Source organism: Nelumbo lutea, chromosome 1 (assembly GCF_056320005.1).
Source record: "Nelumbo lutea isolate HS-2025 chromosome 1, American lotus-T2T, whole genome shotgun sequence".
In the NCBI taxonomy this organism is placed as follows: Eukaryota; Viridiplantae; Streptophyta; class Magnoliopsida; order Proteales; family Nelumbonaceae; genus Nelumbo; species Nelumbo lutea.
In genome coordinates, this window is record NC_142684.1 from 136,419,184 (window position 1) to 136,491,272 (window position 72,089).

At 40.6% G+C, this 72,089-nt stretch overlaps 2 protein-coding genes across 3 annotated transcripts; one reads left to right on the forward strand and one right to left on the reverse strand.

Moving 5' to 3' along the window:
* Window positions 1-7,872: 7,872 nt before the first annotated feature.
* On the reverse strand, window positions 7,873-14,599 carry LOC148877800 (DNA mismatch repair protein MutS, type 2). 2 transcript variants are annotated; one of them, XM_088944182.1, is made up of 5 exons: window positions 13,974-14,599; window positions 12,475-13,429; window positions 11,855-12,379; window positions 9,277-9,738; window positions 7,873-8,282 (listed from the first exon to the last, which is right to left on the reverse strand). In XM_088944182.1, exons 1-5 carry the CDS (start codon window positions 14,453-14,455, stop codon window positions 7,980-7,982), a joined length of 2,727 nt encoding a protein of 908 aa, XP_088800308.1. In that variant the 5' UTR covers window positions 14,456-14,599; the 3' UTR covers window positions 7,873-7,979. The 2 variants fall into 2 exon arrangements, with proteins under 2 accessions (XP_088800308.1, XP_088800301.1); XM_088944175.1 differs by having other exon boundaries at window positions 7,873-8,288.
* Window positions 14,600-14,838: 239 nt separating this feature from the next.
* LOC148877801 (uncharacterized) lies at window positions 14,839-29,538 on the forward strand. The gene is made up of 5 exons (XM_088944193.1): window positions 14,839-14,967; window positions 16,095-16,148; window positions 23,159-23,262; window positions 27,954-27,992; window positions 29,030-29,538. Exons 1-5 carry the CDS (start codon window positions 14,892-14,894, stop codon window positions 29,165-29,167), a joined length of 411 nt encoding a protein of 136 aa, XP_088800319.1. The 5' UTR covers window positions 14,839-14,891; the 3' UTR covers window positions 29,168-29,538.
* The last annotated feature ends 42,551 nt before the right edge of the window (window positions 29,539-72,089 follow it).

A 72,089-nucleotide genomic window follows, 5' to 3' on the forward strand; every position in this document is an offset into this window, starting at 1 on the left:
TTAATGACCTAGTTATATAAAATTAAATAGGTTGAGTTTAGCCCAAACGTGCTTTAACCCAATTCAACCTGCTCAAACCCATTAATCTTATATATTTATGGACTTAAAAAACAAACTCTCTCTCTCTTAACAGATAAGTTGGTTATAGCTTGGGGTTAATTGTAGTTACTATTTATATAAGTGGTGAAGGTTCAAATCACATTACATGCACGTAATTTTTATACAAGCGGCAAAGCCATTTGGCTATGTTCAGATTTTGGGTTTGATCGAACCACTTAGGTTCAAACCGATCAGGCCAACTTAAATTACCTAGGTTCAAGGGTGACTAAACTATTTAAATTTGGATCAGTCTGGTCGGATCAAACTGGACCGGTTCAATTAATGGTAGATTGACTTGGACCGAACCATAATAGGTTTGTACACAAGTTTGGGACAAGACTAGCTGACTCGAACCGGGTCAACGTAAGTGAATCGGGTTGGGTTGTGTGGATATTGATTGGGAGGGCAGTCTAGATCGGGCAAATCATGTGAAGGCCGAATCATCCCTCTCAAAACTATTTCGGATTCGGGTTGACCCGGATCGACTTGTACCGGGTTGGGTCGAATTGTGCGCATATTGGTTGGACCAAACGGCCCATAACGGACAGAGCAAGCAGCACCAAACCATCCCGTCCGGGGTCTATTTCGGATTCGGGTTGACCCGGATCAATATATATTAGATCGGGTCAAACCGTGTTGAACTAGTCCGGACTTAGGTCAAATTGATTTGGATTTATGTTGGGTGAGGTGTATTGATTTAAGACAACTAAATTTAGTCAATAATTAATAGAAAATTAATGCACTAATTATAAATTATTTAATTCAAATGAAGAAAATAAAAAAAAAAAGCTAAGGAATTAATACTTATGTCTATAATGATTAATCCAATGGTTATCCACAACCCAACCCAACCCAACTCATTTAAATGGGTGAATTGATTGATGGATTGACCACACAACCCGCCAAGTAAATGAGCGGATTGGGTGGATTAGACAGATTTAGCGGGTTGGATTAAAAATTGCCACCCCTAATTACAACCAACCATTGGTTTGAAAAATGTAATGAGTGTGATTTCTCTGTTTTATATACCCCAATTAATTCCATTTCATTTCATTATAACTTCTCTGTTTAGTATTGTTTTGTGAAATTTTTGCATTGATAATTCCGAATCCTGCAAACAACTACAAATGCATACACTACACTAGCGAGTTTGAAACCCTAAATGGTTTCATATCTCATTGCAAATCAGTTCATCGGGAGTACATCCATAGTTGCAAGAACTGCTTGAATAAATTCAAGAGTAGAGCTGATTTAGCCGAACACGAAAGACAAGAAGAGGTTAAGAGAGGAAGACAAAAGGATGAGTAGTAAGTGGCGGGATAACAGGATGCAAGAAAGTGGTATTATTGGCTTGAATTAACTCATAACCTTTTGTGTTTTTGTTGTAGGTATTTTAGTACGTATGACTTATTGAATAATAGAATCTACTTTTAATATTTATTGAATTGATATAAATTCTTTATATTTTAATATTTTACCCCATATACCCAGATGTTTATTTCTAAATATATATCAAGAACCCCTCTTATCTGATATTTGTGTATGAAATCAAATGAATATATGTTTTCATGTGGACGGTCTGAACTCGGCAACTCAACCATATTTTTGAGAAACAACACAATGCACATGAGCTCTCTCAGTCCGTAGACATTCGGTCAATGTCTTTTCAGTCTTACTAAGATGTGCCACATACCTTATTGTGCAAGACCATGAATCCCTTAATCAAGCTTAAATGAAATGGTGTAAAGGTGTAAAACGGGTCGTGTTGGGCTGATAAGCTATAGTCTGCGGGTCATTTCGGGTCATGCTGTTCTCCCTTGGGATAAGTTGGGGGGGTCGGCTCGACATGGTTCACAGTTCAAGTCCGTGCTGTGCCACGAGCCGGGCTGGTTCATTGGCTAAGTCTTGGACCAGGTCAGGCCGTGATCAGGGCCAAAGCTATTTAAAAAAATTGACAAAAACTTAAAATTTTAATTTTATATGAATTTTGATGTATATAAATACTTATATATACAATAATTAAATAAATTAGTATAATAAAATTGAAAACAATTGTTTATTTTATTAATATATTATACACTATATATTATTTTATAATTATAATTTATATAATATATAATATATAAATATATAAAATACATAAATATATTATATATAAAGTATATATAAATAATATATGGGATGTGCCATGGGCCGGACTGCGTGCGACACGACCTGCTCGGTCATGCCATGCTAGCCTGACCCGCAAACCTAAAACCCTAGACCCAATACGACCTACACGATTATTCCGGGCCTGACATAGCCCATGGACCATCACACCAAACCATTCCGAACTGATCAAAATTCGTGTCGAGCCACAGGCGGCACAACCCAATTTATACATCCAATAGTGGGCCACAAAGTTAATATTCTTTTTATTAATATTGAGTGATTTGTTTACATAGAATCACAGTGCCATTGAGTGGTTTTTTTTTATACTCAATAAAATAGCATCGTCTCCACCACATCCTTACCATTGATTTTGCTTGTATATGAACATCCAGTATTATTGGACCAAGTAGGCATCAATACTGGGCCAAAAGATTATTCAAATCACTACAACCTGGTTACCTAAATTAATCCATCAAAATCCCACTTAATATATAATAAGTGGGAACAACGCCCTAAATTTAAAAAGCATAAAGTATTTGGGCAATGGGAGTGGAAATAAGTCTAGCACCTTCAACAATGCCATAGTGAAATCTTTTTTTAACCATCATGAATTTATTGCCATGCTAAAATTTTTCGGTTATTACATGTCAAAACCATTAAATCAATATGGTATAAAATTGCTTTAAGACATGGTTTTAAAACGGGACCGGATCGGACAGTCGGATTGGAAAAACTAGGAATCGGTTAGGTGATTAGTTCAGTTTTTCTCTAAAATTGGATATTTGCAAAAAAAAATGTTGATTTGTTCAGCAAACTACTGACCCGAGTGGTTAAATCATATAAACCGTTCAATAATTTTGACCATTTTTTATTTTTTTGTCAAAATAAGCCGACCATTTTGACTCGGAAACCGGACGCCTGACGGATTCGTTCTCCAAATCAATTTTAAAAACCTTGCTTTAAGATCTAAATTCTAGAGGCATGTCTATGCGACCAACATGCATACATGTTAAGCACAATATTGTTAAGCAACTTTGTGTTATTGTCATGTAGAAAATAAAGTGGTGCAGCTGCTCTAGGCCTTCTTAGAAACAAATGGCTCATGATCCTTCATGCAATTGATCGAATTTTCAAATTGGTTAATAATGCATATCAAAAGATAAGTATCTTCTTGTTGAAGGACAATGTATTTATCCTTTTCGTCGAATTGAATCTGACATTAAAAACTTAAAGCAGATTTGATCCTGAGAAGAATCCCTCAACATTCTCCATTTCTCCTAAATGAGAGATCATGAAAAGAATCCCTCAACAGTTTATGATCCTGAGAAGAATTCTTTTCAATTTTTTTATCTTTAATTTCAGATCTGATGCATGGGGAGAGTATTCACTGTCAAAGAACTTTGAAAAGATTTGATATCATTGTTGAGGTAGTTGCAAGAACGAGTAGTGTAAATCCCAGCAACATCATCTCTTCAGAATGAGAAATAGAACAATGAGAAAGAGAAAGATGATGCAACTAAAAGATTAATTTAATTAATTAAGAAAAGCTTTTATGTTTTATATTTTCACAAAAGATACAACGTATGTTAAAATGGACGATTATCTAATACGAACGAAGAATACCTCTTTCGCGGGTTTTGATTTGAACGGTTTAATCATTTAAGTCAATGATGAGTTGAAAACACTAAAATTTATAGTTAATTAATTAATTAATTATAATTACTATAATTAGCAGTTAACGGAATTTTGCATATGTATTGTATTTAATCATAAAATATTTAATTACTATAATGACTGGGGACATTTGAACGATTTGATCATCTGGGCCAATATTGCGTTCAAAATAAAAAACTGAAATTAACACTAAATTAATTAATTTGCTCTAATAACTGTAATAAACTGTAAAATACTCAATTATGATAATTCATAAAAAAATTAACAATTCTTAAACTATCTTTATGTTTTAACTAATTGATTAACTATACCCTTACCGATTTAAAATTAACTAGCCTACCTCTACTATTTCTCACAATTGACAAACTTTATACTTACCGTTAACTTTCGTCAAAACCCGTGAAAGCCCTGCAACTCCCGCCGCTGGGTGGAGTTTGGAGTTACAACCCAAATCGAGATTGAGTGGTACAGTTGAGAAGGGAGCACATTAGATGGAAAATTTGATTTAAGAACAGAAATAATAACTGAAACCTTTAGTTTAGCAACAATATTAGCGTGTTCTTTGATTTGTGCATCGAAGTTGTTATGCATTTCCATTATCTCGGATCTAGCTATTAGTTGAGCTCTAAGCTCGATTTCCATCTGTTGCAGGCCCTCCCTCTGTCTGGAGACATTATGAAGACGTTGCTGCAATGTGTCACTATCTATACCTCCATCCATGGTAATCGAATAGAAGTCGACATCAAGTGACCCTGCTCCTTGTTCTACCTTGCAAAACACATGATTGCCCTCAGTCCTCAACAAAAAAAGGGACTTTTCAAAACTGTAATCTAGTACTCGAAAGTTGGAAAATGAGTCTTACCTCATATATCGTTCTCTCATCGGATTGCCCCATCTTCGACCGTTCCAACTCTTGTCTAGCAGTTGCGTTCTATTAACCAATCGCCAAAGAACAAGAGTGCGAATAGGAGACAAGGAGAGGTAGAAAGGAAGAGGTCCAGCTTGGAATAGAAGGTATCTTTACCTCATTTCCGACACTTTGGACGGAATGATGGTCGGAAATGGCACGCCATTCCTTCCTTGCAGATTGAGAAGGCATCAGCAGCGAACCACCATGCCTTGCGGCAACTCCGGCTGTAGACTCCATGATACTTGAAGGAGATCGAACGTGAGAAATCACAGGAAATAGAAAAAGGGCTGATGCTTGAAAAGACGAAGACGAATCAACTTACTGCCTTACAAAGATGAAGAAACTTGTTCTCTCTTTTCCAGTTTGGGAGATTTTCGCATTGTGAGGAGGGGTTGAAGAACCAAAAGCGTAAGAAAAAGGTTGATGGAGACTGTGGGAGGAAGATAGAGGGAAGAGAGAGAGGTCGGAGGACGAAGGGTGTGCCGGGTCCAGAGGAAGGAGACAAGGGTAGAGTTAGTCAATTGTCAGAAACAATAAGGGAAATGTTAGTCAATTTTCAAACACTTAGTCAATTAGTTAACCATAAGGGTAGTTTAAGAAATATATCCTAAAATTAATTATTTGATTTATTTACATTGGTGATTAGATTTCATTTAATATATCAGTTTTTTTGGTGCATGGCATCGGCGCTGCTAGTCTAAAATAAAACTTGGATGTGCTATATCAGCATGTCTCTCCTTACTACTACACCCCTTTCCTAATTTTTCAGCTCTTTACCCTTTTCCTATTTTTTCAGAATTTTGATTTTTCCTTTTTTTTTTTAATCTACCTAGTAACACCGAAGTCCTTTTTTTTGGTATTCGGGGTGATAGTAGGAATCAAATTTGATTTTGATCAAGACCGCTTCATTGCAAGTAGGGTTGTTCATAAGAAGGCCCAACCCGACCAAATCGACCAATTCGGACCGACCCAACCCGAGTTGGCCGGGTTTTCATAAGCACTGGTCGGTTTCGGGTTGTACAAATTCATAAACCGATGGTTAAGGTCGGTTTCGATTTTCTTTTTGTGAAAACCGAAACCGACCCGAACCGAACTGACTTAATTCCTACTTAACTAAGTTGCCTCTATCCTAATTCCTAATTACAACCTAACCTAGTCTTCTAGTTCTTATTTAACTAAGTTGTCTCTATCCTAGTTTCTATAGTCTTTTACACCAAATAGGCAACCAATTAGGCAATTACAATTAGAATTAGGTGTCATTTTTTACTTACATTATAACTTAAAAAGTTTTTTGAAATATACAAATTTCAGCATTCTTTCTATAAAACAGTTTGACTTTCTATTTTCTTGATAACTTTTGTCTTCTATTCTAATTCTAACTTGGTCCGCCCCCCTTAGCCACTCAACTCAAGCACAATCTCTATTCCCTAATACAATTTGATTCTCAACTCAAGAATAAAAAATTTAAAATTTCAAGTTCTCAAGTCTCAACTTCAAGACATCATTTGAACTTGACTCTCCCAACTCCCATCTTCTCAAAGTTCTCATTCTCTCAAATCAAGCTCAAGTCTCATTCTCAAAGTCTCAAATTCAGTCATTCAAAGGTTAGTATTTTTTTTTTTAATTTAATGATGTTACAAGTTGATATAATTTATTTGTGTTTTGTTTAAGTTTAAGCTTTGAAAAAAAATCCGGTTAATGATGATATATTTGCACAAAAAACTTCAGTTTTGTATGAAAAACCTAATCTATTTAAATATATATTTCGGTTTTAATTTAAATATATTTTATATTTAAAACTGTTAAATAAAGATATTTCAGTTTTACATAAAAACTGAAATATCTGAAAAAATCTATATCTAAAAAATATATATGCTGAAATATGTGAGATATATATTTCCAGAAAATATATATTCCAATATATTTGTATATATATTTTTGTTATATATATATATATATATATATATTTCTAAAATACATATTTCAGTTTTAAATATATTTCCAGAAAATATCTTAAAATTTTCAGTTTTCAGTTTTGTATGAAAAACCTAATCTATTTAAATATATATTTCTGTTTTAATTTAAATATATTTTATATTTAAAACTGTTAAATAAAGATTTTTCGGTTTTGCATAAAAACCAAAATATCTGAAAAAATCTATATCTAAAAAACATATATTCTGAAATATGTGATATATATATATTTCCAGAAAATATATATTCTAATATATTTGTATATATATTTTTGTTTATATATATATATATATATATATATATATATATATATATTTCTAAAATACATATTTCAGTTTTAAATATATTTCCAGAAAATATCTTAAAAACTTCAGTTTTCAGTTTTCAGAATAGATATTTCCTTCTAGGCTTCTAGTCCTTTTTGTATAGGAGCAAAACCGAAACCCACCCAAACCGACCCAACCCAAGTCAAACCGACCAGGTCGGTTTTGCTTAACACTGGGTCAGTTTCAGTTTCCATCTCAGGTAACCCAACCAGGTTGGGTCGGTTGGGAAAACCCTAGTAAACCGACCCAACCCGACCCATGAACAGCCCTAATTGCAAGATGATATCCAATGCAACCAGCAAAATAAAGATGTATTTTTGCATGTAGCTCGTCTTTAAGTACACTTGAGGAAATTCTGGAATCACTAGGGCATGGGCATCTTCCTAATAAGCAACGAGCTATTTAGGGTTATGTTATAGAGATATGCTTTGATCAACATCCATGTGATAATTGTTTGTGCAAACAATAAGTTGATTTCTACCGATATAAAACAAATAGTTCTGTGATGCACAAGTTTGGATTTGGTCCACACAGAACCGTCCTTGCACCATCCAGATAGGCTTTTACAGCTGTGCATTGGGAACAACTTTGTAATTGTATTTTTTTTCATGGGGAGATAATCCCAATGCACGGCTTCAGGGGATTTTGTGATGTGCAATTTGTCAAATCTGAGGTACTAAACCAGAATGTTGTGAGAAATGAGAATAGCAAAGGGAAACAAAGGAATAGAGACAAGTATTGGGAAAAAGAAAGCTAGGTACTATTCCCTTTTTATACAAGACTGTCAAGTTTGCAAAGGACATCGTAAGAGAGTATATGAGACATTGCCAACACAAAATCGGTATTCATTTAATATAAGCAACTGTACAACCATAATTCAAAGGACTTTCCTGTTCAAATTTTGCAACGCGTGGATGTTTACTTAAAATCTCAAGAGCACGCTCCTTAACAACTCCACTGCCCATCCCATGAACAACAAAGAGAACCCCACGAGATCTACTTGCAGCAATAGCCATGTTCAGGCAATGAGAGGCTTCATCAACTCGCATGCCACGTAGATCTACAGTGTTCTTTGATGTCTGCACAACCGGTTCATAAGAGAACTCACCTTTGTTTGCATCCAAAGGATCCTTCAAACTTTTTTGAGTCTGATCCTACAGCATATAATGTAATTTATATGAACAATTTTGGTATCACTGGATTCAAAGATAAAAGACTAGTAAACCCGCTAACAAATGCAACAAACTTACTAATTGCACTGGGTGAGGAATTTTAGCATGGCTCTATCTTATTCTAAAATCTTCTTATTTAGGTGGCATATCCACATTCATTAACATCAAAGAAAAATGTGTAAGACGTCAAATAGGGAAAATTTTGGGCTACATATATCACCAAATTACTGTGGAACTAACAAATGCATGCATTAGAATGTCCACATATGTCTCTATAATGGAGAAGCATTAATAACATAAGAAGAAGGCTTATGCATGACATAATAAATAGAAACACCTCTTCATCTCATATTGAATATCCCTACATTTGAATCTATTTATACACATATATGCACAAAAATTATGTAACTGTTGGAAGGAAACGATAAGCATTACAACAGACACTTCAAACCAAGTTACATAGAGAAATGTGAACCATATTTTAGAATTTTATGTTTTCTACAGATGCAACTATTGTTAAGAATTCATATTCATGAATGTCATTAACAGACAAAGATTAATATGACATGTGATGTTCCTATGCAGAAAAGGGAGGATTTCCAAAGTCTTTTCCCTTCCTCTGTATATTAGTCACATATATCTAGTACAGAAGCTACAGCTGGTACTCATCAAGTATATTTTCTATGTCAAGAGTTGATGCCAATGAATAAAATAATAATGTTAGAAGTTTTATAATAATCATATTGTTCCAATCCTAGACTCGAGCTAGTCCTTGCCACAAAAAAAAAGCCTCTAGTGGTGAGTCTATCCTTAAATATCTGCCAAATTCATGCTTAAAGCAAAAGGAAATCCTTCCCCCCATTTTCTTAGCTTAATTTGAAAATTCCTCTAATTAAAAAGATAAAATCAAATAACCAAACAAATGGATGACAACAACATACTATGTTCTAGAGCAGTGTTCATCACTTACCAGCCTTTTTGAGTGAGCAATAGAACTTGCAGTAGGCTTTCTTTCATTACTTGGAATAGCTTTAAGATTGCTTTTCTTCACACGCATTTTCATTTTCCCATATTGAACTAGAGTGGTACCATCTTCCCCAGGTGCTTCAACAATGGTAGCCAATTTATGTCCTAATCCCTTAACATAAACTTGCTCTCCGACTTGTGGTATATAAGAACTATTATCCATTTCTCTGACTGAGAAACCATCACTAACACAGTGAGCCTGAACAACGGATTTGATTGCGCCTTCTGCTTCCCTTATCAGTGAATTAAACTGATCAGGACTTGCATTACTAAGTTGTTCCTCAAATTTCTGAACCACAGCATCTATCTGAGATTTTGCAGTTTTCAGTTCCTGCTGAACTCGTTGAGTTTCCTTTGCTTTCAGAGGTGCTTCACGCGTATCGAGATCTTCTGCTTCAACCTTGATCTTTACCATGAATAAAACAAAAATGAAGACCTTCAGTTTTACTGCACACCAGATTAGTCTAGGAATATTGCAATGATCAACATTTGTACATGGTGAGAGGTCTTCATAAATTTAGAACCATGGAAAGGGAAAAATAGAGAGAAAATTTGTTAACAGCAGTTGATTGGCCTAGGGCCTAGGCTGGGATGCCAGCAACAATTGCTCTGCTCTACAGTTCATGACCAACAAGACATGCTACAAGATCAGTTTAGAGTGGAACACATTATTGTGCAAACATATACATTGAAGAAGATCCATTTCAAAGGAGCACAGTTGGATCTAGCTCTCTGTGCATTCATTTTCTAAATTCAAACAGACCACTTGTAGCATACATATGACATACATGCAGCTAAATCAGTAAACTATCTCACAACTCCTTTGGATGCCTCCAGGTCTAAAAATTTGATCCAGTGTTTTAAAATGCACATGAGGCTTCGGCCTTGAGGCTCACCTTGGGGTGAGGCTCAAGGAAAATGCATTGAGGCTCAGACCTAGAACTACAAGACACATGGCTTATGCCTTATGTCAAGATCATTTCTAGTGCATATATAGTAGGGTTCTCATCACAAGATTGAGTCAATAAGTGAAAGACCAATTCTAAGTTTTTTATGTGTATATTTGTGATTTGTTTGAATACTTAGGGTTTTATCCACCCATTTGATTTTTTTTTTTTAATATTTTACAAAGAAAAGGGACTTTGGGAGAATCCTATTCCTCTAAGGGTGGAAATCTTGCATGGTTAGTGGTGATGGACAGCATCTTTAACATCTAATCATCTGAAAAATATAGGTTTCAAAATTGCTAATATATGCTACTTGTGTTTCAATAAAGAGGAAGATGTTAGACACTTGTTCATCACATGCAAAATGGCAGTTTTTCTTTGTAGTGTCTTTTCTTAGTTGCAGAACAGACTTCTGTTCAAACCATCCTGATCAGAACTTTCCAAATTTGCCAGGGATACAAAGAAGCCTAATTTCTATATTTTGGGGTTTATGGAAGGAGAGAGAAACAGAAGGCTGTTCTAGGACAAGACTAGAAACATAGGTGATGAGCTACCACTCCAATACACATCAAAACAAATTAAAAGGTTCATCAACAGTCCATTCAATTGGTACTGATTGACTTCAAAAAAGGGCTGACTAACCTGATCATGGAATTAGTGCTGATTTTACCAGAAATTTCTGAAGCTAACGGGTCAGAGTTTGGTGCTAGGTTTTGGGAAGCAATTGAATGGACTACTAATGAACCTTTTAACTTACTTTGATGTGAATTGTGATGCACTGGAGTGATAGCTCATCATCTTAATACCTTATACATCCTTTTATTTTTCTCAGTAAAAATGGCTAGTATATGCTGCTTGTGCTTCAATAATAAGGAAGATGTTAGATATTTGTTCATCACATGCAAAAGAACAAATTTTCTTTGGAGTTTCTTTTCTTATTTGCAGAACAGATTTCTTGTTCAAATCATCAGATCATATCTTTTCAAGTTGGTCAAGGATACATGGAAACATGAAGGCTAAAATTTTTTGGAGTTGCATTCTTTTTGCTAATTGCTCTATGTTGGGGTTTATGGAAGGAGAGAGAAACAGAAAGCTGTTCTAGGACAAGACTAGAAACATCAAAAGAACTTGTGTTGACAGTGGAAACCTTATCATGGAATGGATGCTGATTTTACCAGAATTTTCTGAAGTTAATTGATCAGAGGTTGGTCTACATTTTGGGAAACAATTGAATGGACTATTGACGAACCTTTAATTTGCTTTAATGTGGTGTATTGGAATGGTAACTTGTTACCTTATTTCAATCTAGTATCTTTTTATTTTTCTTAATAACATTTTCTCTATTTACTATAAAAAATTGAGGTACTTTCTACATTATGAGCATTCTAATATTCTTGAACTTTTGTTAGGCATATTATTCTTACTGAAAGAGAAAACTAACTGCACACATTGATTTCAACTTTGTTATATGGTATACTGCAGGAGCAATAAAAAGGCAGGGTGGAAATAAAATATGCGAAACACTGATATCATGTACAATGATTTTTTTTTTTTTTTTTAATTTCTCGACCATACCTCATTATAAAGCTCCATAGCTTCTGAATGGAACAACGCAGCACTCCTAGCCTGAGTTTCTAATCTGCTTCTCTCCTCCACCAATGACTGATAAAGCAAACCTTTCCATTCCTTTTGCTTGTCAGGCTTCAGTCTCTCCACCCATTTGTGTGCATCATCAATCACTTTTTGATTAAAGCCAATTGATTTAGCAATACTCAATGCATTGGAATTACCTGTACTTCCCCAGAGGATATGGTAGGTAGGTTGTAATGTCTCCAAAGAAAATTCCATTGCTGCATTTTCAAACTTAGCATCCTTTTCTTTCAGACAACTTAAATCCGCATAATGGGTTGTAACCACAGCTAAATTAACCCGATCTTTGAGGAACTGCAAAATGCTGGCTGAAAGAGCCACACCTTCTGAAGGGTCAGTTCCATTCCCAATTTCATCAATGAGAACAAGTGATTCTTTTGAGGCCACTTCCAAGATTCTACAGATACGTGAGATGTGCCCGCTAAAGGTGGAGAGGTTTTGCTCCAAAGACTTCAATCCAAAAATAATAGGTTCAGAAAAAAAACAATCAGATTCACCAAAATAAATAAGATATTTTCTCTTCTGTAAACAAGATGAGCTACTACCTGGTTATCCCCGATATCTGCTAGAACAAGATCAAACCATGGAAGCCTTGGGCAGTTTCTAGCAGGCAAATACATGCCAGCCTTCGACATAAGAGAAGCCAATCCCAGAGTTTTCATGGAAGCAGTTTTGCCTCCAGTATTAGGTCCTGAGATTACAACAACCTTTGTGGCATGCCCAACTTTGATGTCTATGGGTACAGGAAAAACAGATCCACCTGTGGATCTATCAGATTCCAGTTTGATATTCTCCCTATGGGACTGAACTGAACTCTCTGATTCTGATATAGAAAACATGTGTAAACTTCCAAGAGAGGACTCAAGAAGCACAGGATGCTGTATACCTTTAATATCCACCAAGAAATTTTCAGTTTTATTTGATCGGGCTCCCTTACAAATTTCCACACCTAAAATTGGGCATACCCCATTCAGAGACCGGGCATAAGCAGCTCTAGCACAGGCAAGATCCAATTCTAGGATTCTCTCCAATAAATATATAATCTCTGTTTCTGATCCTGCAATTTCAGATGTTAGCAAACTCAGGATGCCTAGCTCCTCAGCTTTCTCAGAGTTTGAAAGCCTTACTTCCATGTTGTTCAACTCCACTGCATCCTTGGGTTCCATGAAATATGTTGCTCCAGAGCTACTAGCATTAAGAACTATACCATCTGGAAGCAAAGACTTGTAGGAAGCCTTAATACCAACACACATTCTTGATCGGCGCTTGGTAATAAGCGGGCTGTCAATGCCCCCAGCACGGAAAATTTGAGTTGCTACTTCCTTCAATAGAGATTCCAGGTTGTCCATGTTCCTTTTCCTTTCTGATCTAATAATTTCCAGATCTTCACTAGCTCTATCAAGGATTACTGAAAGATTACAATCTATGCAGAATCCTATTTTTTGCTCCAATTCAGTCAGGAAATTGCAATTCTGAAGTATTTCGATCAGAGGATAATACCTGTTCAAATACCTGTTTTATGAGATCCTCTGTGATGATACCTAACACTAGAATAATGTAATCTTTGTGTAACCAGTTATCGGTTATGTGAAAATAAGTAAGCTCAGGAAAAGAAAAGATTCTAAATCAGAAAAGGTTAATCGACCCCATGATTTAGAAAGAATTTAACGGTTGTCAGGAGCGTTTAAAACATCTTTTATATTATTCTCTTCATTTTAATGAAATGTCCGTCTCACAGCAGAAAGAGCCAGTTTTCCTCCCAGTTACAAGATAATGAGAAGTTCCAGAACACCTCTCTGCCAATTACAACGAATTTTAGAATGTAGAACTTCATTTTGAGCTGAGAATGATGTTAAAAACGCAATTCCAACTTAACAACGCAAAATAAATGAACGAACGAATGAGAATGGGCGAGTAAAAAAGAAATTCCCATCCAGTTGCAAAATAAGAACTCAAATTTCAAGACAGAAATATAATCAACAGCAAAGTTATAACAGTACAGGTTTAAAATCAATCAGCTCAAAATAAGAATATGAAAGGAAACCTGTCTGAAGAATCTCCGTTCAATGAAGCCTCCTCCAACTGCTCAAAAAGCTCTCTTGCGGATTGAAGAGTGTGTTTTACCGCACAAAGCTCCCTAATCGTCCTAAGTTGTCCCACGACCGAAGAACTCACTATCTCCGATAAATCTTCGATTCCCGAAAAATCCAACGGCCGAGGAAGGAGCATAGCAGCTGTTGTCTGGTTCAAAAGCTTCTGGCTTTCTTGCAGGCTCCGCCCAAATGGAAGCTTTCCCTCTCGAGCAATGGAGAGGCCCATACTCGTAGAAGTGAATGCCGAGACTTGTCGACACACGGAATGCCATTCTAGGATTTCCTCTGACTCCTTCTGAAGGTCATCTGCGACCTTGACCTTACTATTTCCAGGGGAGTTGGTCAAACTGGACTTCCTAATGAATCCATGAACAGCTATGTGGTAGAAGTTCGGAGGTCTATGAACGTGAATGAAGCAGTTGCAGAGTACCATTAAAGAAATAGCGGATGCAAGAAGAAATTAGGGTTTTGGTGATTTCACGGCGCATTCAGCAAAGGTGGTTTTCAATTTCTAATTTCTCTCATTTTCTAACCTTCGTTTCTACTTTCCTATGTCCGTTTCCATCTTATCCGGTTCAATTTGGAGGGAAGGATCGATGAACTTATATAATTGATAAATGAATCTTTCAAAAATATAATTGATAAATATTAAATGACGTAAATACCCTTTATAATTACGCAATTGTCAACTCTGATAATATACTGTATAATTCTTGCAGTTAAAATGACTGAAATACCCTTCCACATTCGCAATTCCGTTTTTTTCTCATCTCCCTCCTTTTCTTTTATTTATTCTTTTTTTCCTCCTTTCCCCACCATCTGCCTTCTTTTTTTTTGTCATTTTTCGCGCTCTGTGCAGAAAAAAAAAAATGTTTCCTCAACAATGGACGTCTCCATGCGGAAACCAATGCACGGCCAAATACGCAGCTCTCATGCAGATCCCATGTAACATATCTTCATTTCCCTTTCTATCTCCTTCTGTGTTTTCTTTCTTTTGATGAGAAGGTTGCTTTTTTGTATTTTCTAATGGATTTTAGATCTTAAATCGTGTTATCTTTATTGAACTAAGGTTTTCTCTGTCTTTCTTTTTTCGTATACTTTGGAATGCTTGTGATTTGTGCTCTCATTCAATGTTTTCTTTGGACTGTGTTAAGATCAATCTATTTGGTTCAAATACACACATTTACCTAGTAACATGTTTGTTATGCTTCAAAACATCCATCTACTCATTCATACATATGTACTTAAATAGATACATGTATATATACATACATACATACGTACATAAACGTAACTTGTCTGTAGATTCCTGCTTGTATTGCGTATATGAACCATCATGTTCTATATACATACACAATTACCATTGAGTCTCTCTGTTTTTATGCTATTATTAATCTCTCTGTTTCTATACATGTAAATATGTGTTTATGCATGTATATATTTCTGTTCCTGTAAGAGAATTTGTAAGTAGTGTTTTTTGCCATATAATCCTATCCACCCTTAGCTTTCCATCAGATATTATCCACATGGTAGACAATTTATTTATTTAACCAACTGTTGGATGAGGTATTAACAGAAAAAGTATGCAATCAAGCCCTTACAATTGTTTAACTGTTAACAGATTCCGCACTAATCCCATCCAAGATTTTGTGCTGATGTATAGGATGCATCGGGTTTGATATGGTTCCTGTGTGCTTTGTTTCTGCACTAGTGTTCCATTCTGTGTTTTTAAGCTATAACGTATAGATGATGGTTGATGTTTGTAAAGAGAATGCATGAAAACACAATGGACCATGGACTGTTGCTACCTTGTTATTTGATCTACAAGCTGTGCTATAGCCTGTATGCCATTTTTTCCTGGCCTATCTGGCTGTGTAATTGCAAACACTTCTGCGTATGAAGCATGTGCTCATAATTGTTCCCGTTATTGTGCGTGCTATAACAAATGTCTATAATTGCCAGTTATGTTTTATTTGTGAACAGTAATATGCTACTGCTAAAACAAGCATCTAATTATGTTCATAATTGTTCCTCAATTAAATTTCCTAATAATCTATGCTACTTTTTTACAGGGAGAGTATTCTGCAAAAAAGGTTGTGACTCTGATGGAGAGACATGGGAAGAATGTGAGTGTTATCCTGCTTTCTTTACTGACTGGTTCATTTGGACTTTTTTGAAAGAATAGTTATGTCAAATCACTCTTTAATCATTTATGCACATGTTATTGTAATCTATAATTTCTATTTTTCTATATTTAAGGTTATACTGTCTTGATGTCAAGGTGAAGAATGTTTAACTGCTGCTTCATTCAAAGTCATAAAAATTGACATCCTTGAATCTTTCAGGATAGAAGTCCTATGTAGGATGTCTGCTTCACTTTGTCTGCTAGGTTGCCTTCATCATCTCAAATTGCACTTCTTTTTATAGTACTTGTAGATTGTAGAATTGTTAAGGATATAAAGATGGTAAACAATGAGTATCCTGGTGTTGGATAATAGGAAATAGTGGGAGTTTCAAATTGCTTATGCTTCAAGTCCTGGGATCTCCTCAAAACTAACAAAAAACTATGTAAGGAAACTGATGTAACCGTTTTTCGGCCACGTACCAATGTTTTGTGATGTAAAATTTTTTGGCTAAGTACCTCGTCATTTGACCCGGTGGTGGCGTGCCTTAGTGATGAGCTACTTGGTGGTGAACTGCCTACTGGCAAACTGCTTGGTGGAGAACTGCCTAGGGGCAAACTGCCTGGTGGCGAACTGCCCGATAGTGAACTGTCTGGTGGCGAACTGCCTGGTGGTGAGCTCCTTGGTGGTGAATTTCCTGGTGGCGAACTGCCTGGTGGCGAGCTCCCTGGTGACGAATTGCCCAGTGGCGAACTGCCTGGTGGCGAGCTGCTCGGTGGCAAACTGCCTGGCGGAGAGCTACCTGGTGGCGAACTCCCTACTAGGCGGCCGGTGACTTAGAGAATAGTGGAGCTCCCTGGTGCGGCGCAATCCGATTGCCCTCAGCATGAGGTGGTCTTCTTTCCTTTGTAGGCAGTGGGAGATGAGGGACCTGCGAGAACTCCACCTTTTCCTCCTCTTTGTAGGCGGCGGGAGCTGAGGGACCTGCGAGAACTGAATCAGAGGTCCCGGAGGTATTTTCCCGACGGGGGCTCTCCGACGCTTAAGTTAGCACTCTGATTGTAGAGAGCTTTGAAGATAATATGAGAGAGCTAGAGAGCATGGGTTACTTCCCTTTTTTCATCCCCCTCCCCTTTGGGGGGTGAGGTCTTTATATACCGGAGTCCTCGCGGGTTAGGTGGGTGAAAAGCCTCCAAACGGTAAGACTCGTCACATCCTGTCAGAACCGGGGTATGGTGGTGAACTCCTCGAGGTCGTCAGGCTGGCACTTGTGTCAGACGGCCAGGTCGGCGCCTGGGCCAGGTTGTCAAGGCGGCGCCTACATCAGTTGGCGGGTCAGTGTCTGGGCCAGGTCGTCAGGTTGGCGCCTGTGTCAGTCGGCGGGTCAGTGTCTAGGCCAAGTCATCAGGCAGGAGATCTTCCTGCAATACGCCAAACTACTCCTGTACCGAACTTCTCAACAAGTGGCGAGCTGCCTATACCAAGCTGTCTGGGGGCGAGCTGCCTGGGGCGGAACTCCCTGGGGGCGAACTCCCTGTGGCGAGCTGCCTGTGGTGAGCTCTGCCGAACTGTTTATGGCGAGCTCTGCCGAGCTGCCTGGCTCTTTGGCGAGCTCCCTGGTGAGCTACCGAGCTCGTGGGGTATGTACGCCGCCGAGTTTATCGGTGGGCGTCTTATGGGCGGCTTGGCCGGATCATGTGCTAGGCTGGTCCAGGTCAGCCAGGTCGCGCGCCAAGCTGCGCCAGGTCGTGCAGGCCGCACGCAGGTCGTGCAGGCCACGCGTCAGGCCACGCGTAGGTCACGCCAGGCCGGCCAGACTGGTGCCCGGGTGGGTCACCAACTTCGTAAGTTTGTTGGCTGGGTGTTTTCCTAGTTGTCACGAGGTGCCACGTATCACAATTCCACTGGAGGGCCAAATCTGCCCTCATCAATAGCCCCCCACTCCCGAGCTGATAGTAATTCAGCGAAGGGAGTAGATTTCTTTTGGCCCATAAGTCGATGAGATAGTAAGTGCTGTTCCAATTACTAGTGTGGCCCGTAGGCTTTGGGAGCGACTCGTAGTCTACTCTTCTTTAACTTTTGCCCGTGCCGAAGAGGCGACCGGGTCTTAAGTAGTAATGTGGCCCGTAGGCTTTGGGAGTGACCAGTGGTCTACTCTTTTCTAACTTTGCCCGTGCTGGAGAGGCGACCGGGTCTTAAGTAGTAATGTGGCCCGTAGGCTTTGGGAGTGACTAGTGGTCTACTCTTTTCTGACTTTGCCCGTGTCGGAGAGGCGACCGGGTCTTAAGTAGTAATGTGGCCCGTAGGCTTTGGGAGTGACTAGTGGTCTACTCTTTTTTGACTTTGCCCGTGCCGGAGAGGCGACCGGGTCTTAAGTAGTAATGTGGCCCGTAGGCTTTGGGAGTGACTAGTGGTCTACTCTTTTCTGACTTTGCCCGTGCCAGAGAGGCGACCGGGTCTTAAGTAGTAATGTGGCCCATAGGCTTTGGGAGTGACTAGTGGTCTACTCTTTTCTGACTTTGCCCGTGCCGAAGAGGTGACTGGGTCTTAAGTAGTAATGTGGCCCGTAGGCTTGGCCTGTGAGGTGTCGAGCTATGATGGTGCTGCATCAGCTTCGTAATGCCGGTCACCTACTCCTACAAGAAGCTACTAGGAGCTCGACCTTCGGGGGCAGCACTACTAACTTTAGGTTGCCAGCTCACATGGGAGCCTTGGAAGGCTCGACCGGTAAGGGCGCCTATGTAGTCAGTTGGCCGCCAACTCCCGCGGAAGCCACGAAGAGCTCATCTTTGTAGGGGGGACCTTGCGGATAGGACTGATGTGGCATTATCTGAATTGAAAGTAAGGTTGGTAGAGCTACTTAGTCCGTTAGCTCCCTGCATAGTCTTTGAGTTCATAAAAAGTGTAAACTATAAAGCGATAGCTTCAATTTCTAAAAAGTGAGGATTAGCTTTGGTAAGATGAGAACTTAGCTTTTGTAGGATGAGAACTTGGCTTTTTGTAGCGTGTTCCCACAGATGGCGCCAATTGATGTAACCGTTTTCGGCCACGTACTAATGTTTTGTGATGTAAAATTTTTTGGCTAAGTACCTCGTCATTTGACCCGGTGGTGGTGTGCCTTAGTGATGAGCTACTTGGTGGTGAACTGCCTACTAGCGAACTGCTTGGTGGAGAACTGCCTAGGGGCGAACTGCCCAGTGGCAAACTTCTGGTGGCGAGCTCCCTGGTGGGGAACTGCCTGGTGGCGAACTGCTTGGTGGCGAGCTCCCTGGTGGCGAACTGCCTGGTGGCGAATTGCCTGGTGGCGAGCTGCTCGGTGGCAAACTGCCTGGCAGAGAACTACCTGGTGGCGAACTCCCTACTAGGCGGCCGGTTTCTTAGAGAATAGTGGAGCTCCCTGGTGCGGCGCAATCCGACTGCCCTCAGCATGAGGTGGTCTTCTTTCCTTTGTAGGCAGTGGGAGCTGAGGGACCTGCGAGAACTCCATCTTTTCCTCCTCTTTGTAGGTGGCGGGAGCTGAGGGACCTGTGAGAACTCCACCTTTTCCTCCTCTTTGTAGGCGATGGGAGCTGAGGGACCTGCGAGAACTGAATCAGAGGTCCCGGGGGTATTTTCCCGGCGGGGGCTCTTCGACGCTTAAGTTAGCACTCTGATTGTAGAGAGCTTTGAAGATAATATGAGAGAGCTAGAGAGCACGGGTTACTTCCCTTTTTTCATCCCCCTCCCCTTTGGGGGGTGAGGTCTTTATATACCGGAGTCCTCGCGGGTTAGGTGGGTGAAAAGCCTCCAAACAGTAAGACTCGTCACATCCTATCAGAACCAGGGTATGGTGGTGAACTCCTTGAGGTCGTCAGGCTGGCGCTTGTGTCAGGCAGCCAGGTCAGCGCCTGGTCCGGGTTGTCAGGGCGGCACCTGCATCAGTCGGCGGGTCGGTGTCTGGGCCAGGTCGTCAGGTTGGCGCCTGTGTCAGTCGGCGGGTCAGTGTCTAGGCCAGGTCATCAGGAAGGAGATCTTCCTGTGATACGCCAAACTACTCCTGTACCGAACTTCTCTACAAGTGGCGAGCTACCTATAGCGAGCTGTCTGGGGGCGAGCTGCCTGGGGGCGAACTCCCTGTGGCGAGCTGCCTGTGGCGAGCTCTATCGATCTGTTTGTGGCGAGCTCTGCCGAGCTGCCTGGCTCTTTGGCGAGCTCCCTGGTGAGCTACCGAGCTCGTGGGGTATGTACACCGCCGAGTTTATCGGTGGGCGTCTTATGGGCGGCTTGGCCGGATCATGTGCTAGACTGGTCCAGGTCGGCCAGGTCGCGCAGGCCGCACGCCAGGTCACGCAGGCCGCGTGTCAGGCCGTGCGCTAGGCCGCGCGCAAGTCGCGCAGGCCGTGCGCAGGTTGCCCCAGGCTGGCCAGACTGGTGCCCGGGTGGGTCACCAACTTCGTAAGTCTGTTGGCTGGGTGTTTGCCTAGTTGTCACGAGGTGCCATGTGTCACAATTCCACTGGAGGGCCAAATCTGCCCTCATCAGAAACTAAGTTGTCTGTGGACTTAATTGAATGCCCTAGAAGCTCAATGTTGTACAAGAAAGTCTATATCAGATGGTTGAAAAACTAGAGTGGTAACATTAACCCTTTTATTGCTTAATTGAGCTTTTAGTCTAATTACGTTTGAGTCATTCCCCAGTCCAAACAATATAGCATCTGCCAAATATTGGCAGCAGTAGCAGTTATGGAAATAAAGAAGTACCTTGGCAATAGGAGGAAAAGCATGAATAAATGTGTAATTGTATAAACCCTTTTTATGTTTCTAGTTATACTGAATAAGTTTTGTTTTTTACTGTCCATTGTATACCTTCTGTTGATTAAAGTGGAATAAGCAACTTGGGTTTCCCTATGATTTTGAAAGGAAGGCTTCCATTGTCAGAAACAATATTTTTATAACCATTTAGAGAATATTTTCACTCAGTACCTCTAATGATATTCATTTTCATGTCTTGGTGATAAGAATGGAGTTTCTCTTATGACAGAGACTGTATCCTGGGCTTTCTAGTAGAAGGTTGTTTTACCAGCCTAAATGGTAGCGTCTTCTGGGCTCTCAGATTAGTCAATTTCCTTTCAAATATGCTTCCTAGAGTGGGGCTTGGAGGCAACTTTTGTATTGCCATACTTACCCCTTGGGTTGATCTGTTATTCCTGCTGTACTTTTGGGCTTGATTAGGAATGCAGGGAGAGTAGCAAATTAGCAAATAGAGCTAGCTAAAGAAAAAAGTTGTGTACCTTCTAACTACTACCACTTTTATGGAAGAGTAAAGAGTGCATTAATTTTTTTGGTAATAAAAATAAAATTTATTAAAAAGGAAAAAGAGAGTACAAGAAGGGAGAGGAGCCCAAGACCCTTGAGAGAGTAAAAAAACAAAACCTCCAGAACTCAACGCAATAGAAACAAGACCACCTGGACTCAGAAGTAGAAGCAATAAACCAAAAGCCCAAACAAAGAGACCTACTAGAGCTACAAACCAGAGCAACCATAAACCATACGTCTCAAGAACAAAAAAAAAAACTCCAGGATAGCATAATCAAACATATCAAATCCTCGAGACAGCAGCATAGATCTTTGATGGAGCAATACCAGAACCTCCCTCAAACATTGCATCCTGCAAATCACTGACCACTAAAGCTTCTAGAGTTTTCCTGGTCTTCGCAATCTTCTTGCTTTGTTTAATCCCAAAGAAGCCCCATTTAGCCTAGAAAAAGCCTTTGAAACCAGAATATCCTGTTGTTTCTTCTGTTTCTTAAACCTTCTATTTGCTAGAATATTTTTCCGGAGCTCCAGCGAACATGAGGGTTTCTCATTAATCCTTTCCAATTCCAGCACTATGTTTTTCTCAAATATCTGGGCATCAACCAAGGCTTCAGTCTTTTCACCGAAGTCCTCTACCAAATTAGATGTAGTTGAGTTATTGTGGCCTTCATTGACTAGTGGAGCCTGCACTTGAATACCTCCATCACTCACCCTAACAGGCAACATGTAACTTTCCTCCAATTCTTTGAACATCCTCCTAGTAAAAGATTCACCTCCCAAAACAAGCAAACATAGAGTTTTATTTACCTTGATGGCTGTTTCTGCAAGCTTGGTTACATCAACTTCTTTATCTTTATCAATTTGATGAGTGCATTAATGACATTGTACAATTTAGTTCCTGATGTGAGGATTTAAGAATACACTGTATACCACTTTATAACTGAGTTAAGATGATATTTCCATTGGTTTATATCTTTCTCTATGCATTTGTAGTCCCCACTTCCCACTTCTAACAATTTTTGAGTAGTGGTTGAAAGAAACTTGTTCAGAGCCCATACAATATGAATCCTTGAGGCTCTATCTGGTCGGATGTTGTCTGATCATTCCAGATAGCCCTGGATAATTTATACATGATTTGGTGTTTTCCAAACCCAACATGACCACTGTCTATGCAGAAACAGCAATTTCATCATTTACTTGAGCTTTCTTTTACCAATTGAAACATCTATAATATATAAAGCAGATACTTGACTTGAGTTCTGTGCAGGTCATAAAAGTTAAATCCAAATATCATATATCATAATTGGGTAATACTTACTCGCACATGTGCACAGAATGTGCTCTTACACTAGTTGATAATAATGTTATTGTCTATCAATCGATGATACATAATGAGATTGCATATCGGGACCTTAAATGATATTCTTTTTTTTGTTTTGTTTTATTGTGTCACTTTCTTCATCTAACGCTTTCCTTTTGATCCCAAAAAGAAAAAAAAAATAAATGTTTATTCTAATATTAGCGTCTATCTCTTGAATGTGTCCTTTTTCAATAGTGTTCTGTCCTTTGTGTGTGTGCGTGTGTGTGTTTTATTTTCTAAGTGGAATTTATTGGGGTTTTCCAGATTCTCTTATAGTGATAAGTAGGCCCATTATTTGAATTCTGCAGTCCATTTTCTCTTCTATTTTGAACCTATAATTAAATATAATGCATGTTCAGGTTTAGAGGAGTGCAATGAGATCTGCTATAAGGATCCTGTTTTGAAGGACCAGCAGTGGAGTGCTTACATTGATCGTTCACCAGGAGCTGAACAATACTCAACGGTTTTTCCCTTGACCATATCTCTATTTCTTAGTATCTGCACCATGCTGATTTTTATAGAAAAATAAAAACTTTATTAAGGGCCATTGCTTGGTGCAATGGTAAAATATTGGGCTGGAAAGCGTGAGAGTGGAAGTTCAAGTCTGAGAGTAGCCACTTTGTGCAAAAAAATGCCAAAGGTTAGGGCTGTATGCAGTCTACCCCTCCCAAGACCTCAGATAGATAGGGACAACATTGCATAACCTTTAGCAAAATAGAAATTTTATTTATAGAAGAAAGAAAAGGTACACTTCTGATAATGGGTGCTGGGCTAACACTCACATGCAACTCAGTTGTAAATGTTCAATGACACAGTATTTGGACTTATAGTGGTTTCCCAAAAATTATGGTACTAAAGTCTGTCTGATATGTTTGCCTGAGCAAATTCAGGTAAAATCAGTAACCAATCCATTATCATCTTTCCTATATGAGCAATAATTCTTTCAATCCTTGTGGATTTATCCTTGAACAATCTATTGTTTCTCTCCTTCCATATTCCCCAACATATTGCAAAATGGAATAAAACTCCAGCACCAACAGATCTTTGTCCTCTTACTTCCTTGAATCTTCAGCCACTTGGAAACATCTCTTCTGGATTATTAGAGTAAAAGCACTGTACTCCAAACATAGAAGAATAAACCTGCCAAGATAAAATCTGCCACCTTGTAAGTTATGAGCAAATGTTTCAGGTTTTACTAGGAAATATCCACTTTTCTCCATATGCTTCCTATATTTGTGCATAACTTGAAGGTGATGAATTCAGTAGCAAAAGGTTAGGTAATATTGTTCTCTTGGCTACAAAGTCTGATGGTTGATTGAGTTATATGCAGAGAAAGGATATAAGAAGTAAACCACCACTCTTGTCTACCAAAACTCGCTTCTTATGTTAACAAATATTCTTAGTTACAATTTCCAATAAAAAAATGTTAACAAATATTACTCTATTTAGAATGGTCTGTTTGTCATACTACAGGTGACGTTCTTCCCAATCTGTCCTTTCTTATTGTAGAGAGACTGGGCCGAATGGGCCCTACTGTCTATTTTATGTTTCAGTAGTAGGTTATTTATTTTGTATGCTAATGGGCCTGTTAACTTCTTTTTAAGTTATTTCAAGTCTATGCTTAGTTTGACACCCACTTAAGGGCTGATTTGTAATTAACCACATTAGTGAAGATTAATAAAAGGATTAGTGAGGGGAGAGAAGTGATTATCAAAGCCTCTTCGTCTTCCTCTTCTTTTTCTCCACTCCCTTCTTCTATTCTTCCGTTTTCTTCTTCCTTTCTCACTTTTTACTTCTTTAATCAAGTTTCTTATCAGATTTAGAAGTCAAATTTACTTCTTGGTATCAGAGTAGGTTTTCCCTTATTTTTTCTTTTCTCTTTTCCCATACACCCTTTGATTAGGAGTGTGTGTGGAGAGATAAGTTCCTGATAGGTCAGGGAATATTTTTGCCTAGTTGGTAGAGGGTTTGGGGAGTTAGAATCTGACCGAAAGCTGCCAAGAAGCAGAATTGTAATTTTCTGCCTAAAACCCTAGCCCACTAGAGAGCTTTCAAGTTACAGGTCAGGGAATATTTTTGCCTAGTTGGTAGAGGGTTTGGAGAGTTAGAATCTGACCGAAAGCTGCCAAGAAGTGGAATTGTAATTTTCTGCCTAAAACCCTAGCCCACTAGAGAGCTTTCAAGTTACAGGTCAAGGAGAAGATATGGGTGTGGCGCTCAGGACTTGGGAGGTGTAATTTGATCTCTAGAAGTGTGTTTTTGCGCCTTGTAGGTGGTTTGGAAGCTCTGGTAGGAGCGGCTACCACTTCTCTCTTCCTCTCTGATAACCGGGTGCAGTGAAACCCTAGTTTTCAAGTCTCCAGGTACTATATTGACCTCAATTAAGTTTATATAGACTGAAAAACTGGTTTTTTTATTTTCGTTTGATCAATGGAGCATTCCAAAAGTGAATCGAAGCAGATGTTGGTATCCAAGGTCGGCCTGGTAGATTCCTTTTTTACTGGAGTGACCACAATCAAGCTAGATGGCACCAATTATCTAGCTTAGGCATAGTTTATATGGATTCACGTCTGTAGTAGAGGTAAACTGGGATATCTCACAGGCAGTAAGGTGAAACCCGCAGAGACAGATCTTGCATATGATAAATGTATGCAGGAGAACTACACTATTATTGGATGGTTGGTTAACTCTATGCAGCCCCATATAAGTCAGCATTATCTCTGGATGTCTTCGGCCAAGGAAATTTGGGACAATGTTACAGAAACATATTCACAAAAGTTGAATGTGGCAAGAGTCTATAAGCTGAAAAGTGATGTGAAAAATCTAAGACAGGGGGAGAAGAGTGTAGAAATCTACTATTTCATGCTGAAATCACTGGCAGAAAATTAATGTTATGGAGGCAGTTGTTTGGGAGAGTATTAATGATGTAGAAACTTTTAGGAAACTGGTGGAACAAAACAGGGTGTTTGAGCTTTTTACAGGACTCAACCCTGAGCTCGACATTACTAGATAGAATATTTTGGCAAAAGATGAGGTCACTCTTGCTTAGGCATATGCTATGGTAAGCAGTGAAGAGAGTAGGCGATAGGTGCAGTTATAGAGCCCACTTACAGAATATTTTGCACTACTGGAATAAAGCCAAAAGGTCCAACCGAGAAGAAAGAAGTGATATTTGAATACTGCAAGAAACCAAGGCATACTAAGGACACTGGTTGGAAACTCTATCCTAATCTTCTCCTAGACAGGTTTTAGAATAACAAAGATAATAGCAATAGAAACAATTTTAAGAAGAATGGTCAAATAGGAAAGCCTAAGAATGCTAATGTTGCCACATAACCTGAAGGAGGGAATAAGGAGAGTGAAGAAAAGTCAGCTATAGAGCAGTTGGCAATAGTAAAGGCAGAGTTTGAGAAGTATGGGAGGTTACCGAATCACTTGGAAACCACTATAACAGCATCCTACCCTTCTGGCAACACTTCACCATCTGCATTTGCTCACTCAGATACTCATGCTTCTGCAAATCATGCTTTTGTTTCAAATAATCATAAAATCCCTTGGATTATTGATTCTAGTGCATCAGACCATATGACCAATTTGTCTAACCTCTTTTGTTCCTATCAACTCCTCTCTGGTAGAGAAAAAATATCTCTTTCTGATGGGTCTCTTGCTCCTATCTCTGGCAAAGGAGATATCAAGGCCTTTGACACACTTGTCTTGTCCTCTGTTCTTCATGTCCCTAAGCTTAATACCAATCTTTTATCTATTAGTAGCATGATTAAATCCATGAACTATAGCATAACCTTTTTTCCTAGCCATTGTGTTTTTCAGGACCTAAAATCTTAGAGGACGATTAGGAGTGGCCATGAGGCGAATGGAATATACTTGTTGGACACACCTAATAGGAGTCTTGGACCACCTAATGGAGTAGCCCTGGAGTTTGTTGTGTCAAAGTCTATTGATAGGATCATGTTATGTCATTTGCGGTTTGGTCATTTACCTTTTCCAGCCTTGAGCCATTTGTTTCCCGATATGTTTAAGGGAATGTCTTTTATCGAGTCTTCATTGTGAGTTTTGTGAACTTGCAAAGCATTGTAGATAATCTTATTTAGTAAGCAATAAAAGATCCATTTCTCCTTTCCATATTGTGCACTCTGATGTGTGGGGGCCATATCATTTGCCTACTATAGGGGGTTACAAATATTTTATTCTCTTTATTGATTATTATCCTTGCTATACTTGGATTTATCTCATGAAATCCTGGGATGAAGTACCAGCTATTGTGAAAAATTTTCATGAGCTTATCCTTACCCAATTTAATACACGGATCAAAATATTCCTATCTGATAATGCTAAGGAATATTATAAGAACCTTTCATCCTACTTTGAGACCTTTGGGGTTATTCATCAGAGTTCTTGTTCCTACACTCCACAACAAAATGAAGTGGCAGAAAGAAAGAACTGCCATGTGGTTGAGGTTGCTCAATGCCTCCTTTATAGTTGTGCTTGGCACAATGGTAAAATCTCAAGTCCACAAGCATGAAAAAATGGGTTCAAGTCCAAAAATGATCACTTCATGCAAAAAATGAGGTTAGGTACATATCCACTTCATCCCTCCCCTGACCCTAGATATCCAGGACCAGCACTGAGTAATAGCCTTTACCTATTTCTCCTACATCTTAAAACACTCAATCCCAAAGTGATCAAAGATAAGTTGTCTTTTGCTTTTAGGTTACCTGCTGGAGGTTGCATTGTGTCTTTGATACTTCAATGTTTTGACTGAGGATGTTTTATTTGCATTATTTTTTTTCTTTTGTATCTTTTTTGACCTTTCTATATTGTCTCAGTTTCATGTCATGCTAAATGAAGTGCTGCTAGTCCTGAAGGACCTAGTCATGTATTTGTGGTTTATTCTGTTAATTACCATCATAACTCCTCATTAGTTATTTTCCTGTTCAAGCTCTCTCTGTTGCTTTTGGATGAAAGTATATATGAGAAGTTATGAAGTTAAAATGTGGTGATGAAGCTGAACATATCCTCAAAAGTTTGCGATCATTTGGGTCCATAAGGAATAAATAGGAAAAGGGCAATGGCTGCACTTCTAGTTCTGTCTTCCTATTCCACTGATCAATATTGTACTTGTTTTTCTGCATACAGGAATGTTTCCACGCTTGTGTATCTGGCTGTGCTTACAAGGTCAGTATTGTATTCATGAGTTAACCTTGCAATTGCATTTAGTCATTTTGATTGAGTTAAATGTAGAATGTTTTTGAATTGTAGCAAAGTATTTCCGATTTGATTTGCTTAGTGAATTCTTCTTTGCAACACGGATGTCGTTAGTGAGTGGGAGCAAACTTCTTGGTTGCCCAAAGATACAGACCATGGATAAAATCGATAGAAATTTTTTCTGTGCTTGATACAAACAAAATACTATACCATGAAGTTTCTGATACTAATCCAGGAGCTTTGAAAAGTTTCCTGGTGTATTGGTAATTTCCATCCATTCTTTTCCTTTTCTATTCAAGAAATTATAGGCCAAATGCTTATGCACTGCTAGCAGATAATCAATGCACGAAAGTTCAAGTGTCTGTGTTCTTGTTGCGAGTTCATCCCAACTCCTAAGAAAAATGTAGATGATCTGTACCATGGTTTGCACGTGCAGATGTGTGAACTACATATTACAAAATGATATCAATTCTTGTGATCTGTAACAAAAGAAGAGCTTATGTATTTCCAACTAATAAGTCACTTACATACATCATAGTGATCAGATGATCCCAGTTATAAGATCCAATGCAGTTCTTTAGTATTGGTGGGAAAGGTAAAAGGCTAGAAAAGGAAAATCCAACCAACAGAAGAAACAACAAATGGTAAGTGTCATCTGATCACCATGACTTGGGATGTGGTATCTTCAAACGCAGCTCTGCTATTAGCCTTGTGACTGCCAAAAAAATATATAATGCTACAAGCACCAATAAAGTAGAGTCGATATCCATTTAATAAGTAGGTTGTAACTTGTGAGCAAGGGAACTGTCACCCATCCCTTACCACTGTCTCTAGTTTAATAGAATATATCATGTTTTTTTTTCCTGATCATTATTATGTCATGCTTTCATAGTTTAATGTTTTAAATAGGTCTGAATACCTCAAATGTTCTGAGAATTATATGACACTCATGCTGTATTCTATTCCTAAAGTATATATAAATATCTGTCATGGCTTGTTTCATACAGTTTGGTATTCCATCAGAGGAAGTTGATCAAGTTCAGCCTAACAGGCCATCATCCAAGCCTTGTATCGTGAAAAAATCTCCCCCATCTTACACTAAAACCTTCATCACAATTGAAGACATTCCCTCTACATCTGCATAGAGAGAGAGAGAGAGGATATATTCTACAATACATACGTCTGCCTAGATACAAGGATACATTATTTATCCTGTTGACTCAGTCAGTCTACTAGCCCCTTCCTGGAGAAAAAGGGTTATATGGTTTTCTGTCTCAACTACCACTCCAGATTATTTGAGTTTCTGGTGACCCAAAAATGGGTTTGGTGGGATTTTTGGTGAGACATAAGATAAATTGACTGTAATTTTAGAGCCCTCTTCATTGGCTAATGATGCACGAGACATTGACAATGGAAACAATAGTGACTGTGTCATGTTCTGATAAACTTTGACACTGTATCTTCTGTAATTTTGTCATTGATGCATACAATCAGGATTAACAGTTTACTTTTGGGATGTGATTCTCCATAGTTGTTGTGATGCTGATCGGTGCAATGTTACCTTTAGGATATAAGTTCATCAAATATTGTTATAGGAGAAGAATTAACATTTTACTACATAAGAGGATGAAGGCACAAACAATGGCGAACCAACCAAATAAAAATAAAATAAATAAATGAAATCAGGTGGATTTTAGAGTTCTTTTTTTTAACGTTTCCATATACCCGATTGGTACCGATTGCTTAGTGGATCTGGTATAAACCCATTACATAACACCAAATCTACCAGACCTGGAACCAATGAAAAATAATATTAATAGGGTCCAGGATCTTGGCATATATGCACCCGGATAGGGCTGTCAATGGATCGGTTCTACCTAACCAGCTGAACCAAACCGATTATACCAGTTCTGGTTCTGAGATTTTGTCCCGATTAATAATTGGGTTCATTCTAGTTACTACTTGTTCCAAACTGTTCAGACCCGAACTGATTTTTTATTAATAATATAAAAATGTTTCCCAATTTTTCTAATTTTTATTATATTTTGTCTAAAATGGTAAATTTGATAAATAATATAAGATAATTATAGTTAAATCACTTGATTTATTAACATATTAATATTTTATTATTTACTGACATTTTTATTAAGTTTATATTATGAAAACAAGGTTTTAAATATCGAGTATCAGTACTTTTTTTATTTTTTTTTCAAATCCGGTTCAGGAGGATCGGTTTAAGGTTTCTCCACCCCCTGAACTGGTCAAAACCCCAATACACCCTCTGTAAAGGCGTATCAGGGTGCTATCGATATGTGTTGATACTTTGAACCTTGATGAAAAATCAAATTTTAATTTGTTATTTATATAAATAATTATATTTATCAGTATAAATGGTCCAGGACTGGAACACCTTGTCCCGACCCATTGACAGCCCTAGATCCAATGCAAAACTGAACTAAATGCAAATTTTGCACCTGGTTCAGTTTTGCATCTGTTTGCTTGTAACTATGATTTGCACTGCTACTTGATACATAATTATATTTATTCTTTTTTCCTCATTTGCATTCATTAGCAGTGCAAATTTTGCATCTCAAAAACTGAATAAAATTTGCACCACCTACTTCCTACATCAATTCTCTCTCATAAAGTGGGGGGCCACATCATCTTGTTTCTTACCTTACTCTCAAAGGAGATCAAATCTGTGCCCCACATGCACATTGCACGTCTGCATTGGGAACATCTCCCAAAGTTGTCACCAACAAATAATAAGATAAATTCAAATATGAGACAAAAGCAAATCAGAAATAACGCTCAGTCGTTTTGCAGTATTGCACTCCCATCTATTTAATACATTACTAATTAATTGAGCCTAAGGCTGTGTTTGGTTGCGATGCAACTAAATTTGCATTGATGGAAAATAATGGCAGTGCAGATGAGTTGAGTGTAAATCCTGACCTATTTTTGTTTTAAATTTTAGCTTATTTTGTCTAATTGCAGTATAAATAAAGTAAATTAAGACATGAAGCAGAATAAAGTAAAACCCAAAAACAAAATTAAACAACAATTTAAATTTTATTTCATTTGCACTTTCATGCATTTGTACTAGTGCAAATAAAATTGTCAGATTGTCTCTCAGACTTGTGCAAATTGTGGGGCACAGATGTGAACTCTGTGGATCTCCTATCTACAAGACACTACAGCCATTCATCAGAAATATCTCCTTGCATGGGAACATACAAGTATAAGAGATGTTCCTAATGTGTGACTGCAATAGCATGTAAATAGGTGGGGGTGGGGTTCTTGTTCGTAGGAGATCTGAGGACCTACTAATATCCACACCGACCCACATGAAATTGCAGCCACACATGGGGAACATTTCATGCTCTTACATGTTATTATGCATGGGGAGATGTTTCAATGCACGGAGGTAGTGTTTTGTGGGTAGAGTTCTTGTGAGTAGGAGACCCCAATTCGGGTTTAGCATATAGGAATCTGGATTTTCTCCTCATAGAATGGTTCTCATATCCATTTCATAGCACTTGCAACCTTGCATTGGGAACATCTCCCATGAATGAAAAGTTACACGTACCGAAGATGTTCCAAATGTGTGGCTTCAATGTGCTGTGAGGAGAGTGACTTTGTGAGGACCATTCTATGAAGAGTAAATTCAAACTGAGTATATAGCACTCCACTCGAGTGGAGACCAAAGCCACATCACATGTAAGAAGATAATAATAATAATAATAATAATAATAATAAGGAAAATTTCCCAATTAATACTCTGTACTTTGGGTCTAGTGCCACTTTGGTCCCCAAATTTTAAAATGCAACAATTCAGTACACAAACTTTCAAAACGTGTCAATCCAGCACCTATCATTAACAAGTTGTTAACCAACCGTTAAATGGTATTTGAAAAAGACACAAATGCCCTTCGAGTGTCATCTAATTTTTTTTATCAAACATTCAAACGTTGACAAAAATTAACAATCATAAATCCTTACCTCTTCTATTCAAGAAAGTTGGGGTCCAAAATGCCCACTGAGAAGTGATCCCAACTTTCTTGAATAGAAGAAACAAGGATTTGGGATTGTTAATTTTTTATCAACATTTGAATGATTGATACATTTTGATGGTTAATGGTAGGTACTTGATTGATACATTTTGAAAGTTTGGATTCTGAATTGTCACATTTTAAAGTTCAAAAAATAAAGTGGCACTAGGCCCAAAATACTGGGTACTAATAAAGAAAATTCCTAATAATAATAATAATAATAATAATAATAATAATAATAATAATAATAAGACAATTTCCATATCACTAGAAAGGTATAGATACATGGGGGCTATCCATGTTGACACCCTGAAATGTAAACAGGGCTATTTTCGTCTGACAGATTGGTTCATCAAGCAATGCATCGAGAATTGATTGCAAAGAAGGAATATGGGAATTAACTTATCATATGGGGAGAGCTTTGATAGCCCAAGCTGTCCAGTTTAGACAGTCAATATTTCCAATTTGAATGACCCGATGAATTGTTATATGTTGAATGATAAGGAGCGATGGAAAATCTTTAGTTGTTTGGGGCCAACAGAATATGTTGTTGAGAGAATTTCTAGAAATATCACGTTATTATGAGAATGGATAAATTAGTAATTACATCTTAATTTATTTTGACTAAAAACCAAAGCATGGCATTAGGGGTAGATTCGAGCTGAGCCAAGTCGAATAGTACCAGGCTCGAGCTTGGCTCGAGACTATTCTACAAGGCTCGAGCTCGGTTCAAGCCAGAACTTTGAGCTTGAGCTCGGCTTGAGTCAAAAGTTCATAAGCTCGAGTTTGGCTTGGCTTGGCTCGTTTTATATTTTATAAAAATATTTATTATATAAAAATTATTTTATATTTAAAAACTAAGAATTATAATAATTAATAATTATAATATTTTTATTATATATATTATTTTCTATAATTTTATTATATATATTATATATTCGAGTCGGCTCGCGAGCCTCACGAGCTGAGCTCTAGTAGGCTCGAGCTCGACTCGTTTATTAATTGAGCCACTGAATCGGGCTCGAGCTCGAGCTCAAGCTCAGCTGAAACCGAGCCAAGCTGAGCTTTTCATGAGCCAAGCTCGAGCAACTTGTGAAAATCTCGGCTCATTGCCACCCCTACATGGCATGAATAGATGAACTACTGAACCCAAAAACTGTCTCAATAGCCTATGTTGTTGGGCCCCAACAGCCAAAGTTAACCCAGGATTGTTTGGTTATCATAGTTCAAAGTATGTTTAACCGTTGAATGGATTCAAATTGTTTCAAACTTCAAGATTTGAACTAAGCCACTTCTCCTAAATCCTAATATTTGGGGTCCGTTTGGATTGCAGCCCCCAAAGCCGAAAGGTGCGAGTCCTCATATCTCCTCTCAATAACAAACAGTTCCAACACATTCCAATATGCTATACTAGTGGGTTGTGTGATGCACAGGATGGGGCACCCCTCCTTGTCCCTGACTCCGATAAGTCAAGAAACTCTACTCCATCCCTACCCTAACCCCAGTGGTGTGGGTTCGGGTTGAGGCACCCATTCCTTGTTAGGGATGTGGAATCCCCAAATTTTCCCCACCTTGAGGCAACCATCTAAAAAAAATCTAATTTATGGATATTTTACAAATAGGGTTATGGGAATTTAGGGGTATTATGAAATTTTGAGGGTATTTTATAAATGAAATTAAGAGAATATGAGGAAAACTTAGAGATATTTTAAAAATCAATATTAAATTTATAGATATTTTACTAATTTACCATCAGGTTCAGGGAATTATATGCCAACCCTACTCCTAATTTGGGAAAAACATATTTTCCCTATCCCCAACCCATCTCTTCCCCGTCCTCATTTAAGATTTGAAAAAACTTGCCCCATTTGGGGCAAGGCAGGGTATGGCCCCAATTTTATAGGAAAAATTGTCATTCCAACAATTCTAATAATTTTCTATAACTAATTAATTAAAGCTTTAGTTGGAAGGAGTACAAATACAAATATGTACAATGCAAATACATACAAAATAATGCAAAATATAAGGTTTTGTACTCTACAAATTTATATTTGTGCTCACTCCAATCTGAGTCTAATAGTAAATTAAATAAAAATAAATTACAATATTTTATGATAATTTCCAAAAAATATATATAGAAATTGCTATTGATTAATAATATATAGTAAATTAATTATTTACAATAATAATAACTTAATGTAAAGGGTTTAATACTTAGGATAAAATACAAAAACCTAGCCTGAAGTTTCTAACAATCATAAAAACCTCCCCTCTAGCTTAACTTTAACAAAATCCTCCCTTCTGTTTTCAAAAAAATCGACAAAACCTCCACTCCGTTAATGAACCAGACGGAAAACATCGAAAGTTACATTTTTATCCTTATAGATCATCTAAGCTATTTGCAAAATATCAATTTTACCCTTATTCGGAAAACTCATTACTCTCTCTTCAGAACGCAGTCGAACCCTAAACCCTAACATTAACAGTTGCAAGCAGACATAGTGCTCGGAATACTCCACTTCCCGGAATATTCCAGTGACGATTCTTCACCGGACGACGGTCGTGCTTCATCTTGTTGGCCGATTTTTTCATCTTGCAGTGGTTGTGTTCGGAATAGTTCGTTGTCTTCTTCACTGTAAGTGGGCAATAATGGAGTGATAGAGACCGGTGCTTAGGAAACATTGGACGATCGCTTAGGACCCATCAAACATGCGTAACAGGGGCAGCTCTTTGGAAACATTGGATTAGGAAGAAAGCAGAGGAAGTCCGATCCGACCACGGATTCCAAAGAAATGGTGTAGCAATTGAGTTGAAGTTAATCTCAGAACAGAAGATGAGATTGGGGAGTGGTAAATTATAGAAACCTAATCGGTTGGAAATTGTGCAATCTGGTTGGTTGGAAATTACAGAAACCTAATCAATAATCCCCGCTTTCTGAACCACCGGTAAATCAGAAATAAGGGCAGTGGCTCTATGTTCATCGTCTTCCTTCTCTGGTAAATCATTGGGGTAAACCAATCCTGCATGAGAACCTTCAATCAACATTGCCAAAATGACAATGTAAATCAATCCTTCTATTATCGTCAGAAATGATTTACCAGTGGTTCATCGTTAGAAATGTTACTGTGTTCATCGTCTTCCTTCTATTATCAGAACCAGAACCACTGGTAATTCATTACATTCATTGTTCTACCAGAACCACTGGTAAATCATTGGTAAATCAGAACCAGAAGCACTTTCAGTTTTGCTGCCTGAGAAACTAAGGTCCAAAACTAGAATTGAAGACGAACCATCTCTATCTATTAGTAAATCCCTGGCGAATTAAAATGGGGCTTCGTCGTTCCTCTCCAATGGGACCGAAGGCAAAGTTGGTTCTCCTGCTGTGAAGAAGAAGGGAGGATTTTGCACTTCCTGGAATACCCAGAGTTCGTTCGTTCTCCAATGGGATTGAAGGCAGAGTCTAGCCTAAGTCATTTTCTTCTTCACGAGAGTCATTCCACTTCCCGAAATATTCGCTTCCTGGTTCGTTCTCTTGTTGCCCCTCTCCCTTTCGTTCCTCACCCATTCTTCAGGAACCAGGATGATAAGGGAGGAAAGGGTATTTTAGTAAACATGGGTACACGATAACTTGTATAGGGGTAAAATGGGTATTTAAAAAAATTATCATCCGTTTAATGTTTTCCGTCTGGTTCATTAATGGAAGGGAGGTTTTTGTTGATTTTTTTGAAAATAGAATGAAGGATTTTGCTAAAGTTAAAGTAGAGGGGAGGTTTTTATTGTTTAAGAAATTATTTAAAGTATCGTTGACATTTCTAAAATGGACAAAATCCTTCTTTACCATTAAAATACTGTTACAATCCGTATCCGCTTGCATGTGATGTAAGTGACATGTATAATTTTTCTTAATTCCAAAACTCAAAACTACCGGACCACCGTTGGTGAAGAGGATTAGATTCTGAAGTCTCAACCGGGTACCAAAAAATGTAGGTTGATTTGGTGGGAGGATATTATGATATTGGGGACAATGAAGTTGGGGTTTCCCATGGTTTTCACGACCACCATGCTTTCATGGAATGTTCTCGAGTTTGGTGGGCAAATGAAGGCTGAGTTACATTACACAAGAATCATCATTTGTTGGGCTACTGATTACCTTCTCAAAGCTACCTCTCACCCCGACAATATTTACATTCAGGTTTTTGTTTCAATTTGTGTTTATTCCCATCCTCTGTGCTTTGTTTCTTTCCTTGATGTAGAAAATCTAGTTTCAAGGTTTTATAGAGGGAGTAGTCTATCTTTAGAAATATTTCTTCTATTTGATTGGTATGAGAGGTATAGCAAAGGAGTTGAAGGTGCTTTTGTGTATTGTAGGTTGGTGATGCTAACAAGGATCATGCTTGTTGGGAGAGACCTGAAGACATGGACACTCCTAGAAGTGTTTCCAAGATTTGACAAAAGCACCTCTAATTCGGATCGATGTAGCTGTTCTTGCATCTGTTTCTTTGGTCTTTTAGAAGATCTGACCCCTCTTACACCAAGCTTCTCCCTACAAGAGCTATCAGGGTAAAACTTGAGTATCTCTTCTCCTGTTATCATGGAATACATTGCAGGTGTTTGCTTTTTCTGACAAGTACATAGGCTCCTGCAGCAATGGACTGAAACCATATGTCTGCCTCTTCTACTGCTATTATTCAGGTTATCAAGTTGGTTCCTTTTCTTTTAAGTTTTTTATTAATTCCTAGAACTTGTTCTCAATGGTAATAAACCTTCTCTTTTCTTTTAAGTTTTGGTTTTGGTTCGGTTCAAATGAAGTGAAAAGATCTTGGAAGGATTATCTGGTTTTGGGACTTCAGATCTAGAGTTGTCAGGTAAGATCTGGGTGGAGAATAAATGCTACAATTTGAAAATTTAGAGAAAAATCAAGGGTAAAATAGTCTTTTCAGTCTTTCCGTTACGGGTTCTTAATGGTTGTCCATTGTCAAAAATGCATGTCTGCGATACTTTAAGTAATTTCTTAAATAGTAGGGTATGTTTGTGTCCATTTGCTAAACTGAAAGGATAGTTTAAGTATTTAACCCTAATGTAAATTATTTACTTTTTAAGCCTAAATTATTTACTATTAATCAAAGTAAATGTAATTATGGTAAATTACATTATTTTTAATTAAAAGTAAATCATTTGTTGTTAATTAATATAAATCCAGGTGTGGTCGAAGTCAACCAAGTGGTCTAGATTGGTGTGGATAAACTTAATAATTTTCCTAAATTATTTATTGAAATAATAATAATTGAGTATTATTTAAACAATTATGAAACAAATTTTGATAGATTAATTTCCTAATTTAATTTTCCTAAATTTTTTAATAACTATTTAGTTGAATAATAATAACGGATTATTATTTAAATAGACTTGGAGAATATTTTTTTCATAGATTAATTTCTTAATTTTTTAATTACTTATTTCAAAAATAATTATAGATTATTAGTTAAAGAATTTCCCTAAATTATTTTATAATTGTTAGCTATTGATGCAGCACAATCTGGGCACTCCTAGCTGGCTGAGACTTGGCTTCTAGCTGTGACGACGACACCTGAGAGGAAGAGGAAGGTGAAGGGTTCCCGGGGAGCTCTCCCAGCAAGAACACTCCGATGGCTAAGTTAGAACTCTAAGGAAACTCAAAGACACAGAGATTTAAGAGTGTTAAAAGTGCTATCTTCAATACCTTTGCTTCGTGAGGGTCGGGGTCCTTTTATACCAGAGCTCGGTCACATCAGGCGTAACCGCCACTGCCCTAGTCGTTACTACCAGGGCTGGGGTGGTAGGTGCAGGCTGCTGCTACAGGTTGCTACTGTAGGGTACGGAGTCGTCAGGCGTGCCATGCTTTTCAGAGACGGCAGGCAGAACGTCGCCTGGCAAGGGATGCGAGCACTGCCACCAGATCCGGCAGGTATGGATATCAGGCAAATCTCCCTGCAATCTGCCGAGCTATTGTACACCGAACCACCTAGGGCAGGTTGCCTTGCACCGTGGTGCCGAGGTATGCCGAGGTGCCCGTATTGGAGGCGAGCCTTAAGCAAGTACAAACAGGAGTCTCAACGGTGTTGTCCCGAGGTGTTTCTCCCTCGGGACACTTAGCCAAAAGTTGGGGTGCTCCCTTCTTAGGAAGGGAGAGCTCGGAGTCCCTTAGGAGGAGCTCGGGTCTCAAGAGGGACTCAGGTCCCTTTGCATGGGGGAGTTCGGGGTGCTCCACCCTCAGGTTCAGGGCGAGTTGGGCCTTGCTTCTCGGCGAGTTGTCACACCCGCCGAGTCGTTTGGCCAGGCCTCGGCGAGCTCGCTATGCCGAGTTGTGGCTAGGCTATCACGTTGAGTTGTCACTTATGCCAGGTCATATACATGTGTCCCCGTACTACGAGGTTGGGCCAAATCACCCTACATCAATTGCCCCCACTCCCCGTGCTAGGGGTTTTGACCCAGCGTAGGGAGTCTGTGGCCTGTCGGGTGGATTTGGCTCGGGTCTTGAGCTTTCGTATCTGCTAGCTCATTGGTTGGACTGGTTCTCTGATCGGTTCTACCAGGCGCAGCTCGGGTCGCGTACGGTCTACGCGCGGACGTCATGCGACTTATGGACTCCGCGGACATTAAAAAATGCGCTAAACCGATTTCACCTCGAAGGTCGTGCAACCAGTTTTCATGAGGACCGTCAGATCATTTCGATCTCAACCATTGATGCTCGTGTATCGTGGCTATAAATAGTGAGGGTCCTGGCCATTTTCCTTCGCCACAAATCCTCAACCGTAGTCTTGAGCTCGCGTCCAAAGCCTCCAGCTCGGGTTAGTTCTTCCAAGTCCGGTCCATCTCTCTTTGGTGAGTCACCCTAGCTCTTCTTCAGTTTCATTATGTCTTCCTTTGATAGCCAACTAGATGAGCCCGAGGTGCCCGAGGTGGGTACCTCGGCTCAAGATAACCCTATCGAAGTCCAGTCCCCCGAGACGCGAGAGGCCTCGGGTAAATTGGCATCCATCTCTCACCAAGGTCTGATGCTGGACAGGTACAGACCCTCCACCATGACCTTGGAGAGGCTCCGCCACCTTATTCAACAGTACAACCTGCCCGGGGAGTACACCTACAATATTCCTGTGAATAACTTCCCATGGGAGCACGACCCTGATGAGGTCGTAATCTTCTAGGAGCAGCTCATAGCCGGGTTGCGCCTTCCCTTCCATCCACTCATAGTGGAGGTCCTGGACCACTTCAATGTTACAATAGACCAACTTCACCCGAACTCGGTCCGTAATGTGGTCGGGACCATCTCCCTCTGCTACGAGTATGTCCTCCCTCTTAACTTGGACATATTCTGTTCTATCCTCACCATCAAGAAGAGCGCTTCATGCGTTCTCCCCAAGCATAGGAGGGCTTACTACTTATCCCCTCGTCTGGGGTTCAAGTTGATGCATAAGCTTCCTAGCAAGATCCCAACCTGGAAGCAGGACTACTTCGTAGTCCGAAACCCTGCGGGGTGGCCCTTCCCTACTCACTGGAGGGCAGCTATCCAAGACCCCGACATCATCCTCGACAAGAAGACCAGGGAGACATTCCAATCGTGGGCTGAGGTCGGTTGTAGTTTCAAGGATTACATCACCGAGAATATGCTCATCCAGGCCGGCTTGAGCCCGGGTAGGTAGTTAGTACCTTAGTTGTCTGGCCTTCTCCTTTCTTTCACTTGAGTACTAATGCTGAGCTTTGTTCCAGGTCCCATGAAGGCAGATAAACTTAAGGGAGATCGTTAAGGGAGATCGGCTCTTCAAGCAAATGAAGGGGAGGAAGAAGCGGGCTGCTAAGAGAGCTCATATCGAGTCACCGCCAGCCCCCACTCCCGAGCCCAAGCTTCCGTTGGCTCCAACTTCTGAGCCCGAGCTCCCTAGGGCTCCTCCGATTATTGACTTGGAGGAGTCCATACCACCTAGGGAGCCCAAGACCTCGGCTGAGCCCGCTATGAGGGCAGCAGCTGAGGCCGAGGTTGCCATCGAGGCTGTTGACGTAGTAGTTGAGGTCTCCGTCGAGCCTATTCATACAGCTGAGACAGAGATCTCCAGCTCGGGGAGCCCGGATGGGGGCCGAAGTATCTTGGTCCCCCAATGCAGCCTTCAAAAAAGCAAAGGGGTCGTTTACAACGACGAAATCTGGGTTTGGGCCGATATGCTCAACCCTGCTCAGCTCGGAGCCCAAGCTGCCACCCACACTATGGTGGTAAGTTTTCTTCTTTTTCCTTTCCTTTTCTTTTATATATATACTTTTCCTCGGTACTAACTAACTTCCTTTGTCAGGCGAACTCCGTCGTGCACGCCCTTCCTCTTCAGCCCGAGAGGAACCTGAAGCGGGCTCTAACTGCTGAGGAGTCTTCCCACACTGCCCATACCGATCTGCGGGCAGATCACGAGCAAATCCACCGGTTGGAGAGCGGTGCCAGGGGCCAAAGGGATATTATTACGACGCTGATGACAGAGAGAGACGAGCTAGCACGCGAGAAGGACGTGCTAGCATGCGAGAAGGACATGCTGAGGGGCAAGGTGGAGGCCCTCAAAGTAGAGCTGACACACGAGAAGGGTGTGCTGAGGGGCGAGCTGGACGCCCTCAAGGTAGAGGCAGAAGGCCTTAAGGAGAATGAGAAGGCCCTCCTGCACGAGGTGGAGTTCCTCAAGGCGGACCTCGAAGAGAAGACCGAGATCTTCACTCAAGTGATAGAGGAGACGAAGATCAAGGCTGTCGTGGAGTACATCCAGTCTGATAAATTCTATGTCGTTCTGGGGGAGGCTTACCGCAAGGAGTTCAAGCTCAGCAGGTGGCTGATAAGGCACACGTACCCCGAGCTTGACACAAGTGCCATCACCACCTCGCGAATCACAGATGAAATAGCTCGCCAAGCCACAAAGGATCCAGATTCAGAAGAGGAGGATGGTGACGAAGAAGCAGACGCCCCTGACCAGCCTGAAGCTCCTGAGGAGGTCTCACGCGGAGACGAAGAGCCGCTGAAGTGATTGTCCTTGTACTCCGAGCCTGCGAGCTCAGTCTTTTGTAGTAGTCTTTTTTTTTTGGCAAGCTCATTGTACAAAACTTACTTGTTAATGAAATTGGTCTTTCTTTCCCAAATGTTGTTTTATCCGAGCTATCATGGTTGAGTATGCGAGGTGATTGACATAGTAGGGCATGGTAAGGCACATGCCCGAACTGTCTTGTGGCATACACCGAGGCGATTGACAGTAAGGCATAGTAAGGCATGTGCCCAAACTGTCCTCTAGCGTACACCGAGGTGATTGACAGTCAGGCATAGTAAGGCATGTGCCCGAACTGCCCTTTGGCGTACACCGAGGTGATTGACAGTAAGGCATAGTAAGGCATGTACCCAAATTGTCCTCTGGCGTACACCGAGGTGATTGACAGTAAGACATAGTAAGGCATGTGCCCGAACTGTCTTCTAGTCATATGCCGAGGTGAGCTAAGCGTCGCGGAATCTGCTGGTCTGCTTGCACCCTCGATGCATCATGTACTGTGGTGTCGAGCTCCTTGGTCAGCTCTGTGTCTTAGCCCCTTAGAATTCGTTCGTGTCATAGGGGTGGCTAGGTTATTATGCCAGAGTCTGTTAGTTTGGCATTTTGGCCCTTGAGCCCTGAGAGGCTCGTGGCCTACTCTCAGAGTTCACCCATGGCATAGAAGCGACTGGGTTTTATTACGTCGAGGTCTTTGTTAGCTCGACATTTTGGCCCTTAAGCCCTGAGTGGTTCACTCAGTTATTTATACGTAATACTGCCTTAGGTTGACAATATTCCATGCCTGAGGTACTTGTTCCCCTTCCAGGGTTTCGAGCTCGTATGTTTCTTCCCCGAGTACTCGCTTACTCGGTAGGGTCCTTCCCAATTTGGACCGAGCTTGCCAACACCGGGCTCAGGCACCATAACCTTACGGAGAACCAGGTCGCCAACGCGGAAAGTTCACTTTTTGACCCTGGTTTTATAGTACCGAGCTACCCTTTACTGGTAGGCCGCGGTCCTGATGTATGCGAGGTCTCGTACTTCTTCAAGCAAGTCGAGATTGGTGCGTAGCTTGTCTTCATTCACCCTATCATCATGTGCTTCTACTCTCAGCGAGGGGACTTCGATCTCAGCTGGAATGACTACTTCGGTGTCGTAGGTGAGGTTAAAGGGGGTTTCTCCTGTGGCGGTCTTTTCTGTTGTACGATAGGCCCATAATACACTGGGTACCTCATCTGCCCATAGTCCCTTAGCTCGGTCTAGTCGTGCCTTTAGTTTGTGGAGAATAGCTCTATTCGTGACTTCCGTCTGACCATTTGCCTAAGGGTGCACCACCGAGGTGAAATTCTGCTGAATTCCCATGTCTCGGCACCAGTTTTGGAATTTGATGTCTTTGAACTGCTTACCATTGTTGGAGATCAGTACCCGAGGTAATCCGAAATGACACACTATGTTCTTCCAAAAGAAATTCTACACATTCTGGGCTGTGATTATTGTGAGCCAAACTGCAGGGTCTAGGTCAGGTATCTGCAAGCAAGCGTCATTAAACCGCTTGATATAGTTCTGGATGGACTCTCCTTCCCTCTGGACTATGCTAAGGAGGCTTTCTTGGGTCCTTGGGCACCTTTTACTAGTGACGAAGTGGGAGGTGAAGACCTGCATGAACTGCATCCAGCTCCTTATTGAACCTGGCGCGAGGTTTCAGTACCAAGTGCAGGCTACTCCTTTGAAAGTGGTGGAGAAGGCCACACACATGCAAGACTCACTCGCTCTAGCCAGATGCATCTGGAACTTAAAGGCGTCCACGTGGTCATTGGGATTGAAGGACCCATCGTACTTGTCCAGCGGGGGGAGCTTGAACTCCCTTGGCATGGGGACAACAAGGAGCTCTGGTGACAGAGGGGGAGGGAACTGAAAGAAGTGGTGTAGCTTTTACCTCACCCGAACTTACCTCTACCTTGCCTTTGAGCTCAGGCAGGTCGTGGGTGGTAGTTCGGCGAGCTCGGCGATGATTTCGCTGCTTCTTAGCCAGCTCGGCATTGGTGTTGTTAGCCTCGGTATTACTGAGCTCGATGGGCCCAGGGAAAAGCTCGGACGGTTGTCGGTAGCTGCGAATAAAGGGACCTTGTTCCAGATCGTCGGCCAGCTCTTCAAACCGGTTTTTGGCAAGTGGAGGTTCGAACTAAGAGCGCTGAGGAGATACCGGCCTAACCGGTTGGGAGGCCCCCGACCTAACTACAGGCCACGAGGCAGGGGTAGGGGGTCTTTCCTTCCTTCCATGGGATGATACCGAGGTCTCTCCTCGGCAGGAAGGAAGTTCACTTCGGTGGTGAGGCTTGGTTGGCTACGAAGCTGGATGCCGAGGAGGGAGTGAAGGAAATTGTTGCTAATACTGGTATTGGGAAACTTGGTGCAGCACTTGCTGCTGGTGGAACTGGAGTTGCTGGATCTATTGCATCTGAGCCTGCATGGCCCATGCACTGTATCAGATCCTCAAGCTGACCTTGGCTGGCCACCGGAGGGAGGATGGTGGGTTCAGCGAAGGTTGTTCCGACTGTAGAAGTTTGTGGAATAGTCACGGGTGCTACCGTCTGAAGCACATTCAGACTTGGAACCCCGTCCACAGAGAGGGGGAGGCGAACTGCCCGATGCAGACAGTGGGTAACTGGGGTTGTTCCTTAGGGGTGTTCCGGCATCCAGTGTTGCTGGAGGAAGCCATAGGTGTTGCAGATGAGTTCTTGGGAGAAGGTTTCATAGAAGTTAAAGGAAGACCTTTTGAAGCGTTTCCCACAGACGGCGCCAAATGATGCAACACAATTTGGGCACTCCTAGCTGGCTGAGACTTGGCTCCTACCTGTGAAGACGGCACCTGAGAGGAAGAGGAAGGTGAAGGGTTCTCGGGGAGCTCTCCCGACGGGAACACTCCGATGGCTAAGTTAGAACTCTGAGGGAACTCAAAGATGACGTAGAGAGTTAAGAGTGTTAAAAGTGCTATCTTCAATACCTTTGCTTCGTGAGGGTCGGGGTCCTTTTATACCAGAGCTTGGTCACATAAGGCGTAACCCCCACTGCCCTAGTCATTACTACCAGGGCTAGGGTGGCAGGTGCAGGTTGCTGCTACAGGCTGCTACTGCAGGGTATAGACTCGTCAGGCGTGCCATGCTTCTCAAAGACGGCAGGCAGAATACCGGCTAGCAAGGGATGCGAGCACTGCCACCGGATCCAGCAGGTACGGATGTCAGGCAGATCTCCCTGCAGTCTACCGAGCTACTGTACACCGAACCACCTGGGGCAGGTTTGGCTTGCACCGTGGTTCCGAGGTACGCCGAGGTGCCCGTACTGGAGGCGATCCTTAAGCAAGTATGAATAGGAGTCTCAACGGTGCTGTCCCGAGGTGTTTCTCCCTCGGGACACTTAGCCAAAAGCTGGGGTGCTCCCTTCTTAGGAAGGGAGAGCTCGGAGTCCCTTAGGAGGAGGTCGGGTCTCAAGGGGGACTCAGGTCCCTTTGCACGGGGGAGCTCGGGGTGCACCCTCAGGTTCGAACGAGATGGGCCTTGCTTCTCGGCGAGCTGTCACACCCGTCGAGTCGTTTGACTGGGCCTCGGAGAGCTCACTACGCCGAGTTGTGGCCAGGTTGTCACGCTGAGTTGTAACTTATGCCAAGTCATATACACGTGTCCCCGTACTATGAGGTCAGGCCAAATCACCCTACATCAGCTATAATTATTGATTTTATAGAAATTAGTAAACTAAGCTGATTAGTAATATCTTTTATCAATAAATTATTATTGTAAAAATTTAACAATTTTTTATTAAATTACAATGATTAATGTAAATTATGTTAAACGTTGAAATTTTGAACATTTATTAATAACCAAAAATATTAAACAATGGATTTTTTATTTGTTTATTAATTTTGAGTATTATTAAATTATTTAATATTTGTAAATAATGGATTATTTCTGAAATAATTATTTCATAATTTTTGGTAGAACATTTTCCAGAATTTTTTAATAATTTTCATAACTAATGAAGTATTTAACAATAATGGAAGATGCCATGAATATATAGGAAACGTCAAATTCCCCTTATTCCCCTCTCTTTGCTTGAAATCACATCTATAGATATAAATATTGTTTGATTTAGAAAGCCAAATCTTAATAAACCTAGGCCCTATTTTTGTGAGAAAATGGAGAGAATAGAGAGGAATAAGAGATAGAAGTGAGGGAGAGGATAAAATATATATTGAGCTAATTAAGGAGAGAAGTTAGGTTGTTATAGAAAGTGAGAGACATGAGTTGTAGGAGGGAGAGAGAACCCAATGGGAAGGGAGAGGAATGAAGAGAGAGGGTGCTGAGATGGCAAACTAGGAGTGGTGGAAAGGGGGAGAGAAGTGATTCAAGGACTATATATATATATATACTACTACTACTACTACTACTACTACTACTACTACTACTAGTAATAATAATAATAATAATAATAATAATAATAATAATAATAATAATAGTAGTAGTAGTAGTAATAATAATAAAAGAGCGAATAGCTCTCCATTCAGGACATTTCGTTGGACCTTTACTACCCTTTTTTGTCTAACCACGTGGTTAGATATTGAAGGGAAAATAGGTAATTTTCCATTATGGACATTTCACTCAGGCTGTGACACGCTCTCCCACTATGTTCTCCCTCTTCGGTTTCTCTCTCGGAACCGAGAAACACAACTGTAAATTCCACTTATTCCGATTATTTTGGTAGCAAATTGGTAACTTTTAACCACGAGCTCTTCTTTCTCTAACCACATCCCATTCTCATTGCTCAGTTTGTTTCGCTGAGACACTCTTCCAGTACGTTTCTCCCTGTTCGGTTTCTCTCTTGGAACCAAGAAAGAAGACTATAACTTCCACTTATTCCAATTCTTTTGGTAAGTTTATCACCCTCAAACCCTTAGTCTTTCGTACCCTATCTTCCACGAAGACCATATCTCCCCCGCATACCCTGTCTCGTTTCTCTCTCAGAAACAAGAAAGAACGCCATCTTTCCCACGTCCTCATATTCTAGACATTTTAAGGATGAACTCTCCCGCCATTTCTCTCCCAAAATTGGTGATGGAGCCCTGAAGAACCAAAATGCAGTAATCTAGCCATTCACTCTACACTCTGAGCCCTAACCTTTGAAGGAAGTAATCTATTGGATGGTTAGATACTGTGCTGGTTTTTTAGCATCTCTCATTGTTTGCTTGTGAAGAATTTTTGAAATCCAGCGGTAGAATAGGAGAGAGATTCTCAGGAACCACAATGAAGTCATCATCGGAAATTTCAAGGGGAAAGTTTTCACAAGAAACATTAGGGTGAAGGTGAGGTGGGGGTGTTGAGTGAAATTTGCGATCTCAGACCTCTTCAAGTTGCCTCCTAGGCCCTCTCTATAGGCAGACTCCATGTGAAATGTGAGCTTCGATGATGATGATGATGATGATGATGATGAGGTCTGCTCGAGAATGAAGAGAAGGTGCCTATGCATTCGGTAATTATTTCAACTAGGTTCACTATTTCTCATATCCATCACATAAGGTATAGTGAGCAAAGGAAATTTACCATAGGATTTATAGTTATTTTCAAAAATTACCTTTAAGTACATGGTTCTAGATGGTTGGTTGTTGGATCCCAAATGGGTTCTCTGCTTATAACATGTCGGTGTGACTACTAAGAAATTATATTTTCTGGTTTCTTCAGGATGTTTTTTTCAATCACATGTAGTAAAACTTCTCAGTGTGTTGAGTTGTTCCAGCTTGAAAACACATTAGTGAGCTGGATTTAGTGCCAGATTCAAACCAGTGAAACTGCTTTGCATACTCCCTCCTTGTAGGGTCTCTCTTTGCTTTCAGGTACAACTTAGTTTTTTTCAATGTTTTTTGTTGTTGTTTATTGGTATAGGTTCAAGAAGCTTGTTTGGCATTTCAGTTGAGTAGTTCTTAAAGGAGGAAATAATGGGTTTGAAAAATTAGTTATTATGGTTTAATTTAATGGGTTCAGTTAAAGGATATGCAGTTGTTGGTTATTGGTATGTGCATTTTAATTTGTTGAAGTGAGGGGTTTTGTGTACAATGCAACAAATTGTACAACTTGTTGGAATTCCCTGCTTCTTTGTGATGGAAAGAAAACTTGTTGGAATTCTTTAACTATCAATTTTGAGTTATCTTTCCTTTCTTTCCCTGTTTATTCTTTAATTGTTTGGTGCATTGAAGGGAGAGATACCTGTTAGACAGTGTATGCCCTTAGATCCAATCAAATTGATGTACTTAATGACATTTATTGTAAATGAATAAAAGTACATAATTGATTCATGTGTTTTGGTGTGTTTCTGTGAAATACCCTTAAACTGACACTTATGAGACTCGTGTTAGTTTAGAATCTTCATAGTCGTTGGATAGATCTGGGGAGATTTATCCTATCAAGGCTGACACTGATGTGCCGCCAAGTTGGTTGGGTGGCTTGTCTCAGCTACCAAGATGAGACCTGAGATGCATGTAGTGTGGGTTTTCTGGAAACCCTGAACCGGACCAAAATTTCAGTATTGCCCTGGACCTTGGAGATAGATGGGCAAAATTGGAATTTTTACACCTGACCCCTAGACTCGATTATGGTACTGCACTACGTGTTGGATTGGGCTGTCTTTGATATGCCAACCAATGAGATCCTCAGAGGGGGTCAAAACTTGGGTATGTTGGGACAGTCTAAGAATTCACCTGAGTGGGTGATCATAGTGATAGGATCAACTCCTTTGTCGGACAAAGTGAATAATCAGGGAATGCACTCTCTTTGATGGAAACCTAAACTGTCAACAGTGCAACACTGTTCCTTGCAGCCGAGGGAGAGGGCCTCTCTTGTCGGGCAGTGTTTGATCATTATGGGCTGAGAGGTTAAGTGTAAGACCATTGAGGGTATTACCTGATGGGCTAATCTTGCATCTGCCCACAGTCCTTGGATTTTCATAAGGTGGCTAGACCCAATGACCATTTAGTGTAAATGTTGGGCCCATTAAGAGTCCATAGTGATGGACTCAAGGGTTCACTGTCTCCTATAGTGAATTCAGCCAGGCCTTATAACAAAAGTTGGATTGAACCCAGGTGGTTGATGTGTAGATCAATGTTTGGGTCCCACACCATACAAAGAGAGCCAACTAGGCAGCGGATTAAGAGGTTAAGTGAGCACAAAAACTTAATGGGCCTAAAGCCCAATTCGAACTAGGCTTAAGTTGGTTAATTAAAAGGAGGCAAGATAGGATTTATAATCTTATTAGGATTAGCTGAAGGATAAGATAAGTCTTATCCATTCAAGAGTCTAGATCCAAATATCAGATTTGGATTAAGGAACTCTCTCCTAATTGGATTAGGAGCCTGATCCTGAAAAGGCTATAAATAAAGATGGTGAATTCCTCAGTTACACATCACAACAATCTGTAAAGTCCTTCCCTGTTCTTGTCGTCCCTACCCAGTTCGTTCTCCACTTGTGGGAGTGATCATGAATTGTTCTTGATATTGTTTCTTGGTAGAAGAAGCAATATGATGTCGTGCTCACCAGCCCTCTACTCCATTCTTGCTGAAGAATTCGATTCTTACTGAAGAGTCGTCCTATTGATCTTGCTTCACCACACACTGTGTCATCTTCAGTGGAAGCGGGTTTTGGTTTTCTCCTTGGGCGTTAAGACCTTCATTAGGAGTTACTGCTACTTCGTATCAAGTACATCCCTCTCCTCCCTTCTGGTTTCAGATCTGGTCCAGTTTTGGTTCAAGATTGATCCTTGAAAATGCAGTTTTCTAAAATAAGGGAATGCGATTCCCAGATGGGAGAGAGAGAAATTTTTAAAATTTCGCCCAACCTTCCTGCAGGGTTCATCCATCCATATGATGGATCTTTCATCCTTTCAGTGGTATTAGAGCTAGGTTCAAATCTTGAACCAAATTAAACCAAATCTGAATTTGCGCAAATGGGCAAAAGGCGTTCGACCCGATTTGCGCAATTAACGTTTTTTCTAGGAAATCGGTTCCCAGTTTTGGGAGAATGATCTGAAATTAAATCTTTATTAATCTTATTTATATTCATAATTGTTCTATATATTTTTCTTGGATTTTGGATTGTTTGTATGATGTAGATCGAATTCTTTTATTGGCGCAAGAAATATGCGCACCTACTGATTTATTCTATTCATTCTTTGTCTATAAATAATTTCTTTTTATTTTATTTTTAGACGAAATGTATAGGAATTTGAATCTAATGTAATATTAATAGAAAAATTAGGTTTTCTATTTTATTTCATTCGAAGACGAAGTTGAAAGTGCAAAGGAGAGAATTTTGCATATTCGGGTTCAGTGATCTGCGATTTGCAGTTTTGGAAACTGCATACTGCGAACAAACCTCTTACTGATTCTTGATTGTCATGTATCAATTTCTTTATTTTTAGATCATGTTTCATGAATTGGATCTTGAATTAAACATCAAATCCTAGACCCATTCAAACCATATTGGACCAAATCTATGGTTCAATAGGGCCTGTTTTCAACCCTGAAATTTCCTATATGGGTCGAGGAGTGATGGTTAATTGCATGATGCAATTCGGCCCACATCTTTAAAACCCAGTTTTAATTTGTTAAAATTGTTTTAGCACAATTTAGCATAAATGCTACATGGGTTCAGCCCATATACCTAGATAATATTAATTGGTAATATTATGGAATTAAATGGGCTTTATTTATGGGTTTTATAGTTATTTAATTGATTGGATCAATTATAGATTTCATGCATGTGATGTATGGATGAATGATGTGCTACGTTCATGGGCCATAAGCACTTGGCCCACGCTGATTCGATAGTGGCTCTTTTGTACACCATGGCTGAATGCACATCATTGCCATGGTGTTCTTAAGATCATTGGATGATCTCCCTGCATGATGGGCCTTACATCAACTTCCTCCCCAAGAGGAACCGTGCGGAACCCTAGCCGTTTATGGCCCATCTAAATCTGGCTTAATGAAAGTCAGTAGGAGCCACTTTGGTTTGACCTAAATAAATCTAGGGCGTAATTATTCGTTCCCTCCTCAAACTATAAGTGCATGTGATAGGGAAGTTCATATGATGAACTCTCTAAAGGCCTTCCATCATTAGCATGAAGATAGGTCCTTCAGTAATGAGGAGATGCACCATAAAATTGGGCTATCCATTTGTTGTTGGATCTGTTGGATTGTTTCATAGGATGATTGGGGCATCATAGACCGATGTGGGAGGGGCCTATCCTAAAATGAAAGGCTCTCTCACGGTACCTTAGCGTTCACTAATATGATGGGTGAGCACTTACTGGACAGAAAGGTTTAACCTAAAATGCCAATGAACCTTGTCTGACAGAGGCCAAAGGGAAAGCTCATTAGATGAGTGGATACGATCCTTCATAGAAGGTGGTGGGGTTATGCAGCTGAAACGGTTGGCTTCATGCACTGTATGTGGTTTCCCACATTTTCAGAGACAGTTCGTAGTCTCCATCACAGAGATAGGAAGGAAACCTCAAAGATAAATAAATGGAAATGGAACATAGATTAAAAACCATATCTATGAGGTACACATGAATCAATTTAGGTCGTGGACTAATAATTTGCCTTGCCTTTACCAGAAATGGCAAACAGAAACTTCACCAAATTGTTGGATGACAACAAACTCAAGGGCCCTAATTATGCTGACTGGTTCTAAAACCTTATGCTGGTTCTGACATCCGAGAAATTGGACAAAATTGCTAAAAACCCTGCTCTGGATCGTCCGAGTGACAAGGCTTCTGAGGCTCGTAGAAGAGAGTATCAAGAATGGGAAGAAAAATAATCTCTTGCCTGGTGTTATATTATATCATCTTTAGACAATCCGATACAACGACAATTCGATAAAATCGAAGTGCCCAAAGATATATTGGATAGTCTGAAGACTATGTATGAAGAGCAGAACCGTTCTACTCGACAAAAGGTTTTAAAATTGTTTATGCCCGCACAGATGACCGAGAACCAACAGGTTCATGACCATTGTCTAAAGATGATGGGTTATATCAATGAACTGGAGGCTCTAGGGTCAGGGCTAGATCATGACACCAAAATTGATGTTGTCCTCAATTCCTTACCTCCATCCTTCAATTAGTTTATCATGAAGTACTACATGAATAAGCTAAACGTTAGCCTTCAGGAACTCAACAATATGTGGCAGAGGGTTGAAGAACTAATTACGAAGGATAAACCGATAGCCATGCTTGTTGAAGGTGGCAAATCAAGTAAGAAAAAGCAGAAGGCTAAAAGGAAGGCTCAGAAGAAGGGTAGAAAATTTAAAAAGCAGAAGAAAAATAAGGCATCGGATGCCTGTCACTTCTGCAAGCAGACTGGCCACTGGAAGAGAAATTGTCCTCAATATCTGGAGACTAAGAAGCAAGGTAATTTCAAATCCTTTTGTTAGACAGTTGTATGCCCTTAGCTCCAATAAGATTGATGTACATTATGACATTTATTGTAAATGAATAAAGTACATATTTGATTCATGTTCTTGTGGTGTGTTTCTGTGTAATACCCTTAAACTGAACACTTATGAGACTCGTGTTAATTTAGAATGTTCACAGCTGTGGGATAAGTATGGGGAGATTTATCCTGCCAAGGTTGACACTGGTGTGCTGCCAAGTGTTGGGATGGCCTATCTCAGCTGTCAGGGTGAGACCCGAAGCACATGTAGTGTAGGTTTACTTGAAACTCTAAACCGGACCAGATTTTCAGTATTTCCCTGGACCTTGGAGATTGATGGGCAAAATTGAAAAGTTACACCTGACCCCTAGACTCGATTATGATACTGCACTAGGTGTCGGATTGGGCTATCTTTGATATGACAATCAGTGAGATCCTTAGAGGGGGTCAAAAACTGGGTATGTTAGGGCAATTTGAGAATTCACCTGAGTGGGGGATCATAGTGATAGGATCAGCCCCTTTGTTGGACAATGGTAATGATCGGGGATGCGCTCTCTCTTATGGAAACCAAGACTACCGGTAGTTGATTTCAATCATTGAAATTTGTTTTGCAAAATATATTTTATATACGGATATAAATATATATATATATATGTTATGGTTTCAAAATGTTTGCAAAAGGTTTTAATTCCCGGGATCCATGTGAGTAGAGAGTGCAGCACTGTTCCTTGCAGCCGAGGGAGAGGTCCTCTCTTGTCGAGCAATGTTTGACCATTATGGGCTTAAAGGTTAAGTGTAAGACCATTGAGGGTAATACCTGATGGTTTAATCTTGCATCTGCCCACATTCCCTGGGTGTTACAAGGTGGCTTGGCCCAGGGACCACTTAATGTAAGTGTTGGACCCATAGAGTCCATGTGATGGGCTCAAGGGGTTCACTGGGCTTTCTAGTGAATTCGGCTAGGCCTTGTAACAAAGGCTGGGCCGAACCCTTGTGGCCGATGTGTAGATCAATGCTTGGGTCCCATGCTATATAAGGAAGCCCAACTGGACAGTAGTTTGGAAGGCTAAGTGAGCACATATATTTATTAGGCCTAAAGCCCATTTCGAACTGGGATGATTTGATCAGTTAAACTAAGGAGTGGATCTGAGATTAGATTAGAAGATAGGATAGGGTCTTAACCCTATCCGCTCAGAGAGTCTAGATCTAAATGAGATTTAGATCTGGAACCTCCTAATAAGATTAGGAGAGGGATGATCTAATCTGCAGATAAGATAAGGGCCTATCCTTATCACTTAAAGGGAATTCAGATCCAAATATAATTTGGATCAACAACTCCTAATGGGATTAGGAGCTGATCCCATAGGTTATAAAAGGAGGAGGGGGCGGCAGCCTCTTTGATGATCACATTCTCACTTTCAGAGCAAGAAATACAGAAGGGAGAACATAGCACCACTGCGCTATTTTCTACTTCCTGCCTCCTTCCTGCCGCCGCCATAACTGCCAATTCGATCTCCTCATTCAAGCAGGAATGATCAAGATTGAATCTTGATATCAGCTTTTGGAGAAAGGCTGATCAGAAGTTGTGCTCATAGCCTCCAGCAAATTCTTGTGAAGGGTTTGGTTCATTGGACGAACACTGTTGATTCTGCTCCATCATACACTGCACCATCTTCAGTGGAAGTAGTTTTTTGTTCCTTCCTTGGGTGTGAACACCTCCACTGGGAGATATTGTTTCTCTGTATCAGGTATATCCCTCTTCGGCTTCTGGTTTCAGATCTAGTTCGGTTTATGGTTCAAGATTTATCCTTGAAAATGTAGATTTTCTAAAACAGGGAATGTGATTCCCAGATGAGGGGAGAGGAAATTTTTGAAATTTCGGCTAACCTACCTACAAGGTTCGGCCATCCATATGATGGATCTCTCACCCCTTCAGTGGTATCAGAGCCATGGTTCAAGTCTTGAACTGAATTAAAGCAAATCTGAACCTGCACAAATGGGCAGAAGGCGTTCTACCCGATTTGTGCAGATTAAGGTTTTTTTTGGAAAATTGTTTCCCAGTTAGAGGGCGAATGATCTGAAATTAAATTTTATAAATCTGAATTTTATTTAGAATTGCTCTTTATAATTTTCTTGATTTATGGGTTGTTCGTACAAGTGGAGATCGAAATCTTTGTCTAGCTTGTGACAATCTATGATTTGCAGTTTCTTGATTTATTTAATAATTTTTTTTTATTTTTTAGACTGAATGTATAGGATTCAATCTGATGTAATATGAATAGAAATTTAGGGTTTCTATTTTATTATTTTGGATCAAAGATGGCAGCGTAGGAAGGAGATTTCGCATATTGAAATATTGCTATCCGCGGTTTGCAGTTTGTGAAACTGCATACTGTGATCTAACCTCTGTTTTGCAGGATGTGATGTGCGAACAGCCCTCTTTGATTGATTCTTGCTTTTCTTTGATCAGTATTTAATTTCATATCAGTTTCTTGGATTAAATCTTTAATTAAAGATCAAACCCTAGATCCATTCGAACCAGATTGGTCCAAACTGGTTGAACCGAATCTAGGGTTCGATCAAGGCTGATGTCAGCCCTAATTTCCCACCGATGGGCCTAAGGATTGATAATTAAAATTTGGCCCATCCTGTAAGGCTCACTTTTAAATTGTTAAAACTGCTAAAAGCCCACAATTGTAGGAAAAGCTATATGGACCAAACTGCTTAACCCTAATTCGAACCATATACCTAGATAATGTTAATTATTAATGTTGTGAATGATTATGGGCTTTATAGATATTTAATTGATTGGATCAATTTATCCCTGCGTGTGATGTATGGATGTGTGATGTGCAATGTTCATGGGCCATAAGTACTTGGCCCATGCAGTTACGGAAGTGGCTCTTGCGCACACCATGGCTGAATGCACATCATTGCCATGCTGTCCCTAAAGATCATTTGATGATCTCCCTCAGTGGTGAGCCCCACACCTCCTGAAGAGGATACGTACAGAACCTAGCCGATTAGGGCCCACCGAAATCAGGCTTTATGAAAGTCAGTGACCTAAACTGAACTAGGGCGTAATTCTTGTTCCCTCTAGTAATATGAGTGCATGTGATAGGGAAATTCATATGATGAACTCTCTAAAGGCCTTCCATCATTAGCATGAAGATGGGTCCTTCAGTAATGAGGAAACGCACCAAAAAATGGGCTATCCATTTGCTGTTGGATTTGTTTGAGTGTTTCATAAGATGATAGAGGCATCATAGACCGATGTGAGAGGGGCTTCACTAGAAAATGGGAACTCTCTCGTGGTACCTTGGCGTTCACGAATATGATGGGCAAGCACTCACTGGACAGAAAGGTTTAACCTAAAATGGCTATGAACCTTGTCTGACAGAGGCCAAAGGGAAAGTTCATATGATGAGTGGATATGATCTTTCACAGAAAGGTGGTGAGGTTTTGCAGGTGAAACAGTTGGCTCCATGCACCCTATGTGGTTTCTCACATTTCCAGAGACAAGTTGTTGTCTCCATCACTGAGATAGGAGGGAAATCTCAGAGATGAACAAATGGGAATAAAACATAGATTAAAAGCCATATCTATGTAATGAACATGAATCAAATTAGGTTGTGGATTGATGTTTGCTCTTTTATCAGAAAATGGAAAATGGACAATTTGCAAAGCTTCTTGATTACAACAAGCTTAAGGGCCCAAACTATGCCGACTGGTATTGTAACCTCATGCTGGTCTTGACCTCTAAGAAGTTGGATAAGGTGGCCAAGAATCTTGCCCCAGATTGTCCGGGAGATAGGGCTTCTAAGGCCCGGAGAAGGGATACCAAGAATGGGAGGAGAAAAACTCCCTTGCCCGCTGCTATATCATTGCCTCGTTGGATAATCCAATATAGAGGCAGTTCGATCAGATCGAACTTGCCAAAGACATATTGGACAGTTTCAAGACAATGTACAAAGAGCAGAACTGTTCTACTCGACAGAAGGTCTTGAAGCAGTTCATGACTGCGCAGATGTCCAAGGGCCAACAAGTTCATGACCATTGTCTTCGGATGATGGGTTATATTAACGAGCTGGAGGCTCTTGGATCCAGACTGGATCTGGTAACCCAAATAGATGCTATTCTCAACTCTTTGCCTCCATCCTTCAATCCATTCATCATGAATTACAACATGAACAAGTTGAATGTCAGCTTGTAGGAACGCAGCAATATGTTGCAGAGGGCCAAAGAATTGATTAAGAAGGATGAGCCCATTGCCATGCTTGATGAAGTAGGCAAATCGGGCAAGAAAAGGAGGGCAAAGAGGAAGCCCCAGAAGAAGACCACCAAACCCAAGAAGCAGAGGAAAGACAAGGCATCAAATGCTTGTCGCTTTTGCAAGCAGATCGGCCACTGGAAGAGGAATTGTCCTCAATACCTGGAATCCAAGAAAGGTAATCTCAAATCTTGTGTCATAGAAACCAATTTGTTGGTAGCTTCTGCGTCCTGGTGTATTGACTCCGAGGCTTCAACTCAAGCATGTAACTCACTGCAGGGGGTTCAAGGTAAGCAGAAGGCTGAGTGAAGGAGAAATAACCCTTTAGTAATATGATTACTATTAAAAGAAATAACAGATTCATCGCATACGGCGAACTGGAGAACGGTCTCTATGTTCTACATCATTCTCTAGAAACTAACATAGCCGAAACTATGTCGGCTAATATCCCTAAGAAAAGAAACTATGATACAGTTAATCCCATGTGCCTATGGCATTACCAACTTGGCCATATCGGTGTTGACCATATCACAAGGGTGGCAAAGGATGGTCATTTGGATTTTCTAACTGTAGAAAATCTTCCCACTTGTTAACCTTGCCTTCAGGGTAAGATGACAAAACGGCCATTTAACGGTAAGCCTAAAAGATGTACGGGCACGCTTGACCTTATACATAGTGACGTATGTGGTCCCCTTGGTGTTAGGACTCGTAACCAACACATGTATTTCATTACATTTACCGATGATTATTTTCGGTATGGTTACATGTACCTAATGAGACATAAATCCAAATCCTTTGAAAAGTTCAAAGAGTTCAGACAAGAGGTTGAGAAATAATTAGGGAGAGAAATTAAGGCCCTTCGATCAGACCGATGAGGCGAATATCTCTCTGACGAATTCAGGGACTACTTGAAGGTCAACGGGATAATATCATAGTTGGCTCCTCCTACTACACAACAGCTTAACGGTGTTTTAGAGAAGAGGAATAGAACCTTATTGGATATGGTCCGGTCACTTCTCGTACACTCAGAGTTACCCACATCCTTTTGGGGTTACGCATTAGAGACTACGATATACATGCTGAATCGGGTTCCAACCAAATTGGTTCCGAATACTCCATACGAACTTTGGACTGGAAAGAAACCAAGTGTCAGACACTTGAAGATTTGTGGTTGTTCGAAATGCACTATTCTTGGAGAATGATTATATCCTGTACACCCATCGTCAGGAAATAGTTCTTGATGAGGAGAGCTCAGGAGCAGTGGGAGGTGTCCCACAGGTTCTAGGTATTGACCAACCTAGAAGATCTACCCGGGTATCCAGGCCACCAGCCCGTTTTGGCTATGACCAGGATAGTTACCTGGTGGAAGCCATGACTAGTGAGGAGGATCCCGTGAGTTATGTGGAAGCTATGTTGGACATAGATTCCCTGAAGTGGGTAGAGGCCATGAGAGCTGAGATGGACTCAATGGAAACCAATGGAGTCTAGACTATAGTGAATCCGCCCCCGGGGTAAAAGAAATTGGTTGCAAATGGATCTAAAAGAGGAAGAAGGGCCCCAATGGTAAGGTTGAGACCTACAAAGCTCGTTTGGTGGTGAAAGGGTATACTCAGAAAGAGGACATCGATTATGAGGAAACATTTTCGCCCGTGGCCATGCTTAAATCCATTCGGATCCTGCTAGCTGTAGCAGCATACCATGACTACAAGATTTAGCAAATGGATGTCAAAACTGCGTTCCTGAATGGAGATCTTACTGAAAATATCTATATGTAGCAACCGTAAGGTTTCATAGTTGCGGGTCAGGAACACATGGTATGTAAGTTAAATAGATCCATATATGGACTTAAGCAAGATTCTAGGAGTTGGAACATCCAGTTTGACTCTACCATTAAAAAGTTTGACTTTGAGCAAAACCTGGATGAGCCCTGTGTTTATAGGAAGTCCAGTGGGGATAAGGTTACGTTTCTGGTTCTATATGTAGACGACATTCTACTCATTGGGAATGATGTAGGAATGTTGACTACAGTAAAAGTATGGCTTTCACAATAATTCTCCATGAAAGATCTTGGAGAAGCCTCCTATATACTAGGTATTCAACTCTATAGAGATAGATCGAAGTGGATAATAGGATTATCCCAATCTACTTACATTGACAAAATAGTTAAGAGATACAGCATGGAGAACTCCAAGAAGGGAAATGTTCCTTTCAGGCACGAAGTCACTCTTTCCAAGATGTCTCCCAAGACCTCTGTGGAGATTGAGGGCATGAAGGACGTTCTCTATGCCTCAGTCGTAGGGAGCATCATGTATTCCATACTGTGCACTCATCCTGACATTGCTCAGGCAGTGAGTGTGGTAAGCAGATTTCAGGCCAACCCAGGATAGGAGCACTGGACTGCTGTGAAAAATATACTCTAAGTACCTTCGAAGGACAAAAGAGTTTTGTCTGGTATTCGACGGTAGCTCACTATAGATCCAAGGGTATACTGATGTCGATTTTTAGTCGGATCCAGATGATAGAAAGTCTACATCTGGGTATGTTTTCACGATAGGATCTTGTGTTGTTTGCTGGAAAAGGGATCCACGGCAGACTCCACAACCGAAGCCGAATACATTGCCGCAAGTGAACCTGCGAAGGAAGCCGTGTGGATGAAAAAGTTTGTTTATGAATTGGGAATAGTTCCATCCAGCACATCACCCATCCCGTTGTTGTGTGACAACAATGGAGTGATTGCTCGGGCTAAGGAGCCACGAGCCCACTCGAAGTCGAAGCACATCGAGAGGAAGTATCGTGTACTACGAGAGATTGTTGGTAGAGGGGACGTCCTGATTCAGAGGGTAGCATCAGCGGAAAATGTAGTAGACCCATTGACTAAGCCACTGACATAGAAAGTGTTTGAGAAACACGTGGAAAGTATGGGACTCTGGCTTATACCAGATTGGACCTAAGTGCAAGTGGAAGTTGTTAGACAATTGTATGTCCTTAGCTCCAATCAGATTGATGTACATTATGACATTTATTGTAAATGAATAAAGTACATATTTGATTCATGTTCTTGTGGTGTGTTTCTGTGTAATACCCTTAAACTGGACACTTAGACTTGAATCTTTTACCGTTCACACCAAGAGAATCATTCACAAAACCGACCCAAACCGATTCAAACCGACTAGGTCGATTTTACTTAGTACTGGGTCGGTTTCGGTTTCATTTCTAGGTAAACTGACCAGATCAGGTTGGTTGGAAAAATGCCAATAAACTGACTCGTGAACAGCCCTAATTATAGAAGCATTCCTATACAGCTTGGAAAGTCAAAACAGTTGAGGAATGTACAATTGTCCATAAAAAATATGCCACGCAAAATTTCTTTAGAGTTACAGAACCTTACCTGTTTGGAGGATCTGCAACTCTTTGACAATAAGCTTGAATGTACCATTCCTCCTCATATTGGGTCAAATGTCTGAAAACAAACTTGTACCTACCTTAGCTGCAATTTTTTGTAAATGCCATAAGTTTATGTTCCTAAGCCTTGGGTCAAATATGTTGTTTGCTAACATTTCGTATGGACTAAAAGCATGCAACTCTCTTGTACAACTAATGTTGGGAGATAACTACCTAATTGGGAGCCTTCCTATTGCATTCTATAGCAAACATTAAAAAAATAGATGCTTTATTATATTCATCATATGCATATAAACCTGCTAATTAATGGCTTCATCACATCAATAATTCCTAATTAAGTTTTTATTTCACATATATAGCCAAATACATCAGCAATTTCCGGTACGTACATGCATGCTCAAATATTAATCCTGTATATATTTACTATATTGCTCAGAGAGAAGTCTATATATAGTTTACTCTATCCCAAGCCTCTTTTTGAGTTGCAATACAAATTCGTATATCTTGTGGTGGTGGGGAAGAGTCTCGTAGACACTCTCCCTCTCCATGTACCTTTTACCCCAAGCCACTATCTTTGGGCACTCAGATTCAATGCTGAAGTTCCCATAGGTCTCAGTGGAGTAAAAGCATCTGTAGAAGGGAACAAGGCTCAGTTCCACAAAACCAAAGGTCTCACCCCCGAAGTATGGCTTCTCTCCAAGCTATCCTTGTAAAACTTTCAGACTCTCTATAAGCTCCTTCTTGGCTGCTTCTTGTTCCACCATATTCTGCTCATACAGTAGTACATCTGCATTATTAACAAAAGTGGCTAGTCAATAACATCTCGGAAGTCAGATCCCACATCAGATAGAGTGAAATTACTTGAGCTTATCACAGAATCGGTTCCAATGAGATGGTAAAGTCGGTGTATACAGTAGTTGTATAATCCCAATGAGATTATACAGTAGCTGTGTTAGACAGTCTTGTATGCCCTTAGCTTCAATCGGATTTGATGTACTTTTATTATTTAGTGGAAATAAATTAAAGTGCATGTTTGATTCATGTTGTTTGGTATAATTCTGTATAAGACCCTAAAACTGGACACTTATAGAAACTTGTGTTAGTTTTAAATGTTCACAGCCATTGGATAAGTCTGGGGAGATTTATCCTGCCAAGGCTGATACTGGTGTGCCACCAAGTGATGGGATGACTTGTTTCGGCCATCAGGGTAAGTCCCAAGGCACATGCAGTATGGGATTGCTTGAACCCTTGAACCAGACCAGATTTCCAGTATTGCCCTAGACATTGGAGACAGATGGGCAAAACTGGAAAGTTACACCTGACCCCTATACTCGATTATGACACATCACTAGGTGTCGGATCGGGCTGTCTTTGATGTGTCAATCAGTGAGATCCTTAGTGGGGGTCAAAACCTGGACATGTTGGGGCAGTCTGAGAATTCATCTGAGTGAGTGGTCATAGTAACAGGATCAGCCCCTTTGTCGGACAATGGTAATGATCAGTAATGCACTCTCTCTGATGGAAACCAAACTGCCGGCAATTGATTTCAATCGTTGGAATTTTGTTTTGCAAAATAATATATATATATATGTACGGTTTCAAAAGATTTGCAAAAGGATTTAATTCCCGGGATCCATGTGAGTAAAGAGTGCGGCACTGTTCCTTGCAGCCGAGAGAGAGGTCTTCTCTTGTCGGGCTGTGCTTGATCATTAAGGGCTGAGAGGTTAAGTGTAAGACCATTTAGGATAATACCTGATGGGATAATCTTGCACCTGCCCACAGTCCCTGGGTTTTTATAAGATGGCTTGGCCCAGGGACCACTTAATGTAAGTGTTGGGCCCATAGGGTCCATGTGATGGGCTCAAGGGTGTTACTGAGTCTTTTAGTGAATTCGGCTGGGCCTTGTAATAAAGGTTGGGCCGAACCCATGTGGCTGGTGTGTAGATCAATGCTTGGGTCCCACGCCATACAAAGAAGCCCAACTGGGCAGCAGGTTGGAAACTAGTTAAACACTGAACACTTAATGGGCCAAAAGCCCATTTCGAACTGGGCTGATATGATCACCAATTCATAGGGCGAATCTGATATTAGTGTTAGTAAAAGGATTGGGTCTTTGACCTTATCCACTCTAAGAGACCAAATTCAAATTAGATTTGAATCTGGTAACCTCCTGATAAGATCAGGAGTTAACTAACTTAATCTGCAAATAGGATTAAGATTAACCTCTATCCAAATACTGATTTGGATTGGGATAACTCCCAAAATATTGGGAGGTTTCTTAATCAAGAAGAAAGAGGAGAAAACCCTAGCAGAAATATCAGATTTCGAACTAAGGGGATTGGAGTAAGCAAGACACACATCCTGCAATCTGAGATTTGATCTCTCACAGACTCCAGAGAGAAGAGAAAATTCTGCCCTCTTCGTCCCTGGACTTCTCCTCCTTCAGCCGCCGCCACTACCTGTTGGAAGATTGGATCTTTGCAGCAACAAGAAGTCAAGAAAGCAGTTCTTGACAATAGTCTTGCAAGAAAGACACTAGGATTTGATGTTCAAGGTTTCAAGAGGGTTCTTGTGAAGAATCTAGTGTGTAGGACGCACCCTATTGGTTCCGTTCCATCCACAGCTGTGTCATCTTCAGCAGGAGCGGATCTTGGTCAATTCTTGGGCGTGAACACCAACTTTGGGAGATATTATTTCTCCGGATCAGGTATAATCCTTCATGTTTCCTTTTGGTTCAGATCTGGTTTGTTTATGGTTCAAGTAGGATCCTTGAATAATGTATTCTAAATTTAGGGAATATGATTCCCAGTTGGTAGAAGGTAGGAAATTTTTTTTGAAATTTGACCCCATTCCGCACCTTTCTTGGTGTCCATTAGATGGATCCTACCATTCTTTCAGTGGTATCAGAGCCACAGGTTCGAATCTTGAACCAAAAGAAAATCAGATCTGACCCTGCGCAGATGAACAGAAAACGTTCTGCCAAGATCTGCGTAGATTGCTTTCCTTTTTTTTCAAGAAATGGTTTCTTGTTAAGGGCGTTTGATCTGAAATTAATTTTGTTAAATCCAAAAATTTATTTAGAATTGTTCTTTATTTATTTTTGATTTAATAGACTGTTCGAACCTCGAGATCGCAGTGCAGTTTTGGCGCAGATAATCTGCGCACCCTTTTTTCTTCCTTTTATTATTATTCGGTCTGTAAATATTTTTTTTATTTTTCTAGACTGAATGTATAGGATTTGATCAAGAATGTAATTAATTAATAGAAATAGGATTTCTGTTTTTTATTTATTTTCTTGATTAAAGAAGAAGGAAGAAGATGGTGGCGTTGGAGATTTGCAGATGGAGAAATCGCATACTGCGATTTACAGTTTATGAAACTGTAACTTTTGTGATTAACCTCTGTTTTGCAGGTGGTACGAACAGTCCATATTTTTTATTTGTGATTGTCTAAAATCAAAAATTATTAATTTCAGATCTCTCTTGAATTAATTCTTGAATTGAAAATCAGTTTTGGACCTTTTCGGACTAGATTTGACCAAAATTGTTTGGACCGAACCTGAGATTCAAAGGGGGCTCTTTTTCAGTCCATATTTCTCACACTGATTATTCCAAATCTGATGTTCAATTACAGGGATTAATTCGGTCCACCTGTAAAGCCCAGTTTTAAAGGGTTAAAACTACAAAAGCCCATTGTTGTAAGAAAAGCTATATGGGCCGAACTGCTAACTGCAATTCAGCCCATACACCTAGTAAACATTAATTGTTAATGCTTTAAGTTTTAAATGGGCCATTCGATGGGCTTTACAGCAGTTAATTGATTGGATCAATTCTTCCTTTACTTGTGATGTTTGGATGTATGATGTGCTGTGACCATGGGCCATAAGCACTTGGCCCATGTTAACTCGTTAGTGGTTCTTGCGCACACCATGGCTGAATGCACATCATTGCCATGGTGTCCCTTAAGGTCATTGGATGACCCCTCTCCACTTGGTGGGCCCCACAACCCTGAAAAGAGATGCGTACAGAACCCCTAGCCGATTGAGGCCCACCAGAAATCTGGCTTTATGAAAGTCAGTGGGAGACACTTTGGTTTGACTTAAATTAGAACTAGGGCGTAATTTTGTTCCCTCCAAGCAAATATGAGTGCGTGTGATAGGGAGATCTATTTGATGGACTCTCTAAAGGCCTTCCGTCATTAGCACAATGATGGGTCCATCAGTAATGAGGAAACACACCATAAAATTGGGCTATCCATTTGCTGTTGGATCTGTTAGAGTGTTTCATTAGATGATAGGGGCATCATAGACCGATGTGGGAGGGGCTTCACCAGAAAATGGGAACTCTCTCACGGTACATTGGTGTAACCTGAATATGATGGGTGTGCACTCACTGGACAGAAAGGTTTACCTGAAAACGGCTCTGAACCTTGTTTGACAGAGGCCAAAGGGAAACTCATCTGATGAGTGGATATGATCCATCATAGAAAAGTGTGGGGTTATGCAGCTGAAACAGTTGGCTTCATGCACCCTATGTGATTTCCCACATTTCCAAAGACATTCCGTCGTCTCCGTCACTGAGAAGGGAGGGAAAATCTCAGAGATGAATAAATGGGAATGGAACATACATTAAAAACCATATCTATGTAGGTAACATGAATCAAACTAAGGTTGTGGACTAACGTTTTTGTTGTTTTATCAAAAAATGGCAAATGGTCAATTTGCAAAGCTTCTAGATGATAACAAGCTTAAGGGCCCAAACTATGCCGATTGGTACAGAAATCTTATGTTGGTCATAACTTCTGAAAAGTTAGATAAAGTGGTGAAAAATCCTGCCCCGAAACGTCCGGGTGATAGGGCTTTTGAGGCCCGTAGGAGGGACTACCAAGATTGGAAGGATAAGAACTCCCTAGCCCGCTGCTTTGTCATTGCCTCATTAGACAACTCAATACAGAAGCAGTTCGATCAGATCGAACTAGCCAAGGACATATTTGACAGTCTACGAACAATGTATGAAGAGCAGAACCGTTCTACTCGACAGAAGGTCTTGAAATTGTTCATGACCGCGCAGATGTCCAAGGGGCAAAAAGTTCATGACCATTGTCTTCAGATGATGGGATACATTAATGAACTTGAAGCTCTTGGATCCGGGCTAGATCTTGGCACGCAAGTGGATGCCATCCTGAATTCTTTGCCCTCTTCCTTCAATGCGTTCACTATGAACTACAATATGAATAAGCTGAATGTCAGCGTCCAGAAACTCAGCAATATGTTGCAGAGGGCCGGGGATCTTTTAAAGAAGGATGAGCCTGTGGTTATGCTTGCTGAAGCTAACAGATCGGGCAAGAAAAAGAGAAAGGCAAAGAAGCCCCAGAAGAAAGCTGCCAAACCCAAGAAGCAGAAGAAGAACAAGGCATCAGATGTCTGTCACTTCTGCAAACAGACCAGCCACTGGAAGAGGAACTGTCCTGCCTACCTGGAATCTAAGAAAGGTAACATCAAAACTTGTGTCATAGAAACTAATATGTTAGTTACTTCTGTGTCCTGGTGTGTTGACTCCGGGGCTTCAACTCATGCGTGTAACTCACTGCAGGGGTTCAAAGTTAGCAGAAGATTGAGTGATGGCGAGGTGACACTATTCTTGGGAACGACTGCAAGTGTTGCAGCTGCGGTGTTAGGAACCGTAGAATTAGTTTTTAGAGAAGGAATCCTTGTACTTAAAGATTGTCTTTATGTACAAAACTTGAGAATAAATTTAATTTCTGTTTCTAAACTGTGTGTTGATGGATATACTGTTTTAGTAATATGATTACTGTTAAACGGAATAACAAATTCATCGCATGCGGGGAACTGGAGAATGGTCTCTATGTTCTACATCCTTCTCTAGAAACTAACCTAACCGAAACTACGTCGGTCGAAAATCCCAAGAAAAGGAATCGTGATACAGTTAATCCCACATGCCTCTGGCATTACCGACTTGGCCATATCGGTATTGAGTGAATCACAAGACTAGTAAAGGATGGTCCTTTGGATTTTCTAACCGTAGAAAATCTTCCCACTTGTGAGCCTTGCCTTCAAGGTAAGATGACTAAGCGGCCATTTGATGGTAAGCCTGAAAGATCTGGAGGCACACTTGACCTAATACATACTGATGTATGTGGTCCCCTGAGTGTTAGGACACGGATTCAACACGTGTACTTCATCACCTTTACAGATGATTTTTCACGATATGGTTACATGTACCTAATGAGACACAAATCCGAATCCTTTGAAAAGTTCAGAGAGTTCAGATAGGAAGTCGAGAAACAGTTAGGGAGAGAAGTTAAGGCTCGGATCGAGGTGGCAAGTATTTCTCTGACGAATTCAGGGACTACTTAAAGGACAATGGGATAGTGTCACATCTAGCTCCTCCTGCTACACCACAACTAACGGTGTTTCAGAGAGGAGGAATAGGACCTTGTTGGACATGGTCCGGTCACTTCTCGTACGCTCAGAATTACCCACATCCTTTTGGGGATATGCATTAGAGACTGCTATCTACGTGCTGAATCGGGTTCCAACCAAATCAGTTCCGAAAACTCCATATGAACTATGAACCGAAAGGAAGCCAAGTGTAAGACACTTGAAGATTTGGGGTTGTCCTGCACACGTTAGAAGAACAAGTGCGGACAAGTTGGAATCCAAAACCAGTCATTGCCTATTTATAGGCTACCCAAATGATTCAGTGGGTTATCTATTCTATGACCCAAGTGAGCAGAAAGTGTTCTGTAGTCGAAACGCCCAATTCTTAGAATCTGAATACATCATGGACACTCACCGTCAGGAAATAGTTCTTGATGAGGAGAGCTCACGAGCAGTGGGAGATGTCCCACAAGTTTCAGGTAGCGACCAACCTAGAAGGTCCACCCGGGTATCCAGACCACCAGTCCGATATGGTTATGACCAGGATACCTACCTGGTGAAAGCCTTGACTAGTGAAGAGGATCCTGTGACTTACGCGGAAGCTATGTTAGACATAGATTCCCAGAAGTGGGTGGAGGCCATGAGAGCTGAGATGGACTCAATGGAGACCAATGGAGTCTGGACTCTAGTGGATCCGCCCTCCGGGGTAAAAGCAATTGGTTGCAAATGGATCTACAAGAGGAAGAAGGGCCCCAATGGCAGGATTGAGACCTTCAAAGCTCGCTTGGTGGCGAAAGGGTATATTCAGAAAGAAGGCATCGATTATGAGGAAACCTTTTCGCTCGTGGCCATGCTTAAATCCATTAGGATCCTGCTAGCTGTAGCAGCATACCATAACTACGAGATTTGGCAAATGGATGTCAAAACCGCGTTCCTGAATGGAGATCTTAGTGAAGATATCTACATGCAGCAGCCGCAAGGCTTTATTGTTGCTGGTCAAGAACACATGGTATGTAAACTCAACAGATCCATATATGGACTTAAGCAGGCTTCTAGGAGTTGGAACATCCATTTTGATTTTGCCGTCAAAACGTTTGACTTTGAGCAGAATCCGGATGAGCCCTGTGTTTACAGGAAGTCCAGTGGGGATAAGATTACTTTTTTAGTATTGTACGTAGACGATATCCTACTCATTGGGAATGATGTAGGAATGTTGACTTCGGTCAAGGTATGGCTGTCACAGCAGTTCTCCATGAAAGATCTTGGAGAAGCTTCATACATACTGGGTCTTTGACTCTATAGAGATAGATCGAAGCGGATAATTGGATTATCCCAGGCTGCTTACATTGACAAAATTGTCAAAAGTACAGCATGGAAAACTCCAAGAAAGGAAATGTTCCATTCAGACATGGAGTAACTCTCTCCAAGAAGATGTCTCCCAAGACTTCTGAGGAGATTGAGGGCATGAGAGACGTTCCCTATGCCTCAGCCGTAGGGAGCATCATGTATGCCATGCTGTGCACTCGCTCGGACATAGCTCAGGTGGTGAGTGTGGTAAGTAGATTCCAAGCTAACCCAGGGCAGGAGCATTGGACTGCTGTGAAGAACATACTTAAATACTTTCGAAGGACAAAAGAGTTTTGTCTGGTATTCGATGGTAGTTCACTACAAGTTCTGGGGTAAACCGATGCCGATTTCCAGTCGGATCCAGATGATAAAAAGTCTACATCTAGGTATGTTTTCACGATAGGATCGTGTGTTGTTTACTGGAAAAGCAACAAACAGGGGTCCACTGCAAAGCACATCACTCATCCCGTTGTTGTGTGACAACAATGGAGCGATCGCCCAGGCTAAAGAGCCTCGGGCCCACTCGAAGTCAAAGCACATCGAGAGGAAGTATCATGTATTGCGGAAGATCGTTGGTAGAGGGGACGTCCTAATTCAGAAGGTAGCATCAGCGGATAATGTGGCAGACCCATTGACTAAGCCACTAACACAGAAGGTGTTTGAGAAACACGTGGAAAGTATGGGACTCCGGCTTGTACTAGATTGGACCTAAGTGCAAGTGGGAGCTGTTAAACAGTCTTGTATGCCCTTAGCTTCAATCGGATTTGATGTACTTTTGTTATTTAGTGGAAATAAATTAAAGTGCATGTTTGATTCATGTTGTTTGGTATAATTCTGTATAAGACCCTAAAACTGGACACTTATAGAAACTTGTGTTAGTTTTAAATGTTCACAGCCATTGGATAAGTCTGGGGAGATTTATCCTGCCAAGGCTGATACTGGTGTGCCACCAAGTGTTGGGATGGCTTGTTTCGGCCATCAGGGTAAGTCCCAAGGCACATGCAGTATGGGATTGCTTGAACCCTTGAACCGGACCAGATTTTCAGTATTGCCCTAGACCTTGGAGACAGATGGGCAAAACTGGAAAGTTACACCTAACCCCTAGACTCGATTATGACACATCACTAGGTGTCGGATCGGGTTGTCTTTAATGTGTCAATCAGTGAGATCCTTAATGAGGGTCAAAACCTGGACATGTTGGGGCAGTCTGAGAATTCATCTGAGTGAGTGGTCATAGTAACAGGATCAGCCCTTTTGTCGGACAATGGTAATGATCAGTAATGCACTCTCTCTGATGGAAACCAAACTGCCGGCAATTGATTTCAATCGTTGGAATTTTGTTTTGCAAAATAATATATATATATATATATATATATATATATATATATATATATATATGTACGGTTTCAAAAGATTTGCAAAAGGTTTTAATTCTCGGGATCCATGTGAGTAGAGAGTGCGGCACTGTTCCTTGCAGCCGAGAGAGAGGTCTTCTCTTGTCGGGCTGTGCTTGATCATTAAGGGCTGAGAGGTTAAGTGTAAGACCATTTAGGATAATACCTGATGGGCTAATCTTGCACCTGCCCACAGTCCCTGGGTTTTTATAAGATGGCTTGGCCCAGGGACCACTTAATGTAAGTGTTGGGCCCATAGGGTCCATGTGATGGGCTCAAGGGTGTCACTGAGTCTTTCAGTGAATTTGGTTGGGCCTTGTAATAAAGGCTGGGCCGAACCCATGTGGCTGGTGTGTAGATCAATGCTTGGGTCCCACGCCATACAAAGAAGCCCAATTGGGCAGCAGGTTGGAAACTAGTTAAACACTGAACACTTAATGGGCCAAAAGCCTATTTCGAACTGGGCTGATATGATCACCAATTCATAGGGCGAATCTGAGATTAGTGTTAGTAAAAGGATTGGGTCTTTGACCTTATCCACTCTAAGAGACCAAATTCAAATTAGATTTGAATCTGGTAACCTCCTGATAAAATCAGGAGTTAACTAACTTAATCTGCAGATAGGATTAAGATTAACCTCTATCCAAATACTGATTTGGATAGGGATAACTCCCAAAATATTGGGAGGTTTCTTAATCAAGAAGAAAGAGGAGAAAACCCTAGCAGAAATATCAGATTTCGAACTAAGGGGGTTGGAGTAAGCAAGACACACATCCTGCAATCTGAGATTTGATCTCTCACAGACTCCAGAGAGAAGAGAAAATTCTGCCCTCTTTGTCCCTGGACTTCTCCTCCTTCAGCCGCCGCCACTACCTGTTGGAAGATTGGATCTTTGCAGCAACAGGAAGTCAAGAAAGCAGTTCTTGACAATAGTCTTGCAAGAAAGACACTAGGATTCGATGTTCAAGGTTTCCAGAGGGTTCTTGTGAAGAATCCAGTGTGTAGGACGCACCCTGCTGGTTCTGTTCCATCCACAGCTGTGTCATCTTCAACAGGAGTGGATCTTGGTCACTTCTTTGGGTGTGAACACCAACTTTGGGAGATATTATTTCTCCGAATCAGGTATAATTCTTCATGTTTCCTTTTGGTTCAGATCTGGTTTGTTTATGGTTCAAGTAGGATCCTTGAATAATGTATTCTAAATTTAGGGAATATGATTCCCAGTTGAAAGAATGTAGGAAATTTTTTTGAAATTCGCCCCCATTCCGCACCTTTCTTGGCGTCCATTAGATGGATCCTACCATTCTTTCAAGTTGTCTATGAAAACCTTGTATATTCCCACTGTAGGTACTGTATACAGTGGGATTAAACAATCCCACTGTATATCGTACAGAGGGATTATACAGTAGCTACTGTACAATGGGATTGTATAATCCCAACTTTACCATTGGGATTGTACAAGTTGAACCTTCTTTTTAAATGATCTTTTTGTATAATCCCTTTGTAGAGGTCCTCTTTGTACATGGGCTGATGTACTTTTGTTTGTTCTTCAATATAATACTTTACCTTCTTCAAAAAAGTAATGAAAATCTTGTACAAGGTTTTTCCAAATAATACCACTATATATGGAACACGCATACTCTTACAGGGAATGGAACCTTGTAAGAGTGTACTGTAGTATCCCCATAGAACCTGCCCCATGTTTCTTCCTATGTATGTAAATGGTACCAAATACAACCTCTTATCAATCTCTCTGTTCTTCACTGCAGCATAGGAGTGTCACTCCAAGTAATTTTAATCTCTCTGCAGAATAAGAGTCTACTGTATAATCTCCCTGCTAAGACTAAATTATTTGAATCTCACTGCAGCATAAGAGTGTACTGTATAATCTCCCTGTATGAAACCCTGTAAGAGTGTACTGTAGTATCCCCAAAGAACCTGCCCCATGTTTCATTCAAATCTCTCTTTACCCAATGAACCATCTATTAGAAAGTTCCATCTATTTACCCAACGAGTTTTCTCAAGGTTGAAAAGGAATCCTTGAGGGTCCTGTGTTCTGCAGGCATGTTTTCCTTGGGGTAACCTATAGAATCACTTGATAAATGTTTGACAATGTCAATCTGATTAGAATAGGAATGATACTGAATAATGATATCTGTCCCTATGCAATGAATGCTTAGAATTGTCAAATCACCTCTTAATACATTGTGGTTTTTCTTTGTACTTATGGAGCCTATCCTTACAATGTTTTGGGGTTTAATTTTGTTTACTGCAATCAATTCTGGAATTAAATTTTGGCAGTCAGTATCTTTTTAGTCTCATTTTCATATATTCTTCCGATACATCATTAATTGAATACAGCATGAACTTAACCTTAACAAGTCTTAATATCCTCTGGACAATTGAAGATTTGGAATTTTAGACCCAATTACATGTTGTAGTTAGTCTATGTCAGACCAGAAAATAAATGACATATAGAACAATGCATGTTTGTCAACTGCATACCACATACTTTTAGGTCCTTCAGTTGTCCAAGTGAAATGGTAGTATGGATTGATTTTTGTTGTTGCTTGTGGTGATTGAGAGAGAGAGAGAGAAAGAGAGGTACGGATGATAGAAAGAAAAGCAAACTCAGTACTGGCAGCCACCAGTCTTCTATTTACATTAATCTTTATAAAAAAAAGACAAAATTACAAGTATGCCCCTGGTGGCATATCCTAGGATAAGAACAATAAGAACAAAAAGAAAGAAAGGACTAGTAGCTGAAACTGTCCCACTAACATCAGTTACAAGGAACACTTAAGCCTTACAACACTCCCCCTCAAGTTGGGCTGAAGATGTCTATCATGCCCAGCTTGTCACATAGCTCGTTGTGCCGCAAACACGGAAGTCCTTTTGTGATGACATCAGCAAGTTTTTCCTTGGAGTTGACATAAGGAATACAAATTTCCCTTTTTTCCAGTTTCTCTCTTATGAAGTGCTTATCCACCTCAATATGCTTAGTCCTCTCATGTAGGACCGGGTTGTTGGCGATGTTTATTGCAGCCTTGTTGTCACAGTAAAGAAACATAGGATTATGAATAGCAACTCCAATCTCACCTAGGAGGTTCTTTAGCCAAAGGACTTCAGCCACCCCATGTGCCATAGCTCTATACTCAGTTTCTGCACTTGATCTTGCTATCACACTTTGCTTCTTGCTCTTCCAGGTCACCAGATTTCCTCCCACAAATGTGCAATACCCACTAGTGGACTTTCTATCATCCACGGCTCCTGCCCAATCATCATCTGTAAAGACTTCCACCTTTAGGTGATTGTGTTTACTGAATAATAGGCATGTTCCTAGATGTTTCTTCAGGTATCTAAGGACTCTCTCTGCCGCCTCCATGTGCGGCTTCTTAGGAGAGTGCATAAACTAGCTCAGAACTCCAACTGAATAGGCAATATGCGGACGGGTCATGGATAGATAAATCAGCTTTCCCACTAACCTTTGGAACTGTTTTACATCTTTCAGAGGTTCACCAATACAATCACCTAGCTTGTGGTCCACATCCATAGGAGTGTCTGTCGGCCTTGCACCTAATTTACCTGTATCCCGTAATAGATCAAGGGTGTATTTTCTTTGAGAGACAAAGATACCCCTTTTTGAACGGGCAACTTCGATCCCAAGGAAATACTTTAGGAGTCCTAGATCTTTCACTTCAAATT

What these genes read in the sequence shown, in the direction of transcription:
- LOC148877800 (XM_088944175.1), bottom strand. Translation starts at nt 14,455, where the DNA reads ATGGTACTCTGCAACTGCTTCATTCACGTTCATAGACCTCCGAACTTC. An exon ending in CAGATATCGGGGATAACCAG is followed by an intron (nt 12,380 to 12,474) that starts GTAGTAGCTCAT and finishes TTTGGATTGAAG; the next exon opens with TCTTTGGAGCAAAACCTCTC. An exon ending in CTATGGAGCTTTATAATGAG is followed by an intron (nt 9,739 to 11,854) that starts GTATGGTCGAGA and finishes TTCATGGTAAAG; the next exon opens with ATCAAGGTTGAAGCAGAAGA.
- LOC148877801 (XM_088944193.1), top strand. Translation starts at nt 14,892, where the DNA reads ATGTTTCCTCAACAATGGACGTCTCCATGCGGAAACCAATGCACGGCC. An exon ending in AGCTCTCATGCAGATCCCAT is followed by an intron (nt 14,968 to 16,094) that starts GTAACATATCTT and finishes ACTTTTTTACAG; the next exon opens with GGAGAGTATTCTGCAAAAAA. An exon ending in GAGCTGAACAATACTCAACG is followed by an intron (nt 23,263 to 27,953) that starts GTTTTTCCCTTG and finishes TTCTGCATACAG; the next exon opens with GAATGTTTCCACGCTTGTGT.